Raw genomic sequence first — 72089 nt, 5'->3', positions numbered from 1 at the left:
GGGAACAATTTCATCTGCTAAATGTTTTCTAAAAGTTGCTCTTCATTATAATACAGTTACACTTACTAAAATGAGTAGATCAGGTTGTCTTCTCTAAGAAAATTAATGATGTAGCAAGAAGAAAATAACTTGTACAGAGAAATTAATATATGTGGGAAATACATGTCTGTACCTGTACCGTGTTTGCAAAGAAATGCCGTTCTTTAGAGTGCTGTATTCAACTGATTGTGGGTATCTGCATACACAGGGGAGGGGTTAAAAACCCCATCTAACAGTATCGCAATGTACAGCTACTGTTTCCCTCTGTTTGGCAGCAGAACAGTGGAGGCCAAGGTCCGACACATTTCACAACTTGGCCGGTGCTGTTATGTCAGCATGCTCAGGAAGATACACAAACTGCTGGGTATGGAACTAATGCAGCAGAAAATGCTGGGCTGCAAATCAAATATGTAAATCATTATAGCTGATCACCAAATGGCTGATGATCACCAGCCATCAATGTTTAATACAGGAAAGCCTATAAAAACATCAGTTTCTCTTCCAACATGCCCTCCAAATCATCCTTAACCAGACAAATGAGAAACTTCTAACAGCAGGAACAATAAAAGTTGTGGTGTTATTGAACAGTAAATCTGAACTTTGAAATAAGGAAATGAGCAAGACTGACTCCGTAACATTTAAAACTATTAAATACAATCGCTCTTTGATGTGTTCAAGTCTGGTAAACTATACATAAAAGTATCATTCACCCTTACATAGAGCAGCATCATTAAAAACTCAAAATAATAAACAAATTGCTGCATTGCAAAATATAATAGGAAAAAGGAGACTAGCCTTCTAAATAGACTGACCAGTGTCATGATGAGGAAAGTCGACCATGTAAGAGATCCTAGCAGACCACTACATGTAAGTAAATAGTTATTCTATGCCTGGTTTCATATGGTGTTCATTAGAAAAACAAAAGAACAGCCTCCAGCAGTTTTTCCTTAGAAACAGACAATACAGCTTTTGTCTTTTGAATCTGCGTAAGAGTTACAGACTGGAGAAAACATCCAAGTTTCCCTTTTGAATTAATGATATCTAAAAATAAGAAGAATGAAATATGTTTTGATTATCAGATGAATGTTAAAGTCTAAGTTATGCTCTATTAAATTTCTTTGAGAAATTGACCCTTTTCAGATGCCTTGCCTATTTGCTTAAGGCAATCTTGCTAAGAGACCTAACAGTGAATTATCATATACAAATTAAACTTTGATATGAAGAGGGTCCTTAGAGAGCTGGTGAGAACCCTCTGCATATAAATAGTCACAATATGGTATGGAAGATTCTAGTTACTCACAGGGTAGTGATATGTAAAGCAGTATGAATTGCTACAGAGAAATAAAGTCGCCATAGTGATTATCTTATGTGCCAGTAACCTGAAAGTTTTCATGGCAAGGCTTACTTTCACTTTCTCTTGCACCAGTGAGCAATTAGTAAATGATTGGCTAGAAACAAACTTTCTGGTAGTACCAATTACTGAAATTTCAATGAAATTAATCCATTTTTTTAATCAAAGATCACCCACTTAGCATACGTCCTCAAGTAGACTGGAAAATCTGAAATCACTGAGCATTCGCAGGTGAGTCTTCATCTGGCATAAAGTGAGTCATCTAGAGTAATTATTTTGATATTTATGAATGACGTTCCTTCTAGAATCTTTGTAGGATTTTTCTTGTAAATATTTTAGAGCTCTTAACTGAAGATAAGTTCAAGAACCAGAACAGTCAGCTGAAAAAAATACTCTGAAAAGCTGTCTGCTGCTGCTTCAGTCCTACTGAATTTTGGTCAGAGCACAAAGCTTTCCACTCATACTCTGGCTGTCTGACCGATTCACATTGTAGTATCAGTAAATTAGCGGTTTCATGCACTAAAGATGCAGTTTTAACTCACACCCACCTGGTATGACTGTGGACTTTTTGGGGCACAGTGGTTCTGCACTTACCTTTTCCTTCTCAACCTTGTATTGGACCTAGCAAATACACCATTATGAGCTGAATCAGCTTGTTGAACTGTTGGAAAACTATCCCACCTCCTTCCCTGGCAGAGTCTGAGTATGAATAAAGGATGATTCTCCCCTGCAGCAGCATAATCTTATTATGTGCAAGGGAAGCATCAGGAACACACTACCTGGAGAGGAGGATAAGGAGATGTTTGTGGATTTGACCAATTGAAATATATTTGACAAATCACACCCAGCATTCTAAATAGTTTCAAAATGACAGCCCTGCTTATGGGTCTTATACACAAAGTATGGATTGGGCTGGAAGTTAAATTAACATCTTCTGAAGAGTGCCCTCCTCCCAGCCTGACAAGTGCAAGCTCAAGAAAGTGCTGCAGACTCCATACCACAGACACCATATAGGCACAATTACAGTAGTATTTCTGTAAAATATATTTAAAAAATACATTTTATTTCACTTAAACAGATAATCCTAAAATTCTGTCTTCATCACTAACTGAAATCTGAAAAGTTTCCCCTCCCTAACTGGCCATACATGTTGCATATTATCAGACACAGATCTTCTCTCTGTATTCAGTAAGATGGAAAAAAATGTAGAAAATTACTAGCCTGGGTTTTGATAATGAAGACTAAAAAGAGAGAAACGTAGTCAATTGCCAAACATCTTAATGGCACATGGGTCTCATCAAACTAACTGAACTTCTTGCGTCTAAAGTTTGTCTGCTAAGTGAAAGAGTATTAATGTAATAGTACTGTTCTAAAAAAGTCCCTGATTAAGATTAAATAAATTTAAAAGAAAATGTGGTGATAATGAGTATATTAAATCCCATTGAAATTATATATTTTAGGGCAGTTTTTCACTTACAGTATTGAACCTGAATGCTGTGGGTAAAAAAAGCAGAATTATACAATACATATTTATTGATACCAATACAACAAAGAATGAGAACCAGCCAGCAATAATTTGATGCAATGATCAATAGTATTAAAACAGTTCTCAAAAATTTAAAGTATTAAATAGAGCACTTTTACAAGAGCAATTTTGAGAGATTTCCTCTTCTAATACAACAAAAATCATCACTTCTGTTTACATTAATTTGCTTTTGATGTTTCATTTAGCTAATTTGGTTTTTAATTTTGTTTTTAACAATAGAAAAAAGAAGTAGTGTGACTTCTGAATCTGAAGCTTGAAAGTTTTAAAATTAAATCCCAATTATTTTGTCTTCACATTGCTACAGGACTGATTTAGCATTCAGTAGTATACATAAAATTGCCATTCTAGTTAGTATTTAAACAAGGAGTGAGGAAGCCACAGTCATGCTGAAGTGAACACCAACTTTACTAAGGATTCACATAGAACAAAGATTTGGTTTCAAATTTTCACCTATTAAAAATTAAATTCTGATTGATATGTAAGCATCTATCTTATCTACATATGAAAATTGCTCCCACTGTGCATATATCTACATGTTACCAGTATTTAAGCATTTTCTTATTTTTATAAAAAATGGGTATCATTATGAAAAAGGTAGTATTTGCCAGCATGTTCTATAACTTCTTAATATTAGTGGTAAAATAATATGTTATTAAATATCTTTGTTTCACTGTCTTTTTCTTTTTTTTTCAGAAGAGAAAAATAGAAATTTTAAAATTTTTCCTGTATGGTAAAATGGCCTTTCTGGTGTGAAAATAGTGAGATTGCATAGAACTTTTTATAGCCATTGAATACAATTTAAAACAATATTTCTCAATTCATGCACTTCATTTTTGCTAAGTATCCTTCACCTTTACAATGATTAATTTTTTCCATGCTGCCTATCAACATATTTATAAAACCAAGACCATGTTTTATTTACAGCAAAGACATGATAGAGATGAGTCATAAAAGAAATTCTGCATTAAGAAAATTCTAACAGAGCAAGAGAGGATGTTTTTTTCAAAGGCATGAAGATCCATAAGGCACCTAACTGATGTATCTAAGTGCCCTTCACGTCTTTGAGAATCTGCCCTGAATACATGCTATTTAGTAAAATGCCATTTCTTCCATCAAAGCATTTTCTTTTCTGCAGCAAAATTTGATAGCCAGATAAATCTGATTTTTACGCACAAAAGAGACCTATTTGTGTATTCCCTATTGTGAGCACACTTAGCAAGAATATTAACCTTTTTTTCCCTAAAAGAATAGCCTTATTTATCAGTTTCAGCTGAAATAATTAAATCCTGGAGTTTAGGATTCTATCATTCTTTGTGCTCAGTTTACTGACATTTATTTTAGTTGTGTAGTAAGATGCACATTAAAGTATTCTATATATGCAGAGGAAAGAAGATGCTGCAGTGTTTTTTACATCAGTAATAATTTCCAGCTTTGGTAGAGCACACTGCCTTTTCAGCACTGCTCTTTTCTTTTATAAAGTTCCTGCATGAAAGGAAGTTGTGATATGCTCTTCAGTATGTCCAGATCACTGAGTCTTTCTTTCAATTGTTTTCCAAAAGGTGTCTCCAGTTACGTTAATCTAGAACAGAATAGGACAACTAAAAAGAGTTTTGCTACACTATAATCAACAGTAACAAAATGTACTGCTTCATAAATAAAAAGCAGTGAAATCCTTAAGGGATCCAAAAGCTTTTGTGGTAGAAGAAGATGATACACTTACCACTTCAACTGTCTTGGGTCACTAAGTAGCAGACAGATCAGCTGACAGAGTATTTCCTGACTGTTTTACATACTGAAAACAATATAGACACCCAATCATCATATGAGGATTCTGCACCGTTTCAGAATCTTGTTCTCATATTTTTCAAATGTTCAGTATGCTTTATGTGATGAATTTGACAAACTTCTAGGAGTTAGAATAACCCAAATTTAATCAACTGATTCAGTGTGGTCTACACTTGAATAGACACCTTCATAAATGTTGGGATGTTTTTGAAAATGAGGCACGTAGGCTGTTTCATAGAGGCACAGTAGGCTATTTCCTAATGCACATGGTGCCTTTGCAGGATTTCACAGTGATATGACTGGTGACCGAGATCTATTGAAAATGCCTAGTGCAGGCAAGGGGCTTTTCCACCCTGCACTGCCAATCAGCCTCACCTCTACTGAGAGATCAGCACATACATAAAGAATTGTAATTAAAAACTCTGACTTCATTGAGAAAATAAGTTGCAGGTACAACAGAGCTCTTAACATCAGTATTTTACTTGTTGCAATTACTGAAGTCATGAATGTGTTGTGCCAAATTGTAGAGGTTGGTACTGTTGACTTCTTCCTGAGAGATAAAATTACTCATTTTTGAAAACAAACATCTGTAAATGTGCGTGTTTAGAGTGCATTTAGAAACAAGTTCACCAACTATGTCTTTAGTGCTATCCACTTCAGAAAGCAACTCATTCCATATTGGCTATGTAACAGATGTCAGTTATTGATAGTTTTAATTTGCAGCTAATGAAGACCATGTTTGAACTTGTGACCTAAATGTGAGAAGTTCCATATGTACCTCTGTAAGCCATCTAGATTTAAACATTGTTTCTTCAACAATAGTAATTTTTTTTCCAGAATGCTGTGAATTTTATTGCTTGACTGATACAGCCCAAAGTCTTCTTCTTTTAAAATTTATTTTACTTGTGCTTTATAAATATGAAAAATGGGGATTAAAATTATTTACAAACTATGTCAAATTAAAACTAGCAGCTGCAGGTGCACCCTCTAATGATAAGATTTTGAGAAACAAGAATATCATTCTAAGATATCTAACTAAGAGCGCAAGGATAAGAATCTGAGAAATAAGAATACTGGAGGAGCCATGGATCCAGGTGAAGTCAGAGGGAGTTGAGAAATCAAGGGAAATTGCTCATGGCATCACAGGGAGAGCTTTACAGTGTTGGGATAAATGTAGATCTCTTCTGTGAACTGGAAGTGAAAGACAATCAAGGCTCAACAAGAACTGCTCAGCCAGTATTGTGAAATGACTTCCTGCAACCCTACCTCCATTTTAGGGGCAGGCTTGTTTTTTTGTTGGTTTTTAATATGCTTCTGCCCATGAACTGAGTATTTATTGTGCTTTTATGCATGTTTTTAAAAGGATATTCTTAAGAGTAGGACAGAAAAGAACCCGTTTGACCTTCTTTTTCATAACTAAGGAAATGGCTGCAACACTTAAAGCCAAAAGGAACAATTAGTTGTTACACAGCAAGTAGAACATTAATTTCAAGGCACACCTGCTACTACTGTTTTCAGACATTTTTAAATTTAATATAATCTTTTGCAGTGAGCATTCTGAGCCAGCATCTACACTTTGCATCCTTTTATATGGTCTAATGAAGTAAGTATGAGTCTTGATGTCAACAAAATTTTCTATTTAGGTTTTTCAATAAAATTCTAGCTACAGCTGTATGCTTAGTTCTCATAACTCTAACAGGAGTGGGCTGAAGAAAAAATGCAAAAAATAATATTACCTCATAAGTTTTAAAAAATATGCCTGTAAAAGGAAAGAGTAAGTCATCTTCTAAATCCTTTTCCCTTTTTTATTCCTTCCTCTATTCCCCCTTAAAGATGACAAAATAAACAACAACTTGTTTTCCTTCTTATAATCCTGCCTAAGAATAAACTTCTGAAAAATAAAATTGTTTATTGTTTAAATTACCAGTTTTAGATTTGAAAATTTTGGGGCACATATTTGTCATGAGCTCTACTCTGAAAAACCATTCAAGTACAACATTTTCTGGACCAGTTTCACTTCGTCAAAAAGAGAAACCAGAAAACTGAGCAACACACACCTTGTCACAATCTCAGTCAAATCCCACAAATTTCATTTGATCCTCCAGACCTATGGCAAAACCATGACCTGAAGCTCAGAGTGTTTAAGTATAGTAAAGTGACATTTGGATTTGCTTTGATTTGTCTTTGACACTTGCTTTCCAAAATGATTGTCTTTAGGTGAACTCCTTGGACCAGCTGTGAATACTGAAGTAAAGCCTAAAAAGCCAAGCTCATGAGCTGCATTGTAAAGAACAAGTAAGATATTGAATATAATAAATCTGGCTACAGGGGAGAATATAATATTCCAAACATAATTCTTTTTTCTTAAAATAAAAAACAAACGTGTGACACCAGTAGCCATAAAAATGGATACATACATTCTTACTGGATACATACTTTACATTTTAACAGAAGAAACACTGCAAGTTGAAGAAGTAAGTCTCTGTGAATTTTCTTCTTGACTGTTTTAAGAAAAATACATGACTGTAGCTTTTGATATGCATTATTTTGATGAAGTAGTATGGGCAAACAGATGAAACAATGCATATGTACTCCAATGCATTGGCTTTGAGAGTATTGGCTTCATATATATTGTCTTTGTTAGCCATGTCCTGCTCCAGGGCAAAGTCCTCTGGGCTGAGAGGCTCAGACTGTTTGTGTCAACAGTGATTACACAGATGAGGTCTGAGCTGGGACAAGCTCTTCACCTTGCCTTTTTTTTCTGAATCTCCACATCTACATGACTCAATGCAGATTACAAGTGACTGTATAGGCAATATGGCAATCATGAATAAGATACATAGGCTAATCTCACTGTATAGAGCTAGGTGCAGCCAGCTAGAGTCATGATTTGCTATGCATCTTTGTCAACAAGAAAAGTGGCATTTTATTTCTCTGACATTAACAGGAATCAATTTGTGAGGCCCAATTTACTCAACCATTCTGGTTTTGGTACATAAAAATTTAAAATATCTACTCTCTTTCTCCATTACTCAACAGATAAGAAATTAGACCCCTTGTACTGATATTAGAGATGTCATTTTGCTTTACTTTGTTTTCTACTGCAATGTAATTGCTAGAAAACTTTGAAAGTAAAAATTGAGATGCATTCTTGCTAAAAAAATTAACAATCAGAAGAAAGCTTCAAAATGAATGTAAAAATCTTAATTTCAGAAGTGCTCATCAATAATTTTGAAGTATATTTCCTCTTAAAATGACATTAAATGAAAGAGTGGCACTCAAAATTGGTTTATTTGAAAAACACCCGAGAAGTAAGGACTCGGTTTTTATCCATAATCATAAGATAGAGCATATTACAACATAACCACAGCATGAAGCAGAAGCAATAGCAGTACTCTGTTTAAAACATAGCACATCATTTTTATGTATGATAGTTCTTTAGTAGCTGTAAGAGGTCTCAATGCCATCTATACCTTTAATTTCATTAATTGTCAGTAAATAATGTCAATTTAACTCCAGTCTGAGACAAAAGGTTTGTCTGTGTGTAAGAACTTCCTGTAGACTTCACCTCATTTCGGTGGGAGTTTTTTCATAACAATAGTATTAAACTGGGTGGAGGGGAAAGTTCCTCCAAAAAATAGGAAAAAAAACCCACTTTGAAAATATTTACATAAATTAACTTTTATAATAGAAATGAAATTTATCAACAGAAACGTGAAAGAACCTAAGAGAAAATTAAGTAGGACAAACAACCTACAATGTCTGAAAACCATGTGATGATGTGATATATAAGGACTTTAATACATATTACAACATAGGAATATAAATATACAATATTATCTAAAAATACAAATAAAGGAATACATACATTCACATAATAAAAAAGGAATACAGGAATTAAAAAAAAAGAAAATTAGGCCACAGTTACAAAAATGAGCAGCAATTTAGGGATTTTGGATATATGGCTTTCCTTAAAAGCACATGTTTTTTTCAAGGCAATCTGAACACTTACGATCTAAAAGATCAAGTTCCTGTAAAGCATTACAATAATTTAAACATTTTAGTAAAATGACAACAAATTCCCCTTCTGAAATATATTGAACAGAATAGGAAAGGAAGGCATTTGAGTCCTTAAAATAAAATCACAGTTATATGCCTGCAAGAACAATACGACAAAGGCACTAACCTCCCACCACAATTCAAGCCAAAGAGACAGGGCCAGGGGAAGTTGTTACAAGGTGATGATAGCCTATGCCAGGCAGGTAAGTAGCAACAAGAAAGAAATAGATATAATGGACATAACTATTGGCTTTGTTCTCAATGAACATTCATAATTTAGGTTTCTGTCCCTCTGAACTACAGATTTGTATATACACAGTTTGATCTCAAAAATAATGAAATAATTTGTAATCACTCTTCTAAGTATAATGAGAAAAAAGGCATAAGTATATCAAAATAGAGAACACATCAACGTGCAACCCCAAATTAATTTAAACTGGGTGTAGAGTTCCTGATCTTAGAAGCTCCCAAATATAAGGAAATCAGATAGGAAAAATTTGGATTTTCTGCTACTAGGACCAAATTTCTAGTTCTTGTCATTTAAAAAAGTTAGCAACTGTGAGGCATGTCTGATAGGTCATACATACAGAGAGCAACGAAACAAGATGCCTGGATGGATGAACAGCCCATTTTAGTTCAATACGTGCTTTTAAGCCAAGAAAAACTTATCTGAGTGATCCCACTTGCATTCTCCTTGTCTGCTATCCAAGATGCAACATCAGTAGCACATTTACGTGAATTCAGACTTGGTGATAAACTGTTGTTTCCACTGGGATACAGTTGCCTGTTGCCACATTTCGATGGGGGAAAAAATCTATACTAAATCTGAAGCTATATGTTAAGGCTGAGACAAGCTGAGAGCACACTGGTCGCCTATGGAAAAGAATAAGATGTGAGAAATAAGGCCTCAGTTCTTCTTTTTGTCACAATTTATTGTTTGGAAAATGAACCTCAAGAGATTTTGCCACCTGAGCTGACTTAGAGAGGACCAATGAGACCTGGAGCCACCATGAAAAAAGTGAAGGGTATGCATGGGCAGGAGGAGGGAAGGAGATGGAGAGAAAAGGTGAATGCTTGGAGTAGTAATTTAAGCCATATTTAACGTCATCCCTACTGAGAAGAATGTTAAGGTATGGAAGACACGGGGGGAAAAGCTACCAAATGTTTTGCATTACTTTTCTTCAAACTTCCTATTTTCTATCAGTCCCATTTCTGCAGAAAGCTAAGTCCTTTGATTCATAAGACTGACAAGGGGCAGTTTCAGACACATAGAAACCTTTGGTCAACACATGGGCTGGAAAGCCTCATCATCCAGACTCAACAGTTTTTTAATAGTTTGGGAGACTGTAGAATAAGATTTTTAGGTGATTTTAAAAATTCATCTCGCATGCAATGTAGACAACTGAAAAAGTTGCCTATGGTAAAAGCACCCTGAAAGCAAAATGAAGGACAAACATCTTAATCCCAGTTGGCTTCTTCACATACTGCTGCCATTGTCCCACAGCTGCTGCTGAAAAGTTAATACTAAACCAGCTTAAATTAATACTACATATATGTGTCAAGCATGAATGCTTGACACATATATGTAGTATTAATTTAAGCTGGTTTAGTATTATTAATTATTATAAATAATATAAATTATTTATAAATAATTATATATAATATAAATAATATAAAATATTATTTATATTATATATAATTATATTATAAATAATTTATATTTATAATATAATTATATATAATATAAATAATATTATATATAAATATAAATATAAATTTATAAAATAAAATATAAATAAATATAAATATAAATTTATATTTATAATTATTTATAATATTTTATATTATAAATATATATTTATATTATATATAATATATATTTATAATATAAAATATTATAAATAATTATAAATTATTATTAATTATTTTCAGGATCCTGAAAATAATTACTTGCTCAAATGCTTGTATCCCAAGGGAAAGGAGGCCTGAGAAAAAGGTAAGAACATACACACACTTACATGAAGAAGAACTTTCCCCATCACTGCCTTTCTTGCACTCTCTTATTCCCTTTTTTAACTAGGTTGCTGAACTTAGAACAGTTCATCTAGGAGAAGAAGGAACCCTCTACATTGTAAAAAAAAAAGTTAGTTTTTTATTACTTAATTTTCTTTCTTTCTTTGAACACCACTGCCAACCCAGAAAGTCATTTGTATTTTTCATATCAACAATATTGGTTTTACAAACAAAAGTTAAAACCCATAAGGTTTCATGTGATCCACTTGAAGCGATTCTTAGCTTTGTTGTACCACTGATAACATGTAATCATAATCTTAAACCAAACAGTTCTAATCTAAAACACTTAATAAAAACATAAATCATTCTATTTATAAATAAAAAAGCCAAACTTTATATTTGAAAAAAAAAAAAAAATTCTTTCTGCAACTCTGATTAGAGTCATCATCTCCTGAAATGGTCCTGGCCTGCCAGAAACTGAGGTTGATCAGATACATAAGGAAGCATACGACCTTGGATGGGACTCAAGGAAAGTATCTAACTCCCTAAAAATGCCTGGGATATAAAAATGTGAATGCAATCAGGGCACACTCTGACCTCAAATAACCTAAGCAATTAAACAAGTCACTGACCTGAACTCACAAGCACCTCAGATCTCATAGAATTCAAGCAGAATGTGCATGAATAGTCTCACAATCTTGAGTTTCAATGGATACTTTTTAACCTTGAAGTCAGTTGTTTCATAATAAGTCATACAAATACTCTTACTGTCATGCGACTACATAGGTAAGCAAATTATGCTTATCTGTGCAAATCTGGTTGTTGATTTGCATCAGTTATATGCACCACAAGCAGGAAATGAAGTAGTATTTTACTAGCTCCACATCAGTCAGCAAACAAGACTTGCGACAACTTTTAAGAGACGTATCGTCCATAGATTTTAATCCTTCGCACCCTGCTAGTCACTTCCATCAGTCTCACACATCCTAAATTAAGAATTGTTTTCTTGCTCTCGAGCTAGCATTTTATTTTTAAAAAGAGACCGGAGAACAAGAAATCAAAGCAGTCTGCTTCCCTGAACTTGCTGCAGCACAGCTGATATGCCTGAAGTTTAGTGTCACTTTTCTCCAGGAGATCTGTGAAACAGAATTGAATACAAAAGCAATGCCCGTTCTGGAGCGTCGCTTTCACGCCAAGAGAGGTGTGAGGGAAGGTGAAGCGGAGAAGAAATCACCTCCCTCCTTCTCCCGCTCCCTCTCCACCGCAAGCGGGCCTCGGGGGGAGCGCCCGCGGCCGGCGGGGCAGCGGGGGCGGCTCAGGGACCCCTCTGGCCGGGCGCTACCAGCGAGGGCTGCCCCCGCCAAAAGGAACAGGGGAGGCAGCTCCCTGTGGACTTGGTTGATGAGCTCCTGTAGCACAGCGGAGCGGTCACACACCGGAGCGCGTCGGGGAGAGAGGAAAGGGCCGGGGCTAACAAAGCCAGACCGCCTCCCTGCCTCCATTCCAGCGCGGCTCCCGGCCGCCCCCCGCGGGTTTCCCGCGGCCGCCAAGCGGGAACGAGCCCGGGGCGAGACGCCCGGACCCGAGTAAGGGAAGGGGCCCGGTTTCTGCGGGGCAGACGGGCCGCAGAGGTCTGGTGGAGTCCGCCGGGCGGCGGGGGCGGCCGGGCGGGCGGAGGACGGAGCGGGGATGCCCGCGGCCCTCCTGCCGCCGCCGGGCTGTGCGCGGGCGCTGCAGCCGTAGCCGTGCCTGCGGCAGGCGGCGGCCATCGCGGGCTCGCCACCCCCGTGCGCCCCTCCGAGGACGGAGGGGTGGGGGCAGAGGAGGCGGAGGAAGCGGCGGCGGCGGCGCCAGGAACAGGGAGGCGGCGGCACGGTGAGGGAGGGAGCCAGAGCCGAAGCCGGGCCGGGCCCCGCGAAAGCAACAGCAGAGCCAGCTCCTCCTTCTCCTCCTCCTCGGTGAGTGCCGCTCCGCCACCCCCGGAGGTTGCTCCCCGCCGAGCCCGGGAGCCGGCGGAGGCCGGGCCGTGCCGCTGAGGTGCCCGGGAAGAGGCCCGCGCCGGGAGCGGGACACCGCGGCCTCCGCTGGGTGAGCGTCCCCGGGGCAACGGGCGCACCGCGGCCCGGCTCCCCTCTCCCCTCACCGCTGGGCGCGGAGGGCTGGAGCGGTGGTGGGGGAGCCAGTGGATTGGGCCGGTGCGGTTCGCCACTTGCCCGCCGCCCTCTTCCCGGGCCGCGGCCCCGGCCTCCGCTCCCTTTGTTTGCTGGGCTCCCCGAGCCCGCGGCGGTGCCAGGCCCTGCGGAGGCACCGGGGCCGCGGCGCGGCCTGCGAGGCGGCCGGGCGGGCGGGAGGGAAGCAGTGCCGGGCCCGGGCCGGCGAGGCGCTGCCCAGCCCCCGCCGTGACAGGAGGGGGTCCAGGCCAGCCTCTCGTCCCTGCCAGTCGCGGCAGCGGGGCCCGCCGGGCTCCCGTGCTCTTACCCTGGGCCGCTGCCCGAATGCACCCCGCGCCTACTGGTGCCATTGTGGGGGGCGGCGGAATTGCGCTGATTTCCCTTTACCCCGCCGTGAAACCCGCCTTCACTTGAGGCTTGTATGTCCCCGTCTCCAGCGGGGCGGGTGTCCGGAGGTGATTTGGGCAGCCGATGTCGGGGTTTGTGCGGTGAAGGAGCCCCGGGTTATTGCGAGGTGAGGGTGCGCCAAGGGCTCCCGGAGGGGCGAGCAAGAGAGGCTCCTTTCTGTGACAGGCAGCACTTAAGAACTTGACTTTAACAAAAACATTACCAGATCCGCAAACTTTACTCGCTTTCATTGTTCTTCGAGCTGCCTTTTACACTCTCTTTCCGTAACGATGCCACTTAGAAAACAACTAGCCCATGCCAACACGTTTGCTTATGAAAAAAGCCTTTGCGAAACAACGGGTTTTTGAGAGATGCAGAGGATGATGCTCCTGTGATGTGGGGGTACTTTGGCTATGTCTTTCTGTCCTCTTTATTTTTGTCTTCCTATGTTTTCAAAATCATCTTAGTTTGGAACACAGTGGGGTTTTTTTCGTGTGGAGTAGGTTACCGCATTAAAGAAGTTGGTCTTGGAATATGCTTTAGTCAGGAAAACTGACTTCCCCTTAAAAAATTCTTGTGCCCTTTCACTGTGAGGACCCAACCACTCTTTCCTACAGGCCAAGAATGTTTATGCCATGTCTGTCCTCTTAATACACCTGTAGTTAAAAAATGCCTGCTGCAGGCCTACTGTCTTGGAGAGTCTGCACGAATACTCAGTCTGCATTTCTGCTCTGGGTGGAAAAATCCAAAACTGGTTCTTTTTCTAGTTTTTGTTTGTGCTAATAGATACATATGGGAAATATGGAAGCTTTGGTGCGATTATAAAATAAATTACTTAACTTGGATGGAAGACTAAACGACTAGAGAATGTGTAGGTATTTTTTGAGTTTTCTGCATTAAGATAGTAGTCATAACTCACAGTTTTATGTGTAACTTTAGAAAGACAATTTCAGCTTTTTCAAAATGCTTACTTTTTTGACGTGTTAAACAGTACTTGAAGGGAGTTTTCACTTCTTATTCGATATTTCTTGGGTTTTTGGCATTGCACTGTGCTTGGAACTGAGCTTTTACTTGAAACAGGTTCACCTCTTGTATGCTTAATCAGGGATGCATCCCAAGTTTTGAGATTTAAGTATTAAGGCTTAATTTCATTAAATTTTAACTTAAAAAAAAATCTACTTAAAAGTTTAAGTGATAACAGTGTATTGTTAAGCAGACATACCCACATTAGCTAACTCCCTGGATAGCTGCAAGGGTATGGAATAGTTAGGGAGAAGCTCTGTGTTGTTTGCAGGGGTTTCATGAGCATCACTTTAATGTACTGCATGTATTGCAGCATCAAAGTGTTTGCATGGATTCGGGAGACATGGTGGATAATTCTAAGTTTCATAAAAACTTGATGTACTGAAATCAAAACCAGTTGTGTATTAATTTACATTGTGCTATTAACTTCTTTGGTCCTAGATTGTGAAGTTGGTCAGTAACCTTGGCTTACTGTTGGAGAGGGATAGTTTGAAGAAATGGTAACTGGTTCTAATTGTTCTGTGAGCAGATTACAACTTCTGACTCTCCTTAACATAATGAATTGGTAGAGAGAGTGAACTCTTAACAAAAAGTTGTTCGTACAAAGCAAGTTAATTATTTCTACTTTTTCTTAAGATTTTTTTTATAGTCTTACAGTATTTCGAACATGAGCGGTTGCAGGACTTCATTTGGTAGGGCTGCCCTGAGTTCACTACATATTTGCTATACTATTGTTGGCAAAACTGGGGCCATAGTCCAGGGTAATCCCTAACTCCAGTGCCTTTTTTTCTCTTTTTTTACAGCCCTCTTGGGCCTACACAGCACTAGTTTAGTAGTGCTTGGGTAGTACAATGAGGTAACATAAAATAGATAGGAAGGAGACTGTTCTCAGCTGGTATGTGCCTCAGTGTTTTGTTGATAGGGCTTTAATGTGTGTTAGCAACAAATTAGAGAGGGTAGCTCAAGCAGTTCTGATGCTGCAAGGAAGAACATAAGGTACAAATAGTATAAAAGGGAATGTAATACAGATGCTAAAATGTCTTTAATATAAATTGGGTAGGATGAAAAACAGAATAGAGATATGCCATGTAACTGTATATTTTGTACTGTAAAGTATTAAACTGAGAGCAAATACAGAACTTTGAGTTTATTCTTTTTTATGGTTTTTTTTTTTTCAGAATAGAAATAATTATATCCGTAATGTTCCTTGTCCTTAAGTTTATTCCAACATTTATTTGCATTCTGTTTTGTTGCACACTAAATCTTCTGGAAGTAAAGATCAGTCTTCAGAAGGCAAAGGTCCCAAGTTCTTACCACCTTTGTCATGGTCCCTCCCAATAAATTTGTAGTAGTAGAGAAGGAAGTATTCTTTAAGAAAAATGCTTTTAAAAATCATTCTTGACAATTTCAGATGTCAAGTTTCATACAACAGTATGTTTTTGTAGAAAAGAAGATGATTGTGCTTGTAATGGGATATTTATTGTCCAGGATTAAAAAGCTGCTTCATACCACTCAAATATATTTTTGATACAGCAGAATATAAAGATTCCTGTACACAGTACATTCCTTCTTTTATTACTGTTTTACTTTTTCCTCTTGAAATAATTGATTTCTGAATTAAAACACTGTACTATGCAAGTTGAATAAATTTCTGTGTTAAAAATAGTCACACAACTTTTGAAAGAAACGTTTAGAAACTCATGGCTTTGGGATTTTTTGTTGCAGAAGGTTTTTCCCCCGTAGCTGAATTGAAAAAGCTATTGAAACAAAAACCTGTCGCCTACTTCAGCCTCTCATGGTGAATAAAACTAAACTGAAAGCAAACTGGCCTATAATTATTGCCCTGAGTGAAAATGGAAAGCTGACTGTATGTAAAGTGTTGACTGATACATCAAGGTTATGAAAAAGAGTACACAAACTTTGCTGGAGTCTACACAGACTGAATTTGAATAGGCAACATGAAGCAAAATCTGGCTTAGTCTACTTATTGTGAGAATTAAAATTTTCAGATCAAAGCATTAGAAATTTAGCTCTTCAAGTCCATAAGCTCACTTAAATAAAAGTTGCTCTGGATATTTTGTTTTGGTAGTTTTTGTGGTCTTCTTTTGTCATGTACAGGCATGCAAACAATAAGTATTTGGAACTCCAGTCAATTTCAGAAGGCTTTGACGTGTTTGGCTTTGCAAATGTAACTGCTCTCCATTAGTCTGTAATGTGGATTTAAGAACCTATCTTTGCATATTTTTAATTTTTAAAATATTAATTAAACTGTTACCTCTCATGAATTTTTTCTTGGAAAATATTAAGATAAAGTACTTCGGAAACTATTGGTCCTTTTCTGTCTCCTTCACCATTCACATAGCACTTTGGACTCTGAGGAACTCACTTGGCCTCATTTATGAGGCCACATGTTGGTTGCTGCATCACCAAGAAAACTATGCAAGTTAAATGCTGGTGTTTGTTTAGCATGGATGTCAATAGAGTGGCTGACTTGTTCTGCCTCTGACTTTAAACTCCATTGAAGGAATATGAAAAAAATCTTTCTTGCAGGTAAAGCCAAGCAGAGAATGCTATATATAGACATCTCTGTCCAGGTGCTGCTCCCCTAACATTGCTTCCTTTTTTGTATGTTTCATGCACAGAGCCTCTCATGCTTTGTCTTCTGGGAAACAGTCTTTTTGTTATCTGCCAAGTGCAATAGGTTGGCAATTAAAAAAAATCTTAGATTTGTAAAGTGTGAGGGTTTTTGTTGTAAATATCAATTAATCTTGCTGTAAACTGCTGTAAAATCGTTTTGGATGAGAGCCATTTTCTCTGGAACTGAAGGTATAGATAGTAGATATTAGTAATTTTTTCTGAGACTTTAAGTCATCTGAAGTTAAAAATTTAAACCATGAAAATGAACCTGTGTGTGTTGTTAAGTAAATCACACAGATATATGGTATTGTTCTTTGCTTCTTAGTGAACTGTATAATCAGCAGCTGTTCTTGTGTCACTTAACTTTGATGTATATGATACTGACCTGTAAGAGCAGTTGGGTTAGGTTTTGGTGGTCTTGAGTTCATGTGGTGAATGCAGCTAGGAGATGGAGTGATTAATTTTAGCATTTGAGATTACCAAAGTTATTAAATCTACATTTTTCCTCAAGGATATTCTGTATTGCTTAAAACAGTACATAGAGTGGTACTTTTTAAAACATTGTTGGAAATGAGATTCCAGTCAGACTTGGTTTTACAGTGTGTGATCTCTTGTTTTTTCTTGAGTAGTTTTATTCTTAATTAATCTTGTCGTTTTCTGGTAAATGTGCTAAAACAGTAGCTTGTAGGAGTCTTGAGTAGGTGATTGTTTTTCCTTCTCCAAAGCAGTCTGCATTCCTCAAATAGGTTGAGAACATAGTAGGCTACTCCAAATGTTTCTTTTTGGTCCCATGAAGTCTCCAATACAGTGGTCGAGCTTGCTGTCTTTTTTTGTTCCTTCTGATTTAGAGTATTCTGTCTCTCCTGGCTTTCCCTCAGTAAGTGCTGCATGACTGGGCAGTTACAAGCTGTAATTTTGACTGGTTTTGACATCAGTAATGGGTTTTAATACCCTTGAAATCCCTTTGGGTTAGTAATCAGGTATCAGATTAGGAGTTTTATTAAAATAGAGAAACAGAGACGAGTGTCAGCAGGGCAAAGGTTTTTGATTATAGAAGGTGTGCCTTCTAGGATGAGCTATGTGGAAGCTGTACTCCAAAAACAGGGTAGGCAGCTTTTCAGATGGATGTTCTTTCAGGAGCTGGTGGGAACTGGGCAAGTAAGGGATTCTCGCTGGATTCACTAACAGAAGCTGTTTGTGCAGGGATACTGGTTTGGGTGAAACATGTGCTGGGGGAGTTTTCCAAGGTGGAATTTTGCTCAGCCCGAAGAGACTGGCTCTAGAATAGTTGGTTTGTACATTCAGACGTACCAGTCACTAAGTTGTGTATAAGAGCTCAAGTCTCAGTCTGTGTAAGGTAGGTGCCTAGTGGCTTTTTTATTCCTTCCCCTCCCTGTTCTCTCTTCAGCAGGAAAGAGGCAAAAACAGTGCTCATCAATGCACACTGAAACATTTACTTTCTTCCTCTTTTTGGCTTTTGAAAGGAAAAGAGCTGCTGGTTGGTAGTAGTTAGTAATGCTGAGAGGTAATAAAATACTAGCCATTAGACTTTGTCATTATTTTGTGCAAAAAATCCAGTTACTTGGGAAAATACTTGCTGTGAATGTAAATATTCTGTGGTCCCCTACTGCAGGGATAAAATCTCTGTTCACCAATAGCACTTATCTGAGCTGTTGTCTAGTCCAGTCATGATCAGAAGAAGACAGTGAATTGAAGTTGTTATATCAGTACTGACTTGTATGTCCCGTGTATTACAAAATAAGTGCTTTTGGAATCTGCAGTGTTTTAAATGTTATTTGACAGGGGAGAAAAAAAAGAACTTAAGTTCTATGTATCAGCATTGAAAAGTATGTATCCCCTTGATTGTCTTTTTTTTTTTAACTGGGCTAATACTTTTTTTTCCTTCATTTTATTTATAGTGTGTCTTTAAATTTAATGTCAGAACCAGAGAAAAGAAGGTCAGTGTGCATGTACACGACTCTTTTATTCGTGGTTGAACTTTGAAGCTTAGCTAGCTTTTGCGGCCAGGCTTCGATACTCCTGGCTCTGCAGAAATTTGACCTTGCTCTGGAGATAGCTATCTTAAGGGCTTTGAGTTTGTGTAAATCTGATAGAGCACATTACTTCATACAGACAGTGAAAATTTTATCTTTGATCCTGTCTGTGAATAACGATTTATACACTGATGTGAAGTTGCTCATTGTAAGGCCCAAATTTTTCATGTGCAAGCTGAATACAATGTATAGTGAGGAGTCCCGTTGAGTTAAATGGCTGCTCACAGTTCACTAATCTTTGTTGGGTTAGGACAGAATATTAGCAAAATCAAATAGTTTAGGCCTAAGTGTAAAATGATTTTTCTGCTACTGGCAACATTATTTAAAAACAACCCATGACAGCCCCGGACCAACCATCTTCCAGTGTGCATCAGGACAAAACAGTGTCTGTTTAAAAACTGCCTTAATATATTCACCATTAGATTCATTGGTTGGGGTAGTGAGCCGTTTCTGTCTGCAGGTGATGAGAGTGTTGGTGTAGGAGAAGAGAAGAATTTCCTGATCTTAATCATGAATAATTAAGAGTCTCTCTCATTTTGACCCAAAATGAGAAAATTTGCATGTAGAATAAGTTTTGTCAGAACTGGTCTAGTCCTGTAAAAAGGTTTTACTCTGACAAGTCAGGACTTTATGAACAAGATGGCAAAACAGCCTTGCCTATGCAGTCAAAATTCTGTTCCTATTCTGGTCAGTGTGCACGTTGTGCATTGTTAGAGTATGTGCCTTCTTAAAAGCACCCTTGGACTTAAAAGGGTGAAATTAGAAATTGATGTTACGCTTTCTTTTTTTAGGGGAAGCAAAGTGTTAAAGTAATTTTGTGAGATTAGCTGGAGGTAATACTCTCTTTACAGGTGTGTTTACCTGGTGTGTTTGACAGTACTTTAAGCACAGCCATGTCTTCTGTTTCCCATGTGTGGATAGACTCTAAACCATAAAGAAGATAATTCATTTACTCTGTTCTTACTGGGCCTCCTGCCAGGGAAATTGGGAAGGGAAATATTTTAAATAAGCTGTGTTTTGCATTCTCATTTTCTGAAATGCAGAGCTTGGATTACTCTCTGCAGTGGGTCCTAAGACCTTGGAGGGGCAGTCAGGCCAAACACATGGGGGGATCTGTGGGCACATAGTGCCTGGCGCTTGACTGATACAGATTCTGTTATGGAGCATATTCCAGGAGAGACTGCTTCATTAGAGGTGCTCAGGATGATTGCCCCTTGGGCACCACCTGACTCAAGATCCCCCCAGTCTTTAAACAAGGAGAAGGAAGTTCTGCTTCTGCCCCTTCACCCCCTGCCTTTTGGTTTGTTGTGTTGTGCTGGCTTGTCTGTAAAATAAACCTTACTTTCTGTTTCGCTGATTGGATCTCTTTTTCTGGCCATGAAAGACCGATCATTCTGTAGCTGATACTGTTTGACAATCTCAGTTGAATTGTATCTCATGAAATAGTATGTGTGTTCCAGAATAGAACTGAGGCGCAACTATGTAAGAGTGAGTTCCTTATGCTTGATTTACTAAATGCTCCTTTGCCTTTAAAATGGATTCCCAAGTGTATGTGAGTGCATTGTTGTCACTCTTATTTATTTAGGACCATAGATAATAGGTGGATATTGGGCCTGTGATCTATGTGAAGGACAAAATGTATCTGCAGTGAAATATTAAATTAAATACAGAAGTGTGTAGCTAAAAATTTCCTTGTCATTTGCATGTATTGGTTTCACAGACTGCAAGCAGTACAGGCTGCATTTCCCAGTGATGTAAAAATATAGGATATAACAGCTTGGTAGGTAGAGCCCTCATTCAGAATATAAGATAGCCATGGTAATTTTCCACTTCTGTCCCTTCTGTATGAGGACTACTCTGAATGCCAGCCTTTTGGCTGCTCTGTAGTGTGAAAAGATTTCTACTCCTTCTTCTAAAGCCATTCTGAAGAAGATTAACAGAGCTGAAAATTATCTGGATAGTGTGCCTTTTCTCATCCTGGTGGAGTAAGGAACTGATCCAGAGAGGGAAAACCTGCATCAGACTTTCTCTCCCAATTCATCCTGCATCTGAAACTGTTGCTGCACAGTTGGATACATTAAGTGAGACTCTCCTTTTGTGGTGTCTAGAACCACTGCCCAAGTAATTAGACTTTGTAGTTTGATTTCCATTTGTGCAAGCTCCTTATGTGATCCAAAGGGATTCTATGATCATGCTTCCACTTCTCATGATGTCCATAAAAAGAAGTGGTTGCCACTGAATTTGATGTGGCATGATTCTGGGTGATGATAGACAGTATTAAACATGTAGATAAAAGTGTTAACCACAGGGCAGCCACTGATACTGTTCTTTTAACGCTCAGTACTTCTGCTTTTATATACAAAAAATAAGACTAAAGGCTACTGAGGAGTTTTTAGTTAAAAAAACAAAAACTCTGAAATTCTGATACTTCCTTGATTAAGCTGCTCCCTGTACGAGAAGGATTTTCCAGAACAACAAAGGTCTGCATGTCTGTGAAAGTTTTAAGGAACTTGATTGTTGTAGGATGCCCAAAGTACTTGCAGCTCCTGTAGATTTTCAGAGGGACTGCTTATGCTTAGATACTGAAAAAAAAGAATCCAAACTTGGACAAAAGCCAGATTATTTTAGGTAAGAGTAGTTGCAGTTCTGACCTTTGCAGTTTGTCATAATGTACTTTGCTTTCAATTGTATTTTTGGAAAGCAGGCCATCAGCCTCAGTCAGGTCTGTTGTTACAAGCAGAATGGGGTGGGGGTTGTGAGAATGCTTTGTGCCATGCTAGTCACACCAGTTTAGCCAACACAGAGCTTGTATCATGCCAAACTTAACTCTGGGCCTTGGCCTATTTTTTAGTCTGAATTTGCTTTCTTTGCGGATTGTACTTCAATCACTTTAATTAATTGTTTAGGACTCACCTTGAAAGATGTTTGAGTTTTTCTGCACTTTTTTTTTTTTTTTTTAGGGAAGAAGGGGATTTGGTTTTTTTTTTTTTTTTTTTTTTGTTACCGTTCTCCATTACTTTGGTGGTTTGTTTTTATTTTTTTCTGCATCTTTTTAACATCTTTAGCTACGTACTGCTAATGGATTCTCTGCTCCTCATCCTGCTACCTGATACATCTTGGTACTGTAACATGGGCTATTTATTTGCTTACTGCTTTGATAAATAAAACAACTGGGCTGAAAGAACTTTGTAAAATATCTGCTGAATTGTGAAGTTTTAAAGGAAATCAGGATGTTGAATCGTGACTAGAGGACAGTGATAGAAAGTTTACTGAAAGGTTTGGTATATCTCAAAAGATAATGAAACCCAGGCTCTTGTGTTTGACTTGTTCCTCCATTGTCAGCCAACCTCTGAAAGGGACCAGAAGAAGTTTAAGTGATCTCTTGTAGCACAAGGTAATTTGCTGTTGCAGTCAACTCCTGGTGCTGCTGTTGTTTGGTTCTGCTGCCATCTTAGAGAAGTGTGGGAGATTTCAGATTTCAGTAGGGTAGGTGTTTTCTCAAAACCCCAGCAGGTCTCGCCCCTTTCCCCCATAACTCCACATTATGCGAATTCAAAGTTTAGGTTTCAGAATTAAACTACCTTAGTTTTGCCTGATGGTGCATGTTAGTCAGCTTATGAATCCATCTAAAAAAGTGCAAATTAATCTCTCTGTGTTCTGACTCATGAAGTGTTGAATAGAGCATTAAGTGCCTGTGCACTAACATTTAAATGTTGGACATAGAGACAGCAAAAATGTCCTTAATGAAGTCAACAATTCTGTCTGGAATTCTGAGTTTAATTGGTGTCCTGTAAATAAATGGTAGGACTATACATTTTAAAGGATGTTGGAGAACAGCATTAATGTAAACAGTTTTGTCCCACATGTGAAAGAAGAAAGAGAATTGGTTGGGAAACTCTTCTGGCTTTTCTCAACTTCTGAGTTCTTGGACTTAGAACCTTGATGAAATTGTCTACTATGTTTCCTATATAAATGGTTCAGATAAAGGATATAAAATTACTTTTCTCACTATGCTGTTCAAGAGGGAAAGCACAAAGGATTTTACTTGCTGAGAGAAGTTGATTGTGATTATTTTAGTGATAATGTTTTAAATTTTCAAGAAAGTAAAATTGTCAGGGGAACTTAGAGATCATTTTTAAAGGTTTAATATTTTGTGCTGCTATTTTCTTAATGCAGTGATATAAAAAGTATCTCCTGAGCCTTTCACTTTTTAACAGTTGATCAGAATTGAAAAACAGGTCACAGTAACAAATGCTTTTACTTCTAGTGAACGTGGGTGGTATCTTTAAGGTCAGAGGTAAACATTTTTATGTTACAGTGAAACAGTTTTTGTGAACATCATCTCTCTGAGAAATGGAGATGTTTCATGTCACTTTTCTCCTTGGTTTTCAAAATACTTTTGAGTTCCAGAGAAAGCTTTTCCTGTGTTTAGAAATACCCTTGGATTTTTGTATATGTAAGAATATATGAAATTTTGCCATGGCTGCTCTCTTAGTTGAGACACTTCCTTTCTGCTTATTTGATAAAACTTGATTGGGCAGCCCTCGAGGGACTTCAGGCCATACACAGAAACCTTGCATGGCTGTTTTCTTTCTATGGGAAGTAATGCTAAAACAAACAATAGTCTCTGAATGTGAGTTTAGCTCTTGAGCTTTTTTTTTTTCTTGAACTTCTGAGAAGTGACTAGGGAACTTGGCTTCTTGAATAGAGGCCTCTTACTTTATATGAGACACCCTATTGCACTATTTTATGTATTTGTTGTTATTGCAGAGATTAGAATGACCTCGGTTGACTAAATATACTTATTATTTAAATGTAGGCAATGCCTTTTCATCCCAGGTCTTTCATAGTTCACTGAATATCTATTTCTCTTTTCAATGAGTTTTACTGAAAGGATGCATACACTTTCAAATTATGTGTATGTTATGTATGTATTGTGGTAACACAATTGGTTATTGCTTTGGAAAAATGTTGCTGTCTTTGGTTAAAAAAAATTAAATTAAATCTATGATAATTTCACAAAATTACTTTTCTTTCACAATGCACACATGAATGATATCAGTTGGTGTTGGTGTTTGTATTCTGTTAGAATTTTCCACTGTTAGAGCTTAAAGATGTGAACTGATTTAATGTGCATAAAAAAGGAAAGCCATAGAGGCAGGAGTCTGCAGGTTGAAAACTTATCAAATCTGAGTTGTATGGCAACTAAATGCCTTGGTGCAAGGCAAGGAGTATCTGGTATTGACAGTAAACATTTTTCTATGGTCTGGAGGGGAATGGTAGGATCTTTGTGACATGTGTGTAGCGAATACATTGTGTTTCTCTGATAATTTAGTGAAGGAAGTCCCAAAGCAGAGGTCAGTCCTTTTTTCTCTGTGATCCTGGCGATTGTGCTTATTAGCTGCTTCCTCCTCAGCATGCTTGGAGATTTCTCTGCATGTGTGAACTCTGTACAGGTGTTGTGGAAGATCTTTCCACTTTTATTTCTTTTGAATCAAGGCACTGTGTTCTTTCCCCTCAGACCATAAATGAGTTCATTTAATCCTTCCATTTATGTCGAGGGTTAACTGTCTCATAAAGAATTGCTGCATCTTAGCTTGAATTGAGAGGATAGTGTTATCTTCTAAGGAAAGAAGGCTTTTATTCTTTTTGAAAATGGCCTGATGGAGGCAGGTGGGGGTGATAGCAGTAAAAACATTGGAGATTCTACCTGGTCATACAAGTTCAAAGGGTCATTCAGTCTCAATGAAAAACTGTACTGGGGAGGTTAATTTGGAGTCAGGCTCAGTCGTGAGATCCGAGGCAGAATGGTACAAGACAGTGTAAGGCTGCAGGGCATTGCTGTTTGTTCAGGCCTTCTAGAAGAGCTGAAAAATCGGAAAATGAGTCTTCCTGCAATTACACGTTCTCCAATTGCAGATCATGGCTGTGCTGCATATGGCAGAAATGCAGAATCCTTTTTTTTTGTGTAGTGAATTATAAAGCCAGTCTCTATCTTGAAAGCTTGTTTCAGGTGCTTTTGTTTCAGCTCATGTATTTGGTAGACAGATCGCTATAAAACATATTTATCTTTTAGAGTTTAACAACATTTCTTTTGTTCCTGCTGAAATACATTAGATAACTAAATTTGAATTATTGCTTGAAGAATTTAATTACTATGTTTTTGGCATACTTTTTAAAAGGCTGGGTTTTTTTTTCCATCTGGATATTTTGAAAGGAATCGTATTACCTGGAGCTAATTTGTGCCGATTTTTTTTTTTCTTATGTATTTTTTTATATCTTTGAAGCCAGGTGGATGTTATTTGTAGGAATAAGGGCCAATTACATATGATCCTGGTTGTCTGTCAGATAAGCATAAATGACAAATGTAAGTGGAAAAGTGAGCAGTTTACCACTTACTGGTAAAGATACTTGTTTTACAAACAAGCCACTTGTTGGCTAGATAGTGTAGCAAGTGAGGTGCTTAAAAGTTAGGTTCAACTTTGTTTTGGGGTTTGTTTGTTTTGGGTTTGTTTTTTCCCTTGTGAATGTGACTTCATAACTTTCCTGATATGTTGTTTTGTCATTTTTGCTCCTGAAGAAGAGAGTATCCCATATTGCACCTTAAAGAAACCAAAATCATCAATTATGCTTGCTTGGTGCTATAGTAATTTAAAACTACTTCCTCTCTCTTTATTTTCACATCAGGTGACTGGGACAGGCAGAAGCAAAAAAAGATGACTACAACGAATTAACAACTCGTAATTTAGGGAGAATGGCAATATTTAAAAATTTGTAGTACAGTGACATATGTAGTGATGCTGTACAAACCTTTATAATTTTCAATAGAAATCATAAAATATTTTGAGTTGGAAGGGACTCGAGGTGGGGTGAGGCTTCCCCCAGTGCAGAGCAGAGTGGGACAATCCCCTCCCTTGCCCAGCTGGTGATGCAGTGCCTGATGCCCCCCAGGACAGGCTTGGCCCTCCTGGCTGCCAGGGCACTGCTGACTCAGGTTCAACTTGCCATGGACCAGGACCCCCAGGTCCCTTTCTGTGGCACTGCTCTCCAGCATCTCATTCCCCAGTCTGTCTGTACCTATGGGATTGCCCCATCCTAGGTGCAGAATAGGGCACTTGCCCTTGTTAAACTTGTGTGGTTGGTGATTGCCCAGCCCTCTAACTTGTCAAGGTCTCTCTGCAGGACCTCTCTGCTTCTCCCAAGTTTGTTTCATCTGCAAACTTGCTCAGTATCTCTTCCAGTTCTGTGTCCTTTATAAAGTCATTTAAAAAGATGTTGAAAGAAGCACAGGGCTGAGGATGGAGCCCTGCAGAGCCCCACTAGTGAGAGGTCTCCAGTCTGATGTCATCCTATTCACTATAACCCTTTGTGTCCGACCTGTGAGCCAGTTGCTCACCAGTCCCATGCTGTGTTTATCCAGCTGTGTGCTGGATGTTTTGTCCAGAAGGATCCTGTGACAGTACCAAAAAGTACTGAAATCCAAAAAGATAACATCAGTTTGCTTCCTTTGATCACCTAGGTGGGTTACCTTGTCATAAAGGGAAATCAGATTTGACAAGCAGGACTTTCCTCTCATGACACAGTGTTCTGGCTGCGACCAATGACTGAGTTGTCCTCCAGACGTTTTTCAGTACCTCCTAGAATTATCATCTCTGTAATGGTACCATATGGTGTGAGGTTTCTCTTTCTATTCCTTTTCCTGTATTTTCCTCTTTCTCCTTACAACGTCTTCCCTTTTATTTTCTAGTGATTTTTTCCCCCTGGAAGCAGGAAACAAACACTTAATGTGGCATTAGGTGTTAACTGAGTAGTGTATTTCTGTATTGCCTATTAGGTACGTGCCCCTCGTACTTGTGCGGTTCTTTGGTGACAGATGTTTGTCCTGAGAAGTTGAATGTGTGTTCTGATAGCACAGTAGGAAAAGATCATTCATGCTACCTGTTTAATGTCTCCTCATCAAAATATTTTTTTTGCAGCAGGCCCTTTTCAGCTGTCTTGGTTCGTGTTTTGGAAGCTGTATACAGTAACAGTGTTGCTGTGCTTGCGGTAGAAACATCAGCCTGAACTTTGAAAGCGAAACCAAAATCAATATAAGTCAACGTGAAGTGGTCCTATTTAGCTGTTGCATGTCTGCCGAGTGTTTTCTTTCCGTTTTTTGGGAAGGGCTGGAAAAGTGTTTCTCACAATTATATTATTTTGTCACTAACATTAGGACTGGTCAGATTATTGCTGACCACAAAAAAAATCACTTTGAGAGAATGGTCTGCTTTATTATTTCTGTCTTTCTGGCATATGCTTTGAATGGATGCATAGCATTTCTAAAATTATGTTTGGAAATGCATAATTGAGGATTCAGAAACCAAACTGCATTGGGTTTTAGTACCTGCACCCATACAATTACATATATTATGTTATTTTCAACATACATTCCAGCATTTAGACATTTATGCACTCTTCTCAATGAATGTAAGTGCAGAAATGCAATTTTATTTTGCTTTTGCTGTGTTTTTCCTGTTCTTCCTTTCATTTTCATATTAATTTCAAACACTTATGTTGTTCTCAAATACGTAGGCACAGAATCTGTTCCTTGCCATCTTAGATCAAAAATCTTTCAAAATTGATTCCTTTTACAGAATGTGATGTTGGTCTGTATTGTAAAATGAAATGCTGGTTTGTAGAGCATTATAGTTTTACAGCTTTTCAGACTCCTAACACAACTGCGTTATGGTTTAAGAGGATTGCATAAATATCTTGGATAACCATAAATCCTCATTATCAAGCTGAGGCTACCTCACCTTACAACGGAGGGGAAACATTTTGGTGTAATCTTCTGTCAGGATGGAGTGGGGGATGGACCCTTAGTTGGAAAGGAATTCTCATGCATTATCTCCCAGGAAGTCGAACCTTTGCTTATGAAACTACTTAATTTTTGCTGACAGTCTGCTGCAAGGCTGGCTGCTACATTCTTGTAAAATAGTAAGAAATGAAAACAGCCTGACTGAGCATTTATTCTCGCTCTTCATCTGCTTCTGCACAGCTATGTGAAAACTAAATGCAAAAGTTTATTTGCAGTCAGTGGATGGGATTTCCTGCAGTGAAACATGTGAACAAATCAGGTTTCTTTAGTGACTTCTCCCATTTGATTAATCAAAAATGTTCTTTTCTCTTTTTCAGTGCCTTGGCATACATGGAACTGCTGGGTGGTTTGGTTTTTTTTGGTTTTTTTTTTTTTTTTTTTTTTTTTTGCTCCTTTTCCCCTTGCAATTAATCAGGATCTTAGAGCCAGATATTGGTTTCATTTTCCTGGTAATTTTTCCACATACTTGAAACAATTTGTTAGTATTATGCTTTATTATCATATGTTTGCTTTAAAGAAAGTGATGAAAGGTGGTGCTTGTGTCTGTCTTTTAGTAAATGTATGCAAAGTATGGTCTGCTTATTTCCCTATTTGGGTGTTGATTTTCAGTTTGTGAGAGATCTAGCAGGAATGGCTCAAGTGGTTACTGGCTGTCATCCACCCAGCTTCCCTGGAGTTTCCTCCTCCAGCAGCAGCTCTGGTATCATGATGTTGTGTATGTTCTTGAGCCCATACCAACCGGGGCCAACTTCAGTTTAACACCCCTGTATTAGTGTGCCCATGGTAGCTCAGGAGCAGATACAGATCCCAGCCAGCCATCCTTGGGTAACAGAGATGTAACCTTGGCTGAGGTCTGTTAATATTAGTAACTGGGTTTGGCTGTTGTAGTGATGAAATTATTATAGTTACAAGTTTGTATATACACATATGAACCATAATAGAGATGCCGTTTAACACCCTTAAGTTACTCCCCAGAGGAAAACCACCAATCAGATAGAAATATTCCATTCTGCAACCAAATATGGGAAAGAACAGGACCTACTGCAAGCACTCATGGATTAAGTAGTGTTCAAAGAAAGAAAATGAAAAAAAAAATCAAGGAAATCTAAATGTTAAAGGGCATTCTTTTTCAACAGCTGGCCAGGGAAAAGAAGTCAAGGTATTTGGACTTTTCCAGTGGCTTTGTTCCTGGTTTTACATACTTTGAATTCCCATAATCAGAAGTGACAAAAATTTGATTGTGTCAAGTTTTCATTATTAATTTTCCCCACTTTTCTATGTATTACCAAAGGTGTACCTTGGTTATTCTCTGCTGAAGGTTGGTAGTGATTAGGGTTACCCTGTCCTGTGTTGGAACAGTAGTGCCCATGGACTGTTTTATGTTTAAGTTCTGTAAAAGGAGGAAAAAAAAATAGGAGAGATGATATGACTAAGTGATGTGACTTACTGTGAGTTAGTTTTAAATTGTAATCTGTATAAAACCTGTTCAATTGTATTGCCCTGTAGAGAGGTTGACCATGCTTTCCTCAGCTGCTCCAGTCACAGAGGGTAGAAAATTAAATTTGTAGTGAGTAGCTCATGGTTCAGGTGTTTGTTTAGTTAGCTTAAAAATAGGATGCTTTAAGTACTCTTGAATTGTTATAAGTGTAATGTACTGTCAGATGAGCTTCTCATCTGTTTTTTCCGTGTTCCAATGTTATGTGAAGTTGTACATCTGAGCCTTGAGCTCACTAGAAAAGCAGGTATGCAAGTCAGAAGGACTTTTATAAAATTTGTGATCATGTTAAGGGAGTTTTCATCCATTAGCGAGGAAGCCGCTACTAAAACCATTTACCTTTTTTTGTTGTTTTCAAGGTATAAGAGTATGCAATGGAATTTAGAGTAGTTCATTTAAAGATTCTTCTTACTGAAAAGGAGTATAATGTAGGAGTTTACTTGAAGATCAGTGAAGAGAAAAACCTCACCATCTTCAGTGTGCTTATGGCATGTATAGAGAAAAAGCTAAAAGTTGCCTTGTAGTGTGTATGTTCTTTTAGAAACTGGAAGTGTTTGAAGTAGATACTGAATCTCTCTTTACTTAATGAGTATTTTGTGTGTAGTTTTTGTTCTCATATAGCCTGAAACTCAAAGTACATTACAGGAAATACCTCGAGTCAGTATTTTGTATACTGGTTTGAAGAAAAACTTCCAGTGATACAGACTTCAGTATTGAAGTAAAGTTGATGGGAATGGGTATGGAGACCAGCTTCTTAATAATTCATATTAATAGATTTAGTAACTTTGGAGAAAATGTAGACACTTAGGAATTTCCAAAATGCAGCACTTGAAATCTGCATTACCCTAAGATGCTGTTTTGGCATGCTCTTCCAAAGAATGCATGAATATATTTCAGTGACAATTTGGGGAAAGCAGGAAAATGACAACTTATACTTCTGCAGATTAGAATAAGCTTCATTATCTGACAGTAATGAGAACTTAGTGGTTGTCATGCCCAGGAATGCAGAAACTTTTCACTTTTGAGGTATTTTTAGTTATTTTCCTAATATAAATAATTGTGTTAAAATATAATAAATTGAAATTGTAAACGATGTAAGTCTTATGATGATCCAGTATAAGAATAAAGATTATATATTTCTAAGTGAAAGACTTTTCAAAATGATGTAGGATAATGTGGGCTAAAAAAAATATTAAGTTTGATGCTCAACTGTTTCACTTAATGGAAATAAATAAGCAGATTAATAAGCAGATTTATTTTGAAAAAGTTTTCTGAAGTAGCATTGACTAATAATTTGAAGTAATTTTTGTGATTTTTTAAATTAAATTTTTTAAGGACAATTCTTTGTTCAAAAATGAGTTGTATTTTGCTGTATGTTTCCAGTGTGATGTTTTCTGTTCTAACTCCCTAAAGTTATTCCTGGTTTATTTCTATTGTCATTTTGGCAGTATTGTTTATAGTATTTGTCTTGGGAAATGAGTATGCCTAACATAAAAGTGTGAAAAAGATCAGAAATTAATAAAGACAGTATAATCAATTTTCTTTGTTGGTGTACTTTTGCAAACACTGCTTAGAGTTAGCTATGGGATTCCAATCTACTGAAACTATTTTGTACCATCAAACTGAAATTACTCTGAAATGTTGGAATATTCAAACCGGATTTGCAGAAATTTATATGTATTTAAAACTTCCATAATTTTTCATACATCAGTGTTGGCCACCATAATAATTAATGTACCATTGCATGGCCTGCTTTTCAGGTTTCCAAGAAGCAGCCTATAAAGTGAACTTTTAGCCCTAATTATCTTCACTAGTAATTTCACATTCGTATGTGATAAATTTCACATTCGTTTGATAAATGTTGCTTTTCCTCCAAGTGAGGTGTGCAAATTTAGTTTTCATTACACATATTTTTTGCATTTCATTGCACATATTTTTATGTGCAAAAGGGGACGTAGTGTTTACTGGGTAGTAATTTGGTAGTTTTCATCCAGAGACCTGGCTTGTATTTTGTTAACCTGCATAATATTAAAAATTCTGAGATGCAGAATTTGTGAGGAAAGTTCGTGAGTTTGAATTTCATTAATCCACATTATTCTGTGCATTAAGATCTCATTTCTTTCTGGATTTGATTAATCTCTCATTTTTAGTCTGTGTGTTCCAGGTGTTTCTGCACATGTAGCCACCAGGCTTTTGGAATACATTGGTGGAGTTCAAGTCTGTTTATAGTTCCAAATGTCTGCCAGAAGAATTTCTAGAGTTATCTCTTGTTAGGCTGTCTAATTCACTGTACAGCAGATGGCACTGGAAGAGCACATCAGTGGGAAGCTTCAGTCACGCCGTAATTTGTGCAAAGAACTAGAGAAGCTGTTGCTGTTGCTGTGCTGAGGGTTGTGAAGTTGCATAATTCATTTTAATGTATTCCAGGAATGGGTGTATGCCTGGCCTCTTCTGCTCCAGCTCTATTAGATGAAGACTGTAATGAATTCTATACTTACAAACATATGAGTGTATCATCTGTTGAGGGCTGTTTATATAGTGTTTTTAAACACATTGATATGCAATGCAGAATTAGCTAGTGCTCTTTAAGTGCGTGCAAAGAAAGAGATGTATTGGGATCAATTCAGGTATTTGACTTCAGGGTGTATTTGTTTTCTCCCACCTTGGATAAAATATGTGTAGGGTGGGTCTCATATGGATGACTTGTTTAGAGACTTGCTCTCATGATGTGTGTTTGGTTTACTTTGAAGAGCTTCTACCCTACCTGGACTGTCCCTGGATTTTTATCATCTTCTCATGTGTGAGTGAACTGGGCTTCTGGATAGATGCATGTTGTTTATGTGCTTTAAAGCTGATTATCAAACCTTTCTTATATCTTGACACGAGTTTTTACAAGAATACAACTCATAAACCAACCATTTTATAGAGTCCAGAATATACTGAGTTGGAAGGGACCCATCAGAGTAATTGAGTCCAGCTCCTGGCTCTGTGCAGGACAGCCCAAGAATCACATCATGTCCTTAAGAGCATTTGTCCAGACACTTCTTGAACTCTGTCAGGCTTTGTTCTCTGACCACTTCCCTGGAGAGCTTGTTCCTGTACCCAGCCACCCTCAGTGTGAAAAACCTTTTCCTGGTATCCAACCCAACTATCCCCTGATTCACCTTCCTGCTGTTTCCTTGAGTCCTGGTACTGGTCATAAGAGTGATGAGATTGGTATCTGCAGACAGTACCTTCCACAAGGAGGGGGTAACATTTCTGGAGAAGTGGAAATAATATCAGCTTGTAGATGTCAGAATAGTTGGAGAACACTGTAGATTTCACAGGTGGAGTTAATGTGATGGTTCCCAGGCTTCTGGTACTATGTACACAAAAGCAGAGGTAATTTTATCAAATGAATCAATGCTCTGACTTTGTTAGTTTAGGAGAAGCAATGGAATCCTGAAGTTGTAATTTTCATTCATTTTGTAGGTTAATTTGGTTACAAATGACAAAAAGAGTTCTGCAAATTGGAAAGATAGCAAAATCCAAATGGTTTAGGATTAGAAAGTCAATGATATTTTGAGTCTCCTTTTAATTGACATGCAAGTCTCCCTTTATCTGCACTTTTAGGGAAGTAAACATAGTGTTTTAACCTTTGAAAATTCATACCCATAACTTAGGATTGTGTTCACATTGTGTAACTGGAGGATGGTGTTTTAGGATTTCACATGACTCTTCATACAACAGGTAACATGTTAAAAGTGGAAAATAACTAGTGAACATATAAAATACTTGTTCTGGTGTTTTACACTCATTTATGGCAAGTAATTGATTCTTAGGCTTTTGTCTAGGAATTGTTTTGGTCAAATTTGTTCTTTGCTGATAGAAAGTAAATCAGTTTAGAGACTGGAGAAACCTTTTAGTTTCTCCCCATTGAAAGAAAGTGTTATTTAGTTGTGTAATTAAGAAAATGAAATGGAAAGATTTGAATGTGCTCTAAAGATGGACTTGGGAAATGTCAGAGGTTATGACAAGGAGACAGAACCAGTCTATGAAATAGGTTGATACAAGTAGGACTAGGGTACAATCCTAGTAAATCAATCTTTACTAGTCCTGCTTTTTATGGAGCAGTGTCCACACCTCCAGTAGCAGGGTCTTACTTAAAATTTTTCAAGCTGTTTTGAAGTTCAGAATCCATAGATGCTTCACATTGCCTTCTAGTTTGCTTTGGATATGCTGGGCTGGGCAACAGCAATAGTCAGTGGACTGATTTTTGGTTATAGTAATCATTGTCCTTCCATGCTTTTATGCAGTTTTTGAATGCTTATTTAAGAAAACGTTATTGTTTAGTTGGTAAAATTTATTTCAGTCAGTTGCACTGTTTTTCTTGGTTTGCTTATATTGTGTTACTCTGGGAGAAAAGTGGGAAGTGCGTATATAAGGACTGTTTTACTTTCCCCTCAGTCCACCAAGGTTGGAAGATTTTTGAAAGATTCTTAGACTCCTTCAGCTTGCCATGCTTAGCCTGGAGCCAGGCTTGCTGCTGCAGGTTGTGCTGCTAACATCGCACGTGTTTGGAGGTACGTGGAATAACAATTACTACTAATTGTAGTACCTACTTCTGTGCGAGTAGCAACTTCCCTATCTTCTCTCTCCCATGCATTGTCCTACTCTTTGCAGAGGTCTTTACTTTGGAAGATCTAGCTAAAATTAAAATGAAACAAACCATGCCCCTCCAAAGCCCCCCCAAAACACAGTCAAACCTCAATCGAGAAAAAAAAATAAAATCAGAAAGATCAAATTTGTGTGTATCTGATTCTGCAAGATGCCAGGTGGGAGCAGTTGTCTGGAACTTGAGCAGCTGTGTCCGCTAGGTCTTGGCAGAAATGCTGGAGGAAGAAAAGTTCCAATAACTTTAGGCAGTAAGAGCCCATGACTTGGTTTTCTGTGGCTAAAACAGATTGGAAATCCTTTCTTTCACAGAAGTTCAGGAGGAGACTTGCTGTAAATGTATGTTAATTTGCTGTTAAGGAAAATCTGTATTTTCACGACAGTTAGTTTTCCTATAAATATGCAACCTTCTACATATTACTCAACTTTCTTGTGTAGAGAAAATATAACCTTATAAGACCATGTTTTTAGGACCAGTCACAGTTTAACCTGCTTGTAGGAATTCTGTTGATTAGAATATTTTCTGTGGTTTTATTTTCTGTAGTTACTTGTGTGGGGATTTTTAGGAGCCTTTGGAAAGAGAGGAGTGTTTATGTGTTTGAAAATTATAAATAAATGCATTAAATATATGTGCCTGTGAGTGTAATATAAGGTGTGTGGATGTTTCAAAAATTACTGTGCTGAAAGCAGAAAGAAGTTGTGGAAATCTCCAAGGCTGATGTAGAAGTTTCATTTACTGAGCCTGATTGTTTCGAAGTCATCTCCCTATTTTTACTTTTATGTGATGCCCATTGTTAAAATATTGCAGTTTCTGTTTTGCTTGGAGAGGGGGAAACCCTTATAGATAATTTTTGAAATATTTCTTTTGTGAATGTAATTGTTTTTTATTTCTTTCCAGGAAATGGCTCTTGAAGTTAAATGAGGCTGGATAAAACACATAAATGAAGCAGAAGCTGCTCTTCGTGTGTTAGGGCTATATCACTGCAAGCACTGCTGATCAGCCAGATTTGGTAACTTGTCATAATGAAGAAAATTAGTCTCAAAACAATTCGCAAGTCCTTTAACTTAAATAAAAGTAAAGATGAAAGTGACTTTGTAGTGGTTCAGCAGCCATCATTAAGTGAATTTGGAAAAGATGACTCCTTGTTTGGCAGCTGCTATGGTAAAGATTTGGCTAGCTGTGAAGTCAATAGTGAAGATGAAAAAGGAGGCAAAAATAGATCAAAAAGTGAAAGTTTAATGGGTACGTTAAAAAGGAGGCTTTCAGCAAAACAAAAACAGAAAGGCAAAGGCAGCACACCATCTGTAAGCTCTGCAGATGATGACACATTTTCTTCCTCATCTGCTCCAATAACCTTCAAAGATGTGCGAGCTCAAAGACCTCTGAGATCCACTTCCCTCCGTAATCACCATTACAGCCCAACTCCGTGGCCACTTCGACCTACAAATTCAGAAGAGACTTGCATCAAAATGGAAGTGAAAGTCAAGGCCTTGGTCCATTCCTCTAATCCAAGCCCAGCACTGAATGGTGTTCGAAAGGACTTCCATGACTTGCAGTCAGAAAATGTGTTCCAGGAACAAACCAATGCATTAAAAAATACGGAATCTCAGAACGGGGACTTGCATCTTCATATTGATGAACATGTGCCTGTAGTTATTGGATTAATGCCTCAGGACTACATTCAGTATACTGTGCCTTTAGATGAGGGAATGTATCCTTTGGAAGGATCACGTAGTTACTGTCTGGATAGTTCCTCACCCATGGAAGTTTCGACTGTTTCTTCTCAAGTGGGGGGAAATGCTTTCCATGAAGATGAGAGCCAAGTGGATCAGGACGTAGTCGTTGCACCGGATATCTTTGTGGACCAGACGGTGAATGGTTTGTTGATTGGTACCACAGGAGTCATGTTGCAAAGCCCAAGAGTTAATCATAGCGATGTCCCTCCACTCTCGCCTTTGCTACCTCCAATGCAGAATAATCAAATCCAAAGGAACTTCAATGGATTAAATGGCACAGATGCCCATGTGGCTGAAAGTATGCGCTGCCATTTGAATTTTGATCCTAACACTGCCCCAGGAGTTGGAAGAGTTTATGACTCTGTACAGAACAGCGGTCCTATGGTTGTGACAAGCCTCACAGAAGAACTGAAAAAACTTGCAAAACAAGGATGGTACTGGGGCCCCATTACACGCTGGGAGGCAGAGGGAAAATTAGCTAATGTGCCTGATGGCTCGTTTCTCGTTCGAGATAGTTCTGATGATCGTTATCTTTTAAGTTTGAGTTTTCGTTCCCATGGAAAAACTCTTCACACTAGAATTGAACACTCAAATGGTAGGTTTAGTTTTTATGAACAGCCAGATGTGGAGGGACATACGTCTATAGTTGACTTAATTGAACATTCAATCAGGGACTCTGAAAATGGAGCTTTCTGCTACTCGAGATCCCGGCTGCCAGGATCTGCAACTTACCCAGTGAGACTGACAAATCCAGTGTCCCGGTTTATGCAGGTGCGCTCTTTACAGTACCTGTGTCGTTTTGTAATACGTCAGTACACCAGAATAGACCTGATTCAAAAACTGCCTTTGCCAAACAAAATGAAGGATTATTTACAGGAAAAGCACTACTGAAAGCTTACGGGAATCTTGCATCTTGCACTTTGGGAACAACAACAACAAAAAGAGATTGAATTACAGTTTACAGACTTTCATTATTATCAAAATCTTTTGCTGCCATAAAAATATTTCATTTTTGTCTGTAAAAGAAAAGTAATGCATTTGGATTTATGTTTGTTTTGGGGGGTTTTGTGTATTTTGGGAGGCTTTTTTTTCTTGTTTTGTTTTGTTGAAAGAATGATCTCAAGTTTATTTTTAGAAGTGTGAAATAGCTATCTTTCATCAATGTGCAGATTAATCACAATGTGAATGATCAAATTCTCCTTAATTTCCCCCAAGTCCTTTGCTGCTATCCACTGTGATTTTTATGCATTGAAAGCACATTTCATGTGTATTCAACGATCAGTAAAAGTCAAATGAAACTTGTTGAATGGAATTTTTTTTTCCTTGAAAACAACCTCTGGAAAAAAATTATCATGGATAAATAACATATTGGTATTCTAAATTACTGATTTCACATCTAAGTTAAAAACTGTTTCCTAGTGTCGTAATTAGACATTTCTGTAGAGATATGCCCCGATGTATAGACAGAGCTGTGTGATAAGAAAATGGTTATGTGGCATATCTTTGGGAAAAAAAAAGCCTTCCTCCTAAGCCTTGTACTGTCTGTACACTCTTGTGTTTGAGAAGGTTGGTTCAGCCTTCTTCTCATCTCAGTGTTTTGTCCTCTAAAAATGGCCTTTAAAAAACAGTCTATGAAAGTCAATGTATAGTACCTAGAAGAAAATTGTGGTATTGGGGTCTTGTAAAAATATTGCCCTTTATAATCATGCCATCAGTTAATAAATGAACACCTACCAGGTCCCCTCTTTCTTTCCTTTTCCCTCCTGCCTACTCTTGCAGAGAAAGGGAAGGAAGTTTCCTGGATTTGTGGGAAGACTCTAGGAATTGTTATCACAGGAACGTAAATTTATAAGCCATTTTGGGGATGGGGTAAAACTTCTAATAGGATGATTTCTACCATATTTATGTTCAAGCTACTTGAAATTTTATCATTTCCATTTTCCACATTTTTCTTTCACTTCAGAAAGTACAGTAATACACTAATGTCCTTTGGATCATTTTCCCCTTTTTTCTATATCCTTTGAGGAGGAAGGAACAGGACTGATAACATTTTATAGGGAAGATGTTTAAATGCATCTCTAAAGTGCTATTCTCCTAGCCTTTAAAATTATTGGGAAGAGATGTTTGGATATACAGTGACCGCAGAATATGTTTCAGTTTGCTGTCATGAAATACGTTTTGACATATGAAATATTGAATCAATTAAATAAGTGTTTATGATATCTGTCAAAGATTCTGGCATTTGGAAAGCTTACAGTTATTCCAACCTTCTGTAGGGAAAAAAAGACTTTCAGTGGGGAGTACAGGTTCTACACTGTAATATTTTCATCATGCAAGGTTAATCCATGGCATTTTCCTGTTTTATTTTAGTTTGGTTTTCTTTTCTCCCATGTTTTTATCACTTTTATGAGTTACTTGCTTAAGGGGTCATAGCTGGCTTGGGAAGGAGGCCTGCCTCTGCCTTGCTGAGAGGCCTTGCTTCGCATGCCTCTGCCCCCCTGTTCTGTGTTTTAAAATGTCATATTCCCCATCTCTGGTAGAAGTGGCTAATGAGTAAAGATCACCTTAGAAAAAAAGTCCATCTTTTTGATACATCTTTCTTGTTTGGGTCATTTTCTTCTCCTTCTTTAATCTAGCATTTCTGTCCCCTAAAATGAGTCTTTAGAAGTGAATACAGTATTGCTGCAAGGTGGTGCAGTAGCACTACATCTTGGGTTGCCTGAATTGATAGACAAAATTTATATTTTTTTAATTTATTTTTTGACCATAATGTTTAACTAAGAAAGAAAAAAAGAAAATCAAAGGTAGATAAAGACTGCCTTTGCTTTTAAGGGAGGGAGAATAAGGATTTTCTCTTTAGTCTGATAAAGTTTTAAACTTAAAAAAGAAAATAATCTAGAGCAGTCTATACATGTGATTTGTTGGCTCTGCCATGGAGATATATGTATGAAAGGGAGGATTCTCTTTTCTTTTTTTCCCTCTACTGACTTCTCCCCCTACCCAGTCATGTCCCATTCCCCCTCCCCTGAATCAGGATCACTAACTTTATTCAAAAAGGCACAATAACCTATTGTATGGTACAGTGTTCTGATTCTGTCTGTGGAGAGGAAAAAGAAAATCATTTCTATAGATTTCAGATGCATACTTTTGGAAGAAAACCTCTGGCATTTTCTTCACTTTAAAAATTCTTTCCCCATACTAAGAGGGCCTATGCATTCTACAGAATCTTTGAAAGATTATAGAATATAAAATATTTTCGTTGCCATTTAATACCACTATTGAATACATTAAACATATGTTTATACTATACCACATGCATTAATTTAGCAGTCATTGCATTGAAACCTAAATATTTGAAGCTATAATATCCCGGTTTTATTGTGGAATTGAAAAACGTGCAAGAGCACACATGCTGAAATTCTTGCCCATGCCTTTATAAATTTCAGTTGTTCACTCATAAATGATGCTTTTTTTAAATAAAAAACTGTTTTAAAACAGCTATCCAGTTTTGAATTGCCTTCCTTGCTGTGTTGTTCATCTGTGAACTTAATCAGGTCAAGTTAACTTTGTCATTTCCCCTGCCATAAAGCTGCCACAAAAGGAACACTTAAAAGCGGTTGAGGTCTAGGACGTAAGAACCATAGAGCACTTTGCTTCCAAATAAAAAATGGTTGTGGTGATATTTCTACTAAGCTCCAAATACTTTAAATCAGTAGTAAGTAGACACAGATACTTATTTTTACAGGTTTTTTTAATCGGAATCTCATAGTACTTTTCATACTGAGGTGTCTGGCCAGCCAGGAGAATGAACTTAGAAAAAATACTTTGAAAATATTAAAGATACTTACAATTTCTTATTATAAAGATTAATATAAAAGAAACACAGTAGCATTTAGTTATGAGTCAATTTAGAAGCACTCAGAATAACCACAAAATTTGTGTTGACTTCTGCTTAGTGAAAATCAGAGGAACAAAGTGTCCTTGACAAATAAAAGAAAGATGAGGGAAGATATTTTGGGGACCTTTGGAAGTAAATACACTAGGAACAAAACCTAACAGACTATGGTCCTTATAGAGTAGAAATATGGCTGTTTATTCGGCACAACGGTTTAAGGGTTCAAAAGGTATGCTTTTTATGCAATTGAATTGAGGAAAAATGGTTTTAAAAATGAAACTTTAAAATAAAACTCCTTTCAGTGTCTGAAATGATTGACGTTACTGATAACTTTGCTTTACCAATTAGAAAAGCAAAACAATACCTTGTATTTGGAAATAATAAATTTGCACAATTTCCTCTTTTTTTAAAAAATATTTGTTTTGTTTTGTTTTGTAAGCCAGTGTTATAAACAACTGAAAGTGATATGTATTCTTTGATCTATTTGAAGGATATAGCACTTATCCTGCTGTTGACATAGTGAATGCCATCTTTTTATCAAAATGTAATTCTGTCAGAAGGATCAGAAATGCAATTATTAATTAAACATTTTGTTCTCAGATGAGCTGACTTTGCATTTTGTTAAAGCCAATTTTTTTTCTCTGAATATTGACTGCTGGGCTAAGTAAATTCTGTGCAGTTTTTGTTTTGATGCATTTCATCTGTGTGAATACTGGAATTATAAATTTAAAACAGCATACCAGCAATATATGGGCTATAACGAGAAGTATTTCTCTGTTACTGAACTTTCAAATTCTGAGCTAAGCTATAGATGAATTAATGATTGCCAATTTAATTTCTTTAAATCTTTCTATGACTGCAAGGAATAAAAGTTACAGGCATTCTTTATAAATAAAAAATGGCCTAGATAGTAGTTCATAATGTGAAAAATATGGCATTGTTGTATCTGGAAAGTGGTCTAAATTCTACACAGATAATGAAAAATTCTAACCGAATTTTTTATGAATACCTGCTGGATTAAAGAATTTTTATAGTGATGATGGAGTGCCATGAAGTTAAAACTTGCAATCCAGATTGCTGTAGTTTACACTTTTCTCTGTTTCAAACCTGGTGTGCACTATTTGTACTAAGCACACCACAGAGTGAATTATCCAAAGTCCATTGATTTTAATGTGTTTTGGTTTGTAAACAAAATTATAGTAATTTCTTGCACATTTTTGAAAAATAATTGTATAAGGATTTATGTATCTGCTTCTGGATACAGTGTGTAAATAAAAATTTCATTCACAAAAAGGTTTGTGGAGTCTTCTATACGTTAATGACATTCTAAAACAAAAGAAAATCCTGAGAGACACTGTAAAATTTGGGTATTCGACTTAAACATTTAAATTTTAATGGTTACTCTTTTAACTATTCTGTATTTTTAACCCTTGCTAGTTGACTGTCAAAGTATTTCTTTATACCAATTATTTTAATTTCTGGTTTACAAAACAAAAAAAAAAAGAAAAAGCCAGGCTATAATTAGAATATTATTTTTGAACGGCATGCATACATACTATATTAAGTTAACCTTTTGATCATTTTAGTTGGGTTTTTTCCATTAAAAATTTACAGAATTCATAACCAAAGTCTCCTTTTCATCCAGATGTACCTCAAAGATAATCTATTGCCTCTTGCCTTTCAAGCATCCATATATTTCTTATGTAGGTTCAAAATAAAAATTTAGATATTGTTCATCATTTATTCACTTGATGCTGGGAAGTCACACAAAACAGAAGATTAAAGATAAACAGTGTGTTACAGAAGATAGGCACAATTGTTCACACGTTTTCATGTAGTTCAGACCTGGATTCGCTACTCAAATTCAAGTGAGTGCCAGCAGCTCCTTAGGTCTTGGTTTATAACCAGGTGTGGTGGTGATGGTGTTTGTTTGGTCTGAGGGGTTTTTTTAAAGCAAACAAACTAAAAATCCAGCCTTGGTAGCAAGTGATTAGTGCTCCTGTTGTCCACAGTGATATGTACTTTTCTGTTTATTCTGTAACATAGGTCCTCAAACAGTAACCAGGAAGGATTCATAGCTTTTGCTGTTTAAGAGCAAAACGTTCTCCTATTTCCTGCTGCTGGGGCTGTATTGCTTTACGCTCAGTGCATTGTGTGGTTGTTCCCCTGGGGGTTGTTCTCCTAGGGAATCTTGCAGGGGTTTTCTTACTAGGTCTGCATGAGGTTCTTCTTTATGTTTGTTCCATTCACTCCAGAAATTCGGTGAAAAATAAACTTACCCTCAAATATTTCCATGGTAAGTAGTGAAAGGTGAGTAAGAAGTAAATTTTCAGCCACCTGTAAAATTGGCATGATCCAGACAGAGCTGGATATTTTATACCTACAGTAGTATTTCTACCCCACATTTAATCTTCATAGTTGTGGTAGAAGAGAAGGAATGAGACACTGCCTGATGACGAAATCTTGCTGCATGTCTAATAATGCAACCTTGGGACCAAAGCAGGGCTAGGCAGCCAGGGCCTGAAATACATCACCTTCTGCAATTAAGACCTCAATACTTAAAAAGCTGCAAGATCTAATGGAAGTCCTTGATACTTAGGAAACAATATTCCAATATTCTGTTATTTTTCCCTAGCACATGCAATTTGCTTGCAATCCATCTTTTTGTTTTGATTTGGTTTTGGTTTTTTGTTTTTCCTTTTCAAAGGCTAAGGTTCAGCCAGTTTTGGCATCTTTTGCCACCCTTAGTATGCACTTTGATTTTTTTTTTCTGATAAGGTAATAACTATTGGTTCCTCTCAAAGCCATGTGAAGTAGGAATAGAATATTGTAAGGAGTGGAGACCAATGGCTATTTCTTAGGCTTTGAGGAATGACTTGGAAATAGGAGTTGTTCTGCCTCAGGGCAGATTCCCAGTTCAGCTTCATAGAATTCATGTGGCATTTCAGTTATACACCTTTCTACTAAGGAAGAAAGGAAAACAGCTTGAATTTCTTAAACTGCTACTGGATGCTTCTGTGTTTGACCACACCACAGGAACCAAGGGGCTATCTGGGCCGAAGAGATTTTTGGCAGTGCTGCTTCCCAATAAAATACCTCCCTTCTTCTTCGGCCCCAGCTCTCTGCTTCCACCAGGAGACAGCAGCTGTCTTGTTCAGTTTCTGTTTGGAGTTTTTGTTTGTCAAAAGGTTTTCTGTGCTCACTAATACAAGCGCCTGTTTCCCCTGAAAAGCATACTTTACTTTTTTCCGGAGTGCCTTTCTTCCCTGGCTGTCTGCCCTGTATCACTCCAAGTAGAAAATAACTCTGTGAGCGTTCTAGCCTTCCTCAAACCTGATCTTTCTGAAGCAAAGCTCTTTCACAAGTCCTGTTTTGAGCTAGTGGAAAAGTTACCTGAACCATTTTTGTCAAGCAGAGTTTTCTGCCAGTCTGATGATGCTGAAATCTCTAAAAGTCTCAGTTTCAAGACTTCATTGTGCAAAAAATTCAAAGAAACTCTGTAGCTCTTATGAGCATGAAGTTTGGAAATGCAGTGTTCTGAGAAACTCCTGTCTTTTTAGGCTATGGTGAAGGTAGGAAATAACAAAACGCAGGTCCATGACAGCCTTGTTCCTTTGTATCAATTTAAAGTTTTCTAACTTCCCCTTATGTTTTCTTTCTCTTCACATGTCTTTTTAGTTTCAGTGGATAAATCCAAATTTAAAAATTATAGCATGATGGAAATTGTTACTATTGCTGTATTTTCAGGGAGAATTTTTTCTCTGATTGCAGGCTGTCACATAAACTTCAATACTGACGTCGCTAACATCTTCATACCAGTTAACTGTTAGGATGTGTTCATCAAAGAATTGTGCACTCATGATGGTTAATATAATACTGAAAGTGAAGATAACCTCACTGTCATCTTTTGGTACTTAATTTACGGCATATCCAAGTTTCTTTTGAAGATAATTTATTGCTTAGAATGAAAGCCATAGCCTCTCATAATTAGATAATTACCTTTTCTCCAACAGTGGTGTTTGGGAAAAAAAAAAAATTCTCTACATGTAAAAAAAAAAAAATTGGCACTGTCAAATCTTCAAATTAACATTGACCTCAATAAATTTTCAGTTTTAATTAATTTTAAATTGAATCCTTGAACAGTTTTCTGTGGATAGCCAAGAAGCAGCAGAATGTTAACCTGAAAGTTGTTTCAGAAACAACAATTGCTATTGTAATGATTAAAGACTAATTGTCTCAACATCTGGTGATGTATGAATTTAATATATTAGTCTAATATAATAAAAGGGCTTCCAACAGTAAAACATACAAGAAAGAACTAAATATTACTTTCACTGATGTTACCCTACTGTACTGCTGAGAAGATATGGTAACTTCCTCAGATCAGCTAACCTCATTTTTTCAATGGCAAAACCACATCTGTCTCAAGAGAATGAAGCAATCCCTGCCTCAAGCCACCCCAAAATCCCAACTTATTTTATACATTACTACTGTGCACAACTGTGAAAGCAAAATGATTGTGAAAGAACAACAAAATAATAAACCCTTGAGATTTGTTCATATATAGGTAAACTGGTTCAGTGGCATATATCACATACAAATAGATCAGTGCCCAAGAGAAGCCTTAGGGAGTCATTGTTAAATATAAAAATGATGGTGTCACTTAAGAAAGAGATATCTTGAAAATAGAATCAGTTTTAAAGATCCTGAGAAAAGCCTACAGCACACGTAAAAATTTTTTTCAATAACTTTAGTGAATTAGCTGTTCCAAGTATCAGTTTCAATTTTATTCAACAGAGACTGACTTTTGTATGTCATGCCTCCTAGGTAATACCCAAATTACTTGGTTAGCTTATATAAATTTACTTATATCAGAATTAAACTTGTGATGGTACCTAAGAGGGTTTTATGTGAAGGTGGAGGTAGACTTTTTTCCAGTGTTGTCAGCTCTGCAGTTTCAGGAAGGTTAACGATATATTTAGCACAAGCTGAGATAGGGAACTGCTAATTTCATAGAGATCAGCTTTTCTTGAAGTTTAGGTAATGTTTTCAGTCATTAGAAGGTAATTGTCCTTGTAAAATTGTCAATATTTTATAGTTTAGAATATGTGATGTACAGTGAAATGCAAGGGAACGAAACAGTTATAAAAATAATAGTTTTGAGCTCCTAGAATAAAAATTTGAAGAAAAGTTTTTATTGTTTACTTTTAAAACAGAGATTGTATGGTTATGTATTTTTGTTTTCTGTCATAAAAATACAGGTTTTAAGGAAATCTACTTCAAGATTAACAATGTTTTAAAAATTATGATTTTTTTTTTTTGAAGGAAGAATTATGCCTTACAATGCTGACACTTCTTCTCATTCATAGGGTGTACCAGTGTGCAGAGAAGGGCAGATTGTTTATGCGAGGCAAGACTAAATCCCTGTAATTTAGTGTTAATCTTTGCCTAAGATGTCTCCTACCCCTCTAATAGTATTTATTTTCTTTTTTACTTGCTTTTATTTACTTTTACTTCCTGTGCTGGTCATCTTTTCCAGAATTGGCTTCTTACTGGACAAACATAATGCTGAGCTCTGAGGGTTTGTAGTCTGACTCTGCACCTGTGCTTATGTTTTCGCACTGGATAAGAAATTGTAAATCGTGAAATATTGTCTAAGAATTCTTGTTTCTATGTTTTGGGGTTAGAGGGAATTTTAAGGACGATTACCTTCTTGATCATTGTGGAAAGTGTTATCTTTTTTTTAAAATTTTATTTTAAGGAAACATTAAACAGAACAGTAAATAATTTGGCCTTTGCAAGGTAAAGGATTGTCCCCAACTGGAGCATCTAACAGATTTTTCATGAAGCTCTTCTGTACTTTTTTTAGTGCAAAGCCAGTGTTAAAATTACTTCAAGATCTGCTTCAGATTCATTCTAGCACTGAAAGCTTTGAAAAATATCATATCTGAGAGAGGCATTTTTTTTGCACCAACACATAATCTATGTAGTATAAATATTTCAGCAAACAAGAAGAGCGAGAGCAAATCTGAAATTACTTTCTTCCTCCTGTGTTTGCCAGAGTGTAAGCATATTTAACTGCACAGAAAATGGTAGAGATCTTTATCTATCAGTTAGTATCAGAAAAAAATCTGACCTGCTTATTCTTAAAATTGATTTTAAACATAATGACATATTTATTTATTGTTGAATTTTAATTCTTACATTGGAGGTTGGTTTGTTTTAATTGGCTGAGGTGATGAAATACACAAGGGGAAATGAAAAAAACGGGGAGGAGGGGAATGAGGAAAATATCTTTCATCCATCTATTTTTATATGCAAGTAAAAAAGAAAAGAAATACTACTAGAGGGGTTAGGGACATCTTCAATAAAGATTAACACTACATTACAGAGATTTAGTATTTATTTTTTTTCAGTCTGTGTGTGGATGAGTTTGGTCATGCTACCCCTGTACAGTGTCTGATCTTCATAATTTGGCACCTGTATATCTTTATTCTCAAAGGCATTTTGCAGCTTGGTTTCAGAGAGTTGCAGAGATTATGTTTTCAAAAACCTATCAGAAAACAGCTTTCTGGTTTTGATTATTTTCATTAAAGATTATAATGCTGTAGAAGAAAAATAGTGAAGCCTAATTTTTTTGTCCTGAATAGTCTTGGAAAAGATCAAATGCTCATCTAATGAATGGATTAGTGCTTTTTCTCATTGCTTTATAAGTCTCAGATATTTCCCAATGGAAATACATAAATAGATTTTGATAATGAACAAAGGGAAGACATATTTTATTCCAAAAGTACTGATGCTGAAGGGCATGTCAAATACTGCAGGTTTTTTTTTTTTTTTGGTTTTTTGTGTTTTTTTTTTTTGGTTTTTTTTTTCCCTAGAGGAGAGAACTGAAAATCACCAAGGATTTTGACCCAAGATTTTTTTTTAAGTGGTGTGAAGTAATTAAAAGTAGTAAGCCCATAATGAGTGATTTCCAAATTCTAAAAGGGTATTAGAAAAATCTGGAATGCTGGGACGTATAAGAAAATCTGGAGCCTCATGGATATAGAACCATAAATGCCTATGTATCACCTGTTCCATTTCAAGGTCAAGGAAAATGAAAATGTTCTATATTAGGAACTGAGCTAGTCAATAGTACTGCAAGAAGAAAATCATGTATCTTTTATATAGTAAAAGAAGTAGTTTTTATTACCTTTTTTTTTTTCCTAATCTCAAATTCTAATTTGAGAGGGTGGATACTGTGAAAATCTGGCAATTAACTGAAATTCGTGCCTTTCTCTAGGAATCTGTTGGGACCAGAAAAACTTATGGTTTTGCTAGAAGGTGATAGTCAGTGTTTAATTCTAAACACAATAATTTTGCAGAGCTGTGGAATTTCAAAAGAAATTATGGATGAGCACAAAATTTTTCTCCTCAGAAGACCTTTTACAAGTGTCAAATCTTAGACTTATAAACATGCATTAAATAATAATGAAGCAGTTGGCATGCATCTTGGGAAGACGTCAGGAAGTAAAACATAGAATATAGAGAGATGATACATTATTAAAATCTCATCTATGCTTAGTAGTAAGATAGTACAGTATTATATCCTCATATATTCTTAATAGTAATGCATGCTTTATTGTGGAACTATATCTGAACAGCTTTTGAGCCAAACTGAAGCTTGTCCATGCCTCACACAGATCCTACTTGAATTTCTTTTTCAAATCTACTACTTCTTTTCTTAGGCACACAGTAATATTAATACAGAAAATATTTTATTACCTCATAAAATCCTTTGTTTTATCATACATCTCACAATTAGCTTGATTGCAGTTATCTACAGGCCTAAAACAAGAAAGTTTAGAAATCAGGATGGGAAAAGAGGCTAATTTTCTTCATGCTAGTGAACCACTGTACTGTTTTTCTCTCAGCTCCCAAGAAAGGTTACAACAAATAGTGGGTCTCTGATGTCTAGCAGAGAGTTTAATATAGGAACCAACAGCCACAAATGTCTTTCATTTTTTAAAAATTGGATACAGCACTGTTCATTTCTACAACTTGTCCTTCTGAGGGGGTACAAGAAGAGGAAAACTGTTATGAACTTTACTGCTTCTGAGCAAGAAGATGGTTCCATGGCACAATCCAAGGATGTACCAGGAGAAAGGGGAGAAGAGAACCTCTTCTTGGTAGGTTCATAATTTGCCTAAGCTTATCTGTAGAAAAAAAACCAAACCAAACTCAACAGCCCTCAAAGTGACAAGGTTTCACATTTTTCTTCATATTTTGTAGGCAGTTGTATGTCTGTTTTTAAAACTAGATGCTAATTTTGGCTGAGCTGACACATATGTGACCCTGCACCAGTTGTTTAATTTCCCTGAGCCTCAGTAAGCTTGGCAGAACAGCCAGACAAGAACACCACTGGATAACACAGATGGAAAAGGAAAATAAATTTTACACAAAGCAGTATGGTTTGAGATGAGTAATTTGAGGGGAGGATATGAAGCAAGAAATGGGCTGGATGAGACTCCAAAGAGATCACCTAAATTATCCAGGTAAATCAATCTACTCAAAGCAATAATCCCACCGAGTTTTTGATCTGTAGTGCAATCTGTCCACCCATTTTTGTGCATGTGTGGCTGTGCACATTCGTGTCTGTGTGGGAGAGGACGCTGGAGAAGTTCAGACAGGACAAAGGAGCATTTCTGACCTTGTGATTACAGTTGTGCATTACTCTCATGCCACCATAAGCAGCATGATAACATGCAGACAAATGTTTACATTGCATGGAAATTTCTGTTATCGCCTACATGCACATATAGCTTGAACTTCATGCAATATTCATGCACACATAAAAAAAATAGCCTAAAAGTAAAATAAAGTACATTTCTGCATTGTGTGTACCTTGTGGGGGTTTCTTTGGGTCTTTTTTTTGGGGGGGGGTGTTTTTTGGTTTTTTATGGGTTTGTTTGGTTTTGATTTTGGATTTTTGGGGGGTGATTGTTTTTTGTTTTGGTTTGGTTTTTTGTTTGGTTTCGGGGGGTTTTATTTGTTTGTTTTGGGTTTTTAAAATTTGGTTTGTTTTTTTTTTCTAACCTGCAAAGGATTTCTCTTGTGTTAAGTAGACTCAGGGCAAGAAACTGCATCTGGAGAAGAAAGCAGGGTAGCTTACTAATGAAGTTGAAGTTTTGGCTAAATGGTATGAAATGCATATTGCTTAAAAATGACTCCTAGAACTCTGGAAACTAGTAAACTTCCTAAATTTCTGAATAAGTATCTTCTGAGCCTTTTCTTATTATGACTTAAGAAAAAAAAGTATTAATGACTAGTGACTGAGGCCTACTCTCTTTTTTTTTTTTTTGCATTCTATAAACACAAGTTAAAAAAATTTGAACCAAAAATGTAGACAAGTAGTTCCATTTGATGTTTCTGGCTAGAAAATGAGGAACATTCATGTAATGACAAATGTTCGTATGACAAACTACAAATTGCTTTAAGTCAGTGTAAGCTGACAAACATCGATGGGGCACTGCAGAGTTCAGAGGCTGTTGTTAGTCAGGATTTTGGGGGCAATTACATCTCTGTGTGTGTCAATAGTAGCTCATCTCTGTTCTATTCAAGGGAAAAATTTGTTCAGCCACAGGCATCAAACTGTAATGGATATAATTCCAGGAAATTATTCAAGCCAAATGTTTGTGCCAAATTAACAGAAGTGCTAATTTGTCAGACAGTATGAGAAACTACTTCTGTCAGTGTAGTGAGGGTTTTTTTTTTAAATAATATTCCAATGCCAATAGATATTGACTTTTTCTAGGGGATCTGCATTTGCTAAGAACTTCAAATATTAAATTAACCTTTTCTTTATATTGCTAGGCTAATTTAGTGTCTCTTAGGTTCTGTCAAGTGTGATTTCTCTACGTACATTGATAATTATTTTAGTGATGTTGTGGAGGTGAAAAGAAAAGCAATAAACAATGTGCTCACTTGTGTATTTTAAAGTATGAAATTTCTTTCTATCATTTTAGCATTTCCAGATTGCTGAACAGAAGAATTTAAAAGTGGTCAAACCCCATGAAATTATTGTCCCTAATTAGAGCTTTCAAAGTTTCTGACGGTACAGTCAGTAAAAGAGAAATAGTTTAGAAATTTGTAGCTGAATTCATTATTTCATCAAGTCATAACTTTTTTATGTTCTTGGAAAGCAATATAGAGAAAATTCATGTTCTGTTCACATTGAAATCAAAAGCACGTTGCCTTCAGAGGTGTTAGAATAACACCGAGAATTTTTTCAAATTTCACAGTATAGTCTATTTTAATTTTTATGTAATTTAGCAGCTGGAATATGTCTGCAAAGAGGCAGTATCTATTGGCAGGTACTTGGAATGATTGTCAGATCCCTGTTGATCAGTATATTCATGGAATCACTCTTCGAATTTGAAACTAAATTATTCATACATAACATCCTCCAATGGATGTCAGCAATTTACGTGTCTGTGCAGTGCTCCATACAGCCTTTGTAGTGTACTAAGAGAAATCTCTGCTCAACAGCATGTCATTGCCTTATTTATATATATATGGATATTTATTTTATTAAAGAAACACAATCAAAAATTACAGCTCTGGCTTCTGGTTCTTTGATGAAAGTGATACAAGGATTCTTTCAATCTTAGGAGAAGTTACACAGCAATGGTCCTGCTTTGTGAAGACGTCCAACAGTTGGCCAAGAACTGATTCCACAGGTTAGGACATTAAAAATAATATATTTTAAAAGCAAAACCTTTCCCTCAATCTTGGCTGCTCTTTGGAGGAAGTTAGGGACATAAATTTTAAAAGTATGCTAACCATTAACAGCTGCTGGCTGAGGAGTCTGGGTTTTGCTACTGACACTTGGATTTGGTGTAGCTAATATCCAAGGGCTATCTCTGAATTCCCAACATGAAGGTTGAGCAGGTTTCTCCAGCAAGGCAAAGGTGCTGTGGGGTGTGCATCTCCTTCATTCACCTCTGGATGAAAGAGGTGACCTAAAGCCTTGAGGCCGGTCCCTATGGATGGTAAGTGTCATCCCCTATGGATGGTAAGTGTCAGGGGAAGGAATATTTGTATAACCATAATTTCACTATAATTAAGATTTTATCAGATAACCACTTCAATTTTAGTAATATTCTTAAAATGTTAGCAATTAAAAAATCTTGATATAATAAGCTTTTTCAGATATTGTAGAGCCTGACTGCATTGTACAATTACCAATTAGTAGAAAGGGCAAAACAAGAGTATCCAGTTAAATATACTAAGGAAGATCACAGGATCATAGAACAGTTTGGGTTGGAAGACACCTTTAAAGACCATCTAGTCCAACTCCCCTGCAATGACCAGGAACATCTTTAACTAGATTAGGTTTCTCAGAGCCTTATCCAACCTGACCTTGACTGTTTCCAAGGATGAGGAATTCTCTCCTGAAAACCTGCTCCAGTGTCATTACTCTCAGTGTAAAATAATATCTTCATTGCATCCAAAAGAAACTGACGTTCCTTCCATTTAAAACCATTACCCCGTGTGCCATCACAAGGTTTGTCTTCCTACTACTCCCCCTTAAGGTATTGGAAGGTGCTGTAAAGGTCTTTTTAAAGCCTTCTCTTCTCTGGGCTGAGCAACCCCAGCTCTCTAAGCCTGCCTTCACAGGAGAGGTGTTGCAGCCCTCTGATGAATTTTGTGGACTCCTGTGAACCCACTGTTTTTGTCATGCTCACAGCTCCAAGATAGATGTTTCTACTAGTGTGATCAGATTTTGTTGATATATGCTCAGTAGACTGCCATTTGTTATGTCTCCTTGTGAGAATGTGATAGCACTACCTTCCCCATTTGAGTTACTCATTTTGTAGCTTTCAAATGAGCAGTGTCAGGCATGCTCACTCCTTTACATTAGCTGAGTAGTGATTTTTCAGGAGGATTAATATATACTCCTTCAGCTTTCACGCCTTTGTGCTGTCCCGAGACTCATAAAGCAAGAGGGATTGATAGGTTCAGCATTTTACTCATGTAACATGGAGAAATCATTTAGAAAAGTGATTTATGGTGTTGCAGTGATATGGTTCATAAAGGATAATGCCTTTCTACTTTAAATTCACATTCTATTACATAGGAAAGGCTTTGGCATTTGAAAGAAAAGTCAGCTGTGGTATCATCAATTTATAACAGACTCTTTGAATGTGAAATAGAGGGAAACACCCCATCAAACACTTTATTCCTGGTAATGTTAGCTTCCCTGATAGTTAATTAGTCATGGAGGGTGCCATTTGACAATTAGCTGAAGATTTCTGATTGTGATGAAGAATGGTTGGAAGGAAAATGAGAGAGACAATAACCTATACAGAATTTCTGTATGTGTAGAGGAGGTAATTTATTCAAGGACAAGCCTTTAATTCTTCTGTCTTTGACGTGTTAAGATGACACAAAATGGGAAGGTTGAGACAGGCTTACCTAGCTTATTCCCACTTCAATATTCAGCAGCAATAATGAGATTAGAATATATTTTCTTGTTATCAGCTGACCTGATACTTTTCAATACACAGTGGGAGGAGAGCTGTTATAGCGGTCCCCAGATATTTGAGTCTATTCCCATTCCCCTTTTATCTTCCTCATTTTTTTTATTACTAGTTCTGATTTAAATCACAGCTCAGTTCTTTGCTCTCAGTTTAAAACGAGATACTACCCATCAGCTTGGCTGTTTGTTGATTTTGGGAGCTACTCTGCCTGTGGCCACTGCTCCTTGCCTAGTGATCACAGGAAGCAAGCAAGAACCTGCTGATGCAGCAATAACACAAGTAGTGCTCTCTAGGGAATTTTTTTTTTTTCCTTTTGAAAGTACACAAGCATGATTGAAAAAGCATAGTTTTGGTGCTGCACTGGCATGGGCTATGGAAGGAAGAGAAGTATCATCAGGCAGGAAGTTGGTGGAAATGACAGCAGAGGGATTTGTTGAATTTTTAATGACAAATGTCAGTTCTTCATTCCCTGTGCACAGAGGCAGAGTAACAGGCTTAGGGGACACACCTAAATCATTGTAAAGAGTAATTGGGACCAGTTCCTGCTTAAAGTGGCTGAACAAGACAACACCTTTATTTCTATGTACAAGGAAAAATCAGAATACAACCTCCTTTATATCAAAGGGAACATTTACTCTGCCTTCTTTATCATTCTTCCCTTAATAATTAACTTTCTCTGAATGGTACAGGGTGAAGTATGGCATTATTCTATTTATTGGCATGATATAGAAAATGTTTGTCAAAGACACAGCATAAACTTCTGTGTGTTCCTAAACTTTCCCCATAAATTTTAGTGAAAAATGTGACTGCATGCAAATATCAAAATCTAGGAGAAACAAACAGAAAGAAAGTAGGAGCTTTGGTACTGTCTTTTAAGGAGGAGTATGAAGTTAGGACAGTAACTGTTTGACCTGATGAGGTTCAAATCAGGAAAGGGGCATAGAAGGTTTTGGTAACTCTTATATTTGCTCAGAAGATTTGATTCTCACTTAAGAAGTGTAATTTTTACTGTTTGGCTCACTTTTTCCAGATGTTTTCACAAGTGGCCCTTTAGGTAACCCTGAATTTATGTGATTTGCTCTCTCCCTCTCAAGTCCTTAATAAAAGCATCAAGTTACAGAGGATTTTAGTAATGACCTTGTTGGTAGCCTGCAGTGATTGTGTACATAAAATCTTCAAATCTAGACTCCTTCATAATTATTCTTTATAATTCATAACTGCACTCATTAGAGACTGTGGTTAGTGTTTCTCAGGGGCCTTATATAGGCTTTATTCAGAGAGTATGGAAAGGTAAGAGAACTGCAAAACTAGAAGAAAAGTGTTACTATGAATGACCTTAGCTTTGTTTGCTGCTGCTACATTTTTTTAAAGCAAAGAAGATAAATTCCAAGAGAGTGTTTCATTTCCATCTCATTTGAATATTGCTTCCATAACTACATATTTTTCCCTTTCTTCCCTTTACCTCTTCTTAGCTGTCCGTTCAACCAGTGGCAAGTGCTGTCACAAACCTGTCTACTGTTAATAGTGACATGAGAACAGAGAATGTCTTTATGTGGCAGGAGTCTTGGTAGTTATAGCAAACCTCTTTATCTCTTTTATAAAAAACATAACTTTTTTATGCTTTATCTTTCTATTTGTAACTGCAGTGATATTCAGTACTCTGCAAAATTACTTATTTCTTTCAGTTACTTTAAGAGTTGCCTCAAACCTGTGGTATCCAGATTTTGGGATGTCTCTCAGGCCTTGTCTGTGCTTCTAGGGACATCATGTACCACAGCTATGAATTTCCTCAAAAATAATCAGAGCTGTGAAATGATCTAAATGGGTAAGAATTTGCAGCACTGAGATCAAATTTATAATTTGCTTTTGGATGAAAATGTTGTTGCTCAGTTTGGGTCCCTGGGATGCAAAGGTCAGAGGAGATGAAGGCTCTGGAAGATGAAGACAGTGCCCTGCCATTCTTGTGCCTGTGAGCTTGAAAACCAAATCTCCTTTGAGAACCAACTGTAATTAAAACTCAGTTTTCTGGGTAATGGAGGATTTTGGTGCCCAAGAGAAAAGCACAGATAATACAAACCTATGTAAATGAAGTCTAGAAATACAGGATCTGTGCAAAGCCCAGGCATCCCACTGCCATGTACATAAAATGTTACTGCTTTCAGTCCTGAGATGATTTGTGTTAAATTTAACCTGAATCACTGAGAATTTCTACTTCCAGAGATATAAACAAGGTTTCCACTGCAGCAAGGTGGATCTGAGAGGTATTCTAAGATTTTTCAAACATTTTATATGATGGAATTACTGGGTGCTAGTAAAAAACCTGTAAGTGTCCAGAGTCCTCAAATCCCATATGGAAGAAGAAGAGGACACATCCAAGGAAACCAAATAGGTAGAAGTAGCCTTGTATCTTCTGAATTAAAGAGAAAATAATGAAATTTCATTGTAAGCATGGCCTCATAATTGAAAGGAGGACCTTGTCCAGAGGGTTTAAGGAAGTTAAACCACTTGAAAGCTCCAGTCCCATGCTTTAGGATACTTTTTGAGTCTTAAACTTTTGAACAAAATGTCCATGTGTGAAAATTAACAACTAAGTGCTCAGCAAAATTCAAAGGAAACCTCATAATCTTTCATTCAAAAATGGTGCTGAACAAGGCTATACTTTCAGGTGTCCTCCAAGCAGAAATTCAATTTCAAGAGTCTTCTTTTTGATCCCATTGTGTTATGGATTACTGAGCCTAAATCTTGAATTACAAAATAAATCACCTATTAATTATCTCTGCTAAGCGTGTTACACACAGTTCACATTAAATCATGGAGCCTTAAGACAAGAAATGCTTATGCATCTGGTGAGAAGGCCTAGAGAGAATAGTTTTCAGTAATAACCATTTTTCTGAATTCTAATAACAATTGGTAGAAAAACCTGGAGTTTATTTTTTTAATTTAAAATACATCTAAGGCAAAAACAAGGCTAACTTTTTTATGTATACTTAGCTAAAGGTTATTTTACGGAAAAAAAAAAAATTTATCTGTTTTTTTTATCTCTCCTGCAATTATTATTTGGAAACCTTATTTATGGAAGAAAATATACAGCTCAGAAAATGATATGCCTAACACCCAGTCAGTGGAATTTCATAATGGTGCCCCAGATGGATATTGCCATATTAGTCCTTTAATATTTGTATGGAGACTTCAAATTCGACTCAAATTCAACCTACCCCTCTTCACTTACATTTTCCTCTTATAAATAAGTCATTTAAAGATTAGCCTCTCTTAAAAATTAGCTGTTATATTTTTCAGCATATGTCTTAATATAATCTTTGCTGACATAAATTCGCAGAAAGGATGTTACCTCAGCAGAGGGGCAGAAAACAGATGGTACAAGAGTTCTTGCTATATTTTCAGGAATTTTGAATCTGGCATGTAGTTCTATCTGAAAAACAGTGTGGCAGAGGGAAAGAAATTCAGAACATAAAAATATTTTATGTCATTTTTTTCCAAATGAAATTTTTCACTGTCTTACTTTGAAACTAAGCTTGGTACTGTTTTGAAAATAGGGTGAATGGCACATTCGATGAAATGTTTAGTGAAGTGCTATTTTTTTCTGTCATGTTGAAGTAATAAGGATGAACAGGTGCTTTGAACTGATGTGAAATGAAATGGAGTCATCAACAGTATTCATTATTGATGAATAATTATTACTCTCACTGTACAAGTAATTGGTATTTTCAGAAAACTTCTGGATAAGTTGTTTGGTAATAAAGGGCAGAATCTGGAGACAGAGGTAACTTCCTTTGCTACTTCTTCTTCTAATTTCTTTGGATAACCCCTCCAGAATTACTGAGGTTTTTTTGAAGATTACTATCACAGAAGGACTATAATTGATGTAGCTATGTCTCATATTTACTGCTTTTTGTCATGGATCCTTGTAAATACTTCATATGCCTTTACAGGGTCTACCTTGGATATAATGGTTTTTATATTAATTGCTGTATCTAGTAATAATTAAGTGTTGTACAGCTTACAAAACTGTTATCATAGATAACTGTTATCATAGATAACCTATCTCTCTTTTAATATTCATATATACAGAGCATGTTTTCTGTGGTTCTTCACACATTATTTTGAATACCTGATATTTAGAACACATCCTACCTCATTTCAACAATTGGTTCTCTATTTTTCTGGTTCAAAATGAAATTTTAGAATCTTTTAGCATTCAGGGGCTCATTTATCTACACGGTTCACTGCTACACCTATTCTCATACTTCTATTTATAATGCAATAAAGTCAGTCATTGTCACTGAAAATGCAGTGATAGAGTAGTAATGGATCACTAATTCTGCAGGAGCTTTCATGCCATTAAACTTGGTGTAACTGAGCAGTGCAGAGAGTTAGGGGTGGAGTAGAACCTGGCACATATTCAGGAAAATGCATTTCCTTTTTCAAAGTGAAATGCTGGATGGCTTCACTCATATTATTGCTGAGGGGACCCGCCTAGCTGATGGGAGCACTGCAAGCCCTGCACCATCAGGGGAAGAGCTGGGGTGTGGAGGAAGTTGGTCTGGAGATTTGTCAATGCCTTGATCTAAATACCCTATGAAATAATTGTCACAGTACTTGATTAAGAAACAATGGTACCACTTTACATTTCCACCAAATATCTCAAACCTTTTGCAAATACCATTAGACTCAAATGTTCACTAATAAGAATAAATAGCATCTAATAAAAGTGGAACATGCATTGAAAAAAAAAATTCCTATTTTCTATTATTAAGTCACTCTCTGGATTTCTCACTAAAGTTGTGATAGCATTTTTGCATAGATCTTAACCAAGTAAATGGCTCAAGAGAGCCCTGGCTAATCTTATATAGGAAATCTACTGCAAAACTGGGAACCGAACCCAAATCAGAAGTGGCCAGACTTTTGACTGCCAGGGAGATGATAAGAGCTTGCAGAAAGCTTCACTGCTTCAGCTGTGTGTAGTTTTGTAGAATGAATAGTGTGGCATCATATGAATGATTAGCGTGGGTCTCGTCATTCTCAGATGATTCATTCCCTCACACAGCTGGGGAATTGGGCAGTCCAGCAGCTCCTGCCCTGGGACAGCCTGAGCCAATGCAATTATATGCTCTCACCAGTCACAGGCAGAGGAAGAGCCATAATTGCCCCTTTTTTCGTTTGGGCATGTCATTCTGGTCTCAGAGGGATCGATGGGACAAAGTCCATCTGACAGCTGCTTACCGGTCATGTCCTTTGGGGGTCGGTTCTGAGGCTGCTTCTGTGTAATATGGTCTTAATGAACTGAATGACGAGGAAGAGAAGATATTTGCTGTGCTCTCAGCAGATGATAGTGGGCAGGGCTGCTCTTCAGAAGGATCTTTGGGGCCTGGAAAAATGCAGGTACTGCGAGAAGTCAAACATGGCCAGGTACAGTCCTGCACGTGAGACAGAATAATCCCATGCACAGACACAGTTTGCAGTGATTAGCTGGAATGCAGCTTCAGAGCAAAGGCCCAGGGAATCTTGGTGAACAACAAACTGACCATCAGCCAGCAGTGTTTCTTTATACTGAAGAAGGCCAGTTGCACCCTGGGCTGTATTAGCATGACTGTAGCCAGCAAACAAAGGGAGGTGTCTTCCCCTCTGTAGAGTGAAATCAATTCTGCATCCCATTTTGGATTCAGCAGTGAGATGCTCAAGGGTCTGGAGCACAAGGTGTATGAGGAAAACTTGAGAGGATTGGGCTTGAACAAATGCAGCTTTTAGCTGAAAGCTCTGAGGAGAAAACACTGAGACACAATACTGTTATAGCTGTCCAGAGCTGCCTAGTGGGAGACTGTGTAGAAGATGGAGTCAGACTCCTCTTGGAGACACATGGTTTTGAGAGGAGAGACGTGAGCTGGTAGGTGAGAATTTTCTTCTAGATGTGATGATTGTCAGACATAATTCTATGTAAGAAATAGATATTTATTTTTAGTCATGAGGATGGTCAGACGCTGGAACAAGTTGCTCAAAGCATCTTTTGGAGTTCCATTATTTCAGAGATTGATTCAGCCAGACAACAACATGAGCAACCTACTCAAAGCAGACCTTTTTAGAGCAAGAAGCTGTACTAGATGACTTTGAGAGGTCCCTTCCAAACTGAATAATTCTGTGTATCTTTCTAGGTTTGTGTAGTCTGATGTCTGATGAGCACCACTGTACCATTACAAGGTTTGCCACACTGTGTAGGAAGCCGCTTATCCCCTAAGTTATTGGTTTGAACCTTAAAAGTGAGAGTTATATGGTAACTGAGCAATTATGACTGCAGAATACAGCTCTGTTTTCTGTGAGGCTGTCAGACCTTCTGTGGTTATTTTAAATTGCAGCCCATTGAAAAAAAAAATTGAAAAAACAAATTATTGATTGTACTGTAGAGCTGACTGATGGCAGATGACACCAATCCCATTTACTTTCCCCCTCCCTGATGTCATTTGGACTATATCAGTTTTCATTACAGGAGCTCCTATTTTTACAGCTATGACGACTTTCCTGCAAGGTTTCTCATGCTCGTTTGATTCTGTCCTCTTGAACTGATGAAATGACCTCAGTGCCCCAAAGCACATCATTCTTCAGTTCACATCAGTGGTTTTTCTTCCTGTCTCCACCCATTCATGGTTTTGTGGCTGTCTTCTATAAATGACTGGCTTTGCGGTACTCACTCCAGGATGCTGCAGCTTCCCAGCTTCATTTGTCATTTACGTTCAAGATATATAAAGCAGGCTACACTTCAAATCTTACAGTTTAACACTTGTACCTGCCATTTCCTAGTTGCCTGATTGTGAATCATGTATATTGAAAATAAATCCTTGCACATTTGGGTTCCTTCATTGTTTCAAAAATGTTTGATCTGTGTTATCACAGCAGACACAGCTCTGCCTTTATGAGACAGGAAGCAAGAAATATTAAACAAATGAGAGGGACAAAAGTAGCAGCTCCACTGAGGCAGCAGGGCACTTTGCAGCAGAAATGACAAGATGGACTTACAGGCTCAGTATATTCATCAAATAGCTGATAGGTTTATGCCCAACTCCCCAGTGCATGAGGGATATGCTTGTAAGAACTGGTGCAATACATTCATGTGTATCTAAGTCCAAACAGAACACTCCTCTGTGAAAACATGCTCAAACTGTTCTCACTCCACAGAGAATGAGAGGCTGAGAGCATCCAGTGGGAAAGTAAAGTCTTTTGAATGCTTTGCAGTTTATTTTTGACTTCCATGTAGTTGGCAAAAATAAAATTTCTTTTTGAGCTACATTTAATATTGTCACAGTAAAATAAAGCCAGGCTCAGGTCTAGTTTAGGTGTTCTTGGACTACTGCAGTGGGTTTGCCTAGGCAGGGAGAACAGTGTTTTACACTGTGGTTGGTAAATGGTGCATTGATGTGTAACAACATGATAGCTTGGGGGTAGATAACCTTAGGACTGGCTGGAAGAAAATAGCTGTAAAGCTAGAGTCATATTTTAGTGTGGTGACACACTTTTGAAGTACAACTTACATTTTCACCCAATGAGGGTAGTAAATGAAGGTGGAAAACCTGTAAATCTGTTCAGTGTGGAAATACAGCACCAGGACTGTGTATAGGATTAGGAGAAGGGTGCGTCCTTTCTTTGTTCTATTATGCAAACCAGACAATACATTCAGCAATTCAATCTAATCAGACTTTCACAATCAGGTGCTGGCATAGAACTATAGCAAATATTTCCTGAATCCTTAGCCAGCCACATTTACAGCAATTGGGAAAAAATATGACATGGTAACCCCTTCATTGCCTGTGTCCATCATATAAGAAGCAGCAGTCCTATGGACTCACTTTGATCTGATAGCTACTTACCATGGCAGAAGAGAAATTGCTGCTTATATTTTCACTTCTGTCAAGGTTTTCTCCACAGCCTTCCAGAAGCAGGTCTGTTCTCACACTGCAGCCGGGTGAGATGCACTCTGGGTCACCATCAGGACCCTTTGAATGTCCCTTTTTAAGGTTCATTGATAATGGATCTTCCTCTGGGAGCCATGAGGATGTTTATTAGGCATTTGCAGGTACCTGATCTGTCTTGTTGTCAGCTGCAAATCAGTCTTCTAAATCACAAGCAAATCAAGGCTTTTACAAATTAATTCAAAAATTAACTGAAGATTCATGTGAGTTTTCTATAACTGCTAGAAATACCATCCAATAATCTAATATCACAGCTTTGCAGAACAGGCTGTTAAAATGCCATGGCATGGGCAGAGACTAATTAATTAATAAATGAACAAAACCACTCGCAATGTGGAAAGTTCTACTAATGTTAAAAATACTCTCAAAATGTAACTGTGAAATGTAACAGCATTGATTGGTTCACTTTTTAAGAGACTAAAGACAGCACTCAGGAACACAAAGAAAATTCCTGTTTCAGTGAATGACAGACATTACAGTATCTGTGCAAGAAATGATGAGAACAGCAAAATGGTCCATGTGCCAGAGCCTTTAAACAGCAGAGGTCAAAAATTTTCATGACTGTTACATGAAAAACTCCATTTCAGAAATTAAGTTTTGGATGCAGCTATGTATGCTTGCCATCTTAAAATGGATTCTGTTTCCTAGGAGGGTCTTTACTACCCTCCAATCACTCAGAGATGTAAATTTACTACCATTCCCTAGTACTGCCTTTCTATTCCTGAGAGATTCCCAGTCCCAGCTGCTTCCCTCAACACTTTGATGACTGGAGCCAGTTAAAAGGGATAAACAATATTCATGACCCTCTGCAAGTAAAAAGATCTCAGGTTTCTGACATGAAACCAAAAATTCTTGCAGGAAAGTGTGTGTGGGTGTGCAGCCTAGAGATTAAATGAAATAATTCTTGCCAGCTTCTGTTGAGCAAATTAAAGTAATAAATACATTTAATTAAATGAATACGTTCAAGGATATTAATTGCTTACAGAAACTGTATTGAAAAAAGCAGGTTAAATTCATTACTGGAAATACTTCTATATTTTCTTGTTACTCTCTGTGAAAAGCTAGCAACAATAAGGACCAAAAAAGGATTTAAGATGGTACTTCCAGTCCTTGACTGCTGGGAAAAGTTCTCCATTAACTTCAAGAGCATTTAATCAGAGAGCAATTTATGCCTTTTTTATCCTCAGTTGCAATTTTTCTTAATTTTCAGTTTCAACATGTCTCTTTCTGGGTGAACATGTCTGTTTTCACCAGTTTGTCCATGGTACTAAAGCTGAGGGAGTCCCTGCTGCTGAGATGCAGCCTGAACTGGTGGCTGAGGACATTGTTACACACTTGAGAACACTCTTTATATAACTGTGCCTCGCTGCCTCTGGCAGGGTAGAGCTACAAGGAATATAACTGTTCACATATTGCAAGTGGTTTTCATTCTCTTAAATTTCCAGATGTGTTGGTCTAATAGGATACCTGAATTCAGGGTATATTTAGCAAGCTAGAGGAGGATGAAAGTTGCACTGGAAAAGGTATGATTTAGGTGAAGTATCCTGAAGCTTTCAGACAGTCAAAGCAAGAGTTTTTTGATTCAAAAATCAAGCAGCACTCCTTGCAAGACCATCATGTGTGAGCAGCAGCTCAAGCGAAAGAGGCTACCTTCTAGGTAAGATGTACTGATCTTCTCGTGGAATCCTGGGTTTTCTGCAAGGCCTGGCAGCTATTTCTGGAACAAGTTTTCCAATTGCTTTGTATTCCCTTCATTTGTGTTAGGGTCTTTAGGTTTCACAAATGTGATCTTTTCCTCTTTAATTCTTTTTCATCTTTTATTTTGAAAATCCAAAATGCTCCCTAATTATTTAATGAGGTTTACATTAATAATTCCAATTGCAAACTTCTCACAATATGTCTTAATTTTTTTTTTGTTCTGGCAGACAATCAAGGATTGTGCTCCCCAGTTATTAAGACGGATTACCAAACCTGGTTCTAATCAAAAGGATCTAAAAGTACTTCTGAGACTGGGGCTACACAGACATATTGACTCCTTGTTTTTATAAGAATGAATTAAGTTTCAGAATCTGGAGGGGTCTGTAGTGCACAGGCATGACTGGGGGAATGTGTATGAACCCAAATGTGGTCACTTATACCACGCTGCTCACTACTGAGGTCCCAATCAAGGTTGTCTTGGGCTGGTTTTGTTGTTTGAGGTTTTTTGGGGGGGTGGGGTGGATGCATTTCTCTTTGGTTGGCTGGTTTTTTAAGTTTGGTGGTTTTGGGGTCCTTTTAATAGAAGTTTCTCTTTCAGGTTAACTGTTTTAGTTTTCTCAAGGTATCTTTCTCTTATTTTTCTCTAAGGCAGCTACGAGTGACTCATGTGGGCTGGATGACCCTGCGGTTTGTAAGTACTTTCAGTGATCTGGCTGCACCTGTGACAGAGTTTATTGGTGGAGATCCAGCAGACATTTTCTGGCCAGATTTTAGTTTAAAAAGCAGAATGAAGTTAATGAGTCTTGCTGCTTTCACCCTGCTTTAGAGATAAAAGGTTTTAACAAACTGGCTGAAGTCCATATTATTATTTTGCTTAGCACAGCCAGAACTGTATGGGTTACAAATCAGGTAAGGACAATTATCCTTGTTGCTGTGTCACTTGCATATCATTCTTATGCATATATCCAGCCCTGGAAGAAATAATCAGATAAATATATATATAGATGTGCATCCTGGAAACAAAATTATGTAACTTGCTATTTAATTTAATAAACCTATAAAATAAATTGTTTGCATCTGGGATAAAAGAGCTCTGGTTTATTTTACTTTTAATTGAATTAAAGAAATAATATCACTTATGCTTTTATTTCACCCTACAAACTTAAAAAAAATCAAAGAATGAACAGAATATTGAATAAATTGAAACTTAACTGTTTGAGACTGAACTGAGATATAAGTGGGAAAAGCTGGCAAGGTAACTGCTAAGACAAGCAGCCTAAAGAGATGGTGTATTGTACCCTTCTTTAGCAGGCTTATGTAGATATTGACAAACAGAAATGGGATAAAGGATCTGTTTGGAATCCCACTTGTTTATGACATGGAGCAAAAGAAATGTTGGTTACAGTCAGGCCTACTTCATATGGAGAGTTCATTCTCTCTTTCAGTTTTGCAGTTGTCCCCTTCACCTCCTCAAGAGGGCTACAGAAGTGCACAGAGCATACATTTTATCCATGGAAATGTATTTGAATGAGAAAAAAGGGTGATCCAAATTTCTGGATTTCCTCATGCATGGATGTACACAACCACATTATTCTGTTGATGCTCAGTATGTATTTTCACTGTTCTCAATGCAGATTATACTGAGGAGGTGCCAGCATTATTAATGTTGATGTTACCAGTACTACTCAACGCATCATTGCAAACCCCAAATGCCTTTGCTTCTGTGCAGCATACCTTTTTTCCCTTTTCTTCACCGTCAATTGCTGCTGGAGTAGCAGCTTGGAGGAGGGAATTGTGTTTGTCCTCTCATTGGTTATCTCACTCCTATAGCTTCCTAAGAAAACCCTGGAGCAGGGGGGAGCAGAACTACAGCACAGGTGGGGCTATTGGGAGCCTCCAAATCCTGTTGTGGGACTGGGCAATAGAAAAGACTGTGACAGGGTAAGAGGTCCCAAAACCTTCAAACAGTAAAGGAGGCAATTCATACCTCTCTTAATTCCAGGTTAATGGGGGCAGAATGGGAAGGGTGGATTGGAAGAGGAGAGGAAGAAATGTGTAAGACCTATATTCTCACACACATCAGCTGTGAAAAGATAGGAAAGTATGATTACACTTTTCTGTTATCAGTATTATGAGAAATAGGTGAGTTTTTACCCATAAATATATCTTAGTTACAGATTATGTTTGGTTTTGAAGTACGCAGCCTACAAATATTCTGTATCCTCCTGCATATGAGAAATATCAGATTTCATTACTCATTCCCGTGTAGCTTGGTCTCACCAAAATTTTCTGACTTTGTTTTGAGCAGACTGAAATGATGACTGAGATGTGAATGGCAGCTTCCCAGCCACTGCTGGTCTTTTTGGGCTCAGTTCAATCAGTTTGATTGACTTTGGACTAGAAAACCAGCCTGATACAAATCTACGTGGATTTGACATGCATGTAAGAATATGACACAGACACCAGTATGTAGCTTTAGAAACACAGACTATTTTAGATATAGCTTTAGAGACCTAAGTTCTCTTTCCACAGGAAGTTACAAACCTACAGAAGACTAGTCCAATCTAACTTGAATGCCTTTCATTCTTAAAAGCAACTGTCAAGGAACTCCCCACAGAGACTTTAGTTCCACAAGACTTATGGAACTGGACTCTTTCTTCATACAGTGAATTGGCCAGATATTCTTGCAAGTGTGTGACTGCACCCCTCAGGATCTGACCTATAGACTATAAATGTCACTTCCAAACTTTGTTGCATCAGGGAAGAGAAATGACTTCAATATTTTAAAAAGACTTCTTAGTGTGTTCCATCTGCTGCTATCAAATCATGATAAAAACAGCCCGAACAGCCAAAGTGGTCTGCTTCCACACACCCAGAGAATTCAGATCATACATATTTATATAACCCTTATGCCAATTATTAGTAAATCCTACCTATCTCTCTCATTTCCCCAGGAAAGCATTACTCCCATTTCAGCAGATGGTGTGCCAAGTGGAAAGGGTTAGATGACAAAGTGGTAAATCCTAAACCACTGCGGTACTGTCTTTACCTGTCTCTGAAGGGGCTTGTACACAACCTGAATTTTGGCCAGCTGGTGGTTCTTGCATAGCTTTGAAACAGCTTTGTCAGTTAATAATATCACTCTTGCTTCTTTCTCTACTCCAGCACCAGGCTGAGAGATACTCCAAAGCTCAGCTGTGAGCCCTGCTTTCACAGTTCCATGCGGTGCCCGTTCAATTTCAATGGAAAGTTTCCATGTTTGCTGGGTGAAAGCACTAGTTTAAAGTTAGAAGTTTATTTTTCTTTTCTCTTTTTAAAAAGCCAAGTAAAGTGGCCAAATTGTGAGGACTTGCTAGTTCCAGGGTCAAGTCAGTGGCTCCAAAGATTGTAAACTCCAAATGAAAAGAGAATTGTAGCATCAAAGATAAGTGACTCTAAGATAATTAAGACATAGATGATTTTTCATTTTTGAATGCCAAGAAAAAGATCTTAATGGTAAAACCAGAAAAAAAACTCAACAAAACCAAAACATCTTGGCTTCTTTCACAAGAAATTGTGTTTTGAAATATTTATCTTTTTTGGCACTCCTCACTAATGTGTAATCTATAAAAACCACACTGGTGATTAGACAGGAATTATTTAGATATTTGATAGTCATTTTACCACTTGAATCTTGTGGATGAGTTTTTATGTTAACAGTAAAACAGTATCTTAACTTTGTGTCCTTCAGTTACATTAGTTTAGGCTTTCACCTAATTTTAGTATTAAAAAGCTTCCAAAACTAAAATTGCTGGGAGAAATAAAGCTCTATTTTCATTTCCCCCCCTGAACTCTTTCTGCATTTTTCTCCCTCCTCTCTACATCCTACTCACCAAGAGCCTAGAACTAATAAAAGACCTTTCCTTTTAAGTTGACTACATAAATGTAAATGTTCATTTATGAGAAACAGTGCTAAATGCATTACAGTATATCAGCACTTCAGAAGCTTCTGGGCCATTATTTACATAGCACCCTTGTTCTCCTAAATGTAAATGCATAGAAAAATTCAAATTTTTTTTTTTTTTTTTTTTTTAATTCAGCATTTCGCTGACCAAATTTGACCAATCGTGTCTGGTCTGTTGTGTTTTGGGATGAAATTCTAACCTGAACCTGAACTTTTCGCACAGAAATTCAGATGAGGACACTGATATTAGGCACAACAGCTCTGTTGGTTTGCCATCAGCACCCCCTCGCGGTGAAATTTATTATCTCCTGATCAGAAGAAATCTAATCATTCGATAGATTTGCTCACACGGATTAGAAGATCAAAATTCTGGTAATGCGTTATAACATCTACGGTCTGTGGAAAAAATATTTACAGGTTCTGCCTGCTAAATTTTAAAAATTAATTTTGGTGTGAAAAATACTGGGGGAGGGACAGCTCCCCCATTTCTTGAACAAAGAATGCTTGCAAAAAAATTAAAATATAAAGAAGGGAAGTTTTTCATTCTCTGACATGAAGCTCTTATTTCTTTTTGACATTGAAGCTGGGAGTTACATGAAAAAAGTCTTAAACTGAAAATCTGTGTCGAACATGGTATTTTTAAAAAAGTATGTTGAGATTGTGCTGCTGTCCAGTTACGTTTTACTTCATTTAAATTTTAGACTAATTAAACATTATGTCTAAAAACTGATAATCATATCTTGTTAGACAACACATAAAAGCACTTAAAAAACAGACTTGCTTGATACAAGAGGCTGAATTCCACCGCTTTTCACTGATATTCAGGCTTCTCTGCAGAACTTTGTTACTTTTGATTAGAATAGATTTGTACATCAAAAGCAGACAGTACATGCTTAAAGCTGAAGTGTCATTTAGGCAGTCCAAAATCATAACCATTCAGCATGAATCTCTGGTTTTTTTTTTTTTTTTTTTACTCTGATAAAGTCAAGATGTCAAAAGCAAGATAATTCTATTTATTAAGGGAAATGAAAATGGAGTTACAGCACTGAAATTTCTATTGCTACAGTGTGTGTCACGTTATGGTTTAGAAGGGTGTATACAACCTACCATTTATCTTTTTCTCTCCACTAAAACACCTGTGGTTGTGTGTAGTGGCTTTGGTGACCACCAGAGTACCTGTGTTCCCTGACACATCCAATTTTCACATATGTGATGGTGGGGCATATATGGGTAAAAACTACTCATTTCAGCGTCCTGTGAAGTCTCATATCTGTCACATGGTAAATCTCAAAAGAGCAGTCAAATGTCAGCAAGGGTGTACTCTGCAGTCTCATTATAGTCTCAAAGTTCTGCATTTCTCACCTCATTCTGTGTGTTTCCCTTCTCTACTTATTGTAATAAAGCTATTTTAAACATTGCCAAATAATGGGCAGAGTTGAAATGGTGTATAAAAGAGGTTCCAGACTAGTGTAGAAGAGACTGAATTGCAAATGCTGAGTTTCTGGTTCTGTGTTTAGGATTCTGAATAGCTCCCGTTTCTTTCCTCTTTGCTGACATCTCTTCTGGGAATGAAATCTTCAAATTTTGTCAGCTTCAGTATGGTGTGGCACACCTAAACATTTCCTGACAATTTGGAGTTGAGAAAACACCAACCCCTTTTACTAACATCTATTTCTGAGTTAAGATGGATTGACAACCTTATTTAGTGCTATTGTCATTTTTAAAATATCTTTTAAGGCTGTTTTTCTTTCCCTCTTTATTAGTAGTAGATCAAAATCTACCAGCCCTAAAGTAGTCAAGGAGGCACTTCAGAGCATGTATGACCAGTGTGAAAATGGAGGCAGATGTCACTAAAGAGTTAATGAAGAAAGGAAAGACATGGGGAGGAGGAATTTGTATTGTAACTTTTGACATGTATCTCAACTGTTGGTAGATTAATACTGTGCAATCTACTTTTAAGGCACTAAAAGATTGGCTATATCTCATATTTCTTCTACTTTGGGCAGCACAAGGCAGACTCTGTTTGTCATGTTTAGCATTCACTCCCCTTTTACTCATCCAGCACTTCCAATCATTGTATTAGGAATACTGGAAGCTGCATCCTTAACCTCTCTTAGTTTAGTCTGGTACTGTGGTCTGTGGTCCATGATTTAGCCTTTTTTTTTTTTTTTTGTGTGTGTGTGTGTGTGTGAGATGATGTGATTTCCTTACCATGTCTTCCTATCTTTCATAAGTTTAATAACGCTCATTGGGTGAAGAAGTGTTTTACTTGTCGTCAGTAAGCTTCCTACGAGTGTTTCAACAAGCACTTCCTAGCTCTCTAATTGCAGGATTTTGTGAATACCAGTTTTATCTTCAGACCTTCTATTGCCTTCGTGATTCCTTAAAACCTCTTTAGCCCCACACTGAAGATTCACAGACGTCCACGTGTCAGAAGTCAGCTCTCTGGCCCCTTGACTGTCTAGCTGCCCTTCTCTGTCTCTTCCCTAGCTCCATCTCCTTCCTCAGATGCAGAAAACAAAACTAGGCAAAGCAGTCCCAATCTGGACATGGCCAAAATGTCATCAAATGACACAGTGATGTCCTGCTCTGAACACCCTTGTGTTGATGCCCAATATTTTATTAGCTTTTTTAGGTTATTGCTGTATAATGAGTTCAGAGAACTGCAAGCAATGAATAAAATCCTCATAAATTGCAACTGAGCTTTTATGAATGCAGCATGGTGTATGCAAGATTTAGGGTAGTTTTTCCCTATTGCACCTTTTTCTGTTAACTCATCTGCCACCTTTTTACCCACTGAGAAAGTTTGTCAAGAATGTTTGGCATTCTGAGACGATGACTTGGCTTTGGGCCACCTCGAAGAGGGGAACTGGCTTCAGGCTTGCAGGATTCACAGTCCAGCGGTTTCTTCAGCCCATTGATAAAGAAGCTGGATGAAGTTGTAACCAGCATAATTCCCTGGGGAACTTGACAGCTGACTCCTCTTGATCCTGAATAGTGTTCTTTAAGCCTTGTCTTTTGATTTGTATTAAGCTGTGAAATATTTTTTCCCCTCCAGTTCTGTGGCAATTGTTTTATTTAATAATAGAACTATTTTTAAAAATCACTTAGAAGGAGTCTTCTTGATTTCTTTCATCCACATGTCTGCTTGATACACTCAGGGAACTCCAGAAGGCCAAGATGCCAGTATCTCCCTGCAATAAGTCCATGCTGGCTGCTCTGTTAAACTTGGGAGCACTGACTGGCTCCGTTGCAGTGGTTTCACCTTGTGTGGGTGCCAGGTGCCCTCTAAGCTACCCTATCACTCCCTCTCCCAGTGGGACAGGGGAGAAAATATGATAAAAAACTACCTGAGTGTTCAGATAAAGCAATTTATTTAAGTGAAAGAAAGAAACAAGCAAAAGTTTGTGCACGCGAAAGCGAAGGGAAAAGTTAATCTCTACTTCCCACCAGCGAGTGATGTTTGGACGCTTCCCGGGAAGCAGGGCCTCAGCATGTGTAGTGGTTGTTCTGGAAGGCAAGCATTGAGGAGTAACAAACGTACCCGTTGTTCCTCCTCCCACCCTTAGCTGTTATATCTGAGCCGACATCACGCGTCAAGGAATGTCCCTCTGGTGAAGTGACGCGAGTGCCGGGTCAACTTCCAGCTACTGGGCAGAGAGTGGCTGCCAGTCCTTGCCTGGACTGGCCTAGCTGTTGGCACAGCAGGGCTGCTACCAAGCCGCAGCAGTGAGGCTGTGTGGTCCTTCCCTGCGGCCACGGGAGCAAGTCAGTCCCGGCTAGCTGCTCCCCAAGCTTGCCTGGAGGCAGCCACAAGATGTGCCACCCCCAGGATCTCTTAAGATGACCCCAGGTGGTGGTGCCGTCTGTGGCGTGGGTGGCACAGGCGAGGATGAGACCACGAGGAGTCCAAGGTAAAGGAAGAAAAGAGTGCACACTTGCGTGGCTGTCTGAGAAGCTTTACTCCTCAATGAGTCCACTGGCAAGTGACAAGGGAGACAGGCTCGGGGAGGAACTGATAAAGGGAGTGGGCGTGGAAGAAGGAGACTCAGGGTAGCCAATAAGGAAAGGGCAGGGGAGGAATGGACAACATACCTGAAGCAATGGGGATCATACATAGGAGGGGAAAAGCCCTGGAGGCAAATCATACAGCACAGTAAGGATGACTGACATCGAAAAATCTCGAACAAAAGGGGAGGTGGTTACAGTAACTGACAAGGGGAGTAGGTGGCACCACTGGGAGGGGAGAGGACTTATAAGGGCAGGGAGGGAGGAGGGAAGGATCGCTGGGTTTGATGGGCAGGCAAGTGGCGGGAAAGGAAAGTCACAAACAACCTGGGACAAACCATCGTGAGGGGAGAACATGGGGGGAACCAAGGACCAAACCATATTCTTAACACAAAACAACTAACACAACCAATAATAACAATTCTTTAAAAACACAATGCCACAAGGCTGCTCCCCAAAGCACCAGCTGTACCTGCTAGGATCGGGATGAACAACAGGGAGGGGTCTTCCCTATTGTTTATCAAGAAGGTTTACTCCCAGGAGAAAGGTCAGGGGCAAAACATGAGAGCAAAATGTGTGCACCAACTTAAATATGAGGGAGGGAACAAGGGGAGGTTACAAACTTTGTCCAATTGCAAGAACAATTGGATATAGGGGGAGGAGCATAAGGCAGGGAGGAGCATAAGGTGGGGAATACCACGTTCAAACCAGCAGGGAATAGCAGGGCAGCGTAGGAGCGTCGAGGGGTCGAATGGTTGGGAAGGATGGAGAGGAGAGATCTCTGAATCCAGGTCGTGGAACCTGCGGTTTATTGCCAAGGGTGTGGGTGCAGGGCCCTGCTGGGAGCTGCCAGCTGCAGCTCGGAGCAGGCCTGAGACAAGAGAGCGGTACAGAGGATGAGAGAGGGAGAGGATGAGAGGATAAGAGAGTGAGAGGGTAAAAGGATAAGAGAGCGAGGGTCCCATTATATTACAATAAATCTTCTTCTGTGTTGAATATTCTGATTCTCACTAACCAGTCTAGTACAATATACAAATCTTATAGCATTTACATACAGCCTATAAGAATCACTACATTACCATACTGTGTTACATTTTAAACCCTAAAAACTACTCTTGGACTCCTTTTGCTAAGCTAGTAGGGTCTGCTCTGACCCTTGGACCTGCCTGCTTGCAGAGGGTATTGTTTCATCAAAAGGGGATTGCCTTCAGCTGGCTACACCATTGTTTTCTAGTCATTCAGTAACTAAGGTATCTCAAAGCTTGCTTTCATTTCAATCTCACTTATAGTTTCTATATTCTCAAAATCTTTTGCCAGGAAATCATATTTATAAGGCTTTCCTGTTTCATCTTCCCAAGCAGGGGAGGAGAACAGTTTCAATGAACCAACTGGTTCTCAGGGGATATAAGATTGACATGGATGGTTCTGGAAGTAAAGGCAGGGTTACAATGACAGACAAGGGAGGAGGGCAGGGTTACAGTCATGGACATGGAAGGGCCTGGAAAAGGGCAGGTCTGTGGGGAGATGGACAAGGAGGATGCAACTCGGGGACAAACCATTTGCATAGGGCTAACAGAATCAACCATTAGAAACTTATGCAAAAAAACCACACCACCACAGTCAGTGTGCTTCAGCTGGCCTGGCTGTGTGCCCTCCCAGGATCTTGCCCACTCCCAGCCCTTTGATGGGAGGACGGAATGTAAGGGGGACAGTGCTGCTCCGCAGTAGCCAAAGCCCTGGGGTGTTATCGACACCCTGCCAGCTACCAATGTGCTGTGCAGCAGCACTGTGAGGGCTGCTAAGGGAAAAAATTACCTCTACCTCAGTCAGACCCAATACACCTCTGTTCTTCTTTTCTCCTGCATTTTTTTTGTTTGGGATGGGCGCACTGAACTCACATTGGTCTTCAATGTCTCTGATGGCCTACCCATTGACACACCTCAGCTGGCCTGGTGTGTTTATCCTAATGCCTCCACCCTTTGCTGTTTTCTATTGTTTTATTCATTCCCACACAGTTTTGTGGTTGACATTCAGGAATAGTTATAGATATGGCCTGCAGGCCTTTTCCCCCTTCATCCCACTCTAATACCACCTGCATAGCTCTGGCTTCTGCAGAGTGGCTGGCTGCTTCTCTTCCACTCAGTTTGGCCATGCAGTGACTGAGGGGCCTCTGCAATGTTGTTTTCCACAGCCTCTGCCCCCTCTGGAATCTGCAGGAATTGTCAGTGTAGTGAGTAC

General features: G+C 37.9%; 1 protein-coding gene across 3 annotated transcripts; it reads left to right on the top strand.

Annotated features, from left to right (window-relative positions):
- The first annotated feature begins 12613 nt into the window (after nucleotides 1–12613).
- On the top strand, nucleotides 12614–39306 carry SOCS6 (suppressor of cytokine signaling 6). 3 transcript variants are annotated; one of them, XM_059857418.1, is made up of 3 exons: nucleotides 12614–12751; nucleotides 33864–33979; nucleotides 34969–39306. In XM_059857418.1, exon 3 carries the CDS (start codon nucleotides 35094–35096, stop codon nucleotides 36696–36698), a length of 1605 nt encoding a protein of 534 aa, XP_059713401.1. In that variant the 5' UTR covers nucleotides 12614–12751; nucleotides 33864–33979; nucleotides 34969–35093; the 3' UTR covers nucleotides 36699–39306. The 3 variants fall into 3 exon arrangements, with proteins under 3 accessions (XP_059713401.1, XP_059713393.1, XP_059713410.1); XM_059857410.1 differs by lacking the exon at nucleotides 33864–33979 and having other exon boundaries at nucleotides 12615–12751; XM_059857427.1 differs by lacking the exon at nucleotides 33864–33979 and having other exon boundaries at nucleotides 12745–12881.
- The last annotated feature ends 32783 nt before the right edge of the window (nucleotides 39307–72089 follow it).

Source organism: Haemorhous mexicanus, chromosome 1, assembly GCF_027477595.1.
Source record: "Haemorhous mexicanus isolate bHaeMex1 chromosome 1, bHaeMex1.pri, whole genome shotgun sequence".
Taxonomy (NCBI): Eukaryota; Metazoa; Chordata; class Aves; order Passeriformes; family Fringillidae; genus Haemorhous; species Haemorhous mexicanus.
This window is presented reverse-complemented; position numbering and strand designations above follow the sequence as displayed.

Coding starts and splice junctions, on each gene's coding strand:
- SOCS6 (XM_059857418.1), top strand. CDS start 35,094: ATGAAGAAAATTAGTCTCAAAACAATTCGCAAGTCCTTTAACTTAAAT.